Raw genomic sequence first — 70,678 nt, 5'->3', positions numbered from 1 at the left:
AATTAGTATTGGTCTAATATATGTGCATTTTTTTTTTTAAATTAAGATCGGATCGAGATTTTTTTAAAATTTTTTTTTTTCGAAAGTAAAGTCGGATAGAAAATAGATTTAAGGTGTTTCACCCCATCTCAAGTTCCATGTGATACTTACCTCCTTTTGTTTTTTTGTTTTTAATTTTTTTACTGCTTTTTCTTTTTGGGTTTCATTTTTAAAATTTTTTTACTTTCGTTTTTTTATTAGATAAATTTTGTAACAAAAAAAATCAATAAAAATAAAAATGACAAAATAACTCGTATCCGATAACTTTTAATTTGTTCCAATTGAATTGATATGCTTTATTTTAATTCGGAATAATTAGGTTGAATTTTTTTTTAATTGAACTTGGATAAAAGTAAGATTTTATGTATTATATCTCAGTCTTGTTATATAAAAAATATATAATTATTATTTATTTTTTTATATTTATATATATTTTATTTTAAAAATATTATTTAATATATTAATTAATAAATTCACTTGCCACCCATTTGCCTTTTTTGTTATTTTTAAAATTTTAATTATTAGATAAATTTAAAAAAAAAAATCAATAAAGGTAAAAATAACACAATAACATATATCCGATATTTCAATTCGCCATAATCTAATCAAAGCATTTTTTTAAAAGTAATGATTGGCTTAAATTTTATCTTTTTGAATAATTTGAGTCAAGTTGAGATTGGATTTGAGATGTTCTGTCTCTACCATTCTAAGAATATATAAAAAAATTATATATTTTATTATTTATTTAACTTACATTTATATATTAAGTATTATATTAATAAAAATATTATTTAATATCTTAATTTAAAAAAAAATTATTTATATATAATAAAGTTATAATTTATATTAAAAAATAAATACACTTATAATGACATAAAAAATTTCCATCTTACATATTTAAAATATAACTAAAAAAAAATCCGACAACAAAACGAGGTCTAATTCTAATTAAATTTAATATTCAATAGGCTGTAGCAGCCATGGACACGTTCAAACTCTTGAACCCAATGTTTCGGCTTTCCCAGCATCAGCAGCTTTCCCACGAGCTAGGTTTTTTTTTTTTTTCCTGTTTCAAGCTATGACTTACTCAAAGTCTTTGGTCAACACGATTAGTCATAAAAACCCACAATTTTCCTCATCTTTTTTCCACGTATTTCAGCTGTTCTGACTAGACTCAGCAAACTTGTTTCTCTATATATACCAGATATTCATTTCCAATTCTCTCCATTCACATTCATCAAGAAACCAATTAGCTCTTCCTACAACATTCACCACATAACCTTCAAAGATTTAGCCTTCTGCCCACGTTTAGATTACCTTTTGGGAAGATGAATAGCAGAAAATTGAGTACCCTTTTGATCATCGTTGTCATCTCAATGGCAGTGCTGAACCATGTCGGCGTTGAAGCTACCAGAGTTTTGCCTGAGGATTTTGCCAAGGCCAATCACCTGGACACGTACTCGTCGGTTTATCAGAAGGCAAAGTTCACCATGTCATATTGGCTCGGGCGGTTAGCTTCAGGACCAAGTCCCCAAGGACCTGGCCACTAATGCTTCAGGTTGGGAATTCAGTTCCAAAATGACGACGTGATGATACAATGAAGATTTCATTCCCATGAAAGTTAGACAAATTAAAGCATATTTTATTATTATTATTGTTTTAGATTATGATATTCTGTAATATCTTCTAGGTAGAATTGTAAATGTAATTGAAAAACAGGATTCTTTGATTTGATTTTAATTTTTTTTGGGGCACACTTTTTTTTCTTTTTTTTTTTTGTTGAATAATATTTAATTATAATAACTCATTAATTAATCACCTACAATTTTGAAGATAATTAATTAGAAAATAAGCATTCCATGCAACATTTCAACACAAGCACCGAAATTTTCTTGCAAATATAGACAGTAAATGAAGCTGATTTTTTTTTTCTTTTTCAGGAACTGGAAATTGTTGAAATATTTAATTAATGAAGATAGGATAATCAAACTTTATTCAAATGGTAAAATTGAAATTGATGAAGATGAAAAGGGTTATTGAGTTTTGAACTTCAATGTTGGATTTTTATTTTCTAAATTACTAATTGAAAAATTGACATTACCCCATTAATGAGGAAAATTATTGTCTTTTTGACCAGCCAAAATTGCAGCAAATGAAATTTTCTTCATCATCCTTGTAAGCAAGTGACATAGGCTAACACCCAAATAAAGATGAAGAAAAATAACTTTCTGTATTTACAAATCCCTTTCAATTGGAGATAACAAAAGTTTATTTTTAAGAAGCTTTTTAAAATAAAATAAGAGTTTATTTTCAACTAAACTATGTACAAAATTAAGAAGAGAGAAAATTGTTCCGAACAAATAAACCAATATGCATATAAAAATGTTTACAAAGATGAAAAAAAAATGTACAATTACAAGTGTGCAATACATAACAAATGATAAGAATTCATTTTCATTTAGACTACATACAAGATTGAAGAAAACAAAATTGACCCAAAATAATATATGTACAATGATGTTTACGTGAATGAAAAAATATATGTACAAATGAGTTTATACAATGCAAAAATTCATTTCCAATTAGAATATACGTAATCCTAGAGAGAGTAAAACTATTCCAAACAAATAAAATTATGTACATATAAAAATGTTTACATGGATGAAAAGATGTATGTACAATTACATATATGCCAAACATTGGTTCATTATTTTCAATTATGTACAAAAGTAAAGAGAACAAAAATTGCTCTCGAATGAATGAAATAATGTACATGCAAAACTACTTTCATAAAAAAAATATGCAAACATATGTTTCCATTACATAATAAAAATAAAAATTTATATTCAAAATTATATACAAAATTGAAAAGAGCAAATGAAGTAATATATATAATGAGAAATAAGATTCATTTCCAATTAAAGTAAAACTAAAAAATTAGAGTTTTCCCTAATTGACATTTATACATTCACATCTTTTGTATATACATGGACAAGTGAAATAATGGTTGTATATGGATGATCGTATGCATGTATGTAATGAAAGAACATCATGTGATGCAAAAAAAAAAAATTCATCTCCAATCTCACTTTTTTCAAAGTAAAAAAAAAAAAAAAGAAATATTGGTTGTACATGGATAACGAATGCATGTATATAATGAAAGAATATTATGTGATGCAAAAAAAAAAAAAAAAAAAAAAAACTCAAAATCTCCTTTTTTAAATAAAAAAAACTGTTTTTGAAAAATTATTTTTTATAAATTTAAATTATAAAATTATCTCAACAAAAAAAAAAACTTTAACAAATACAATATCAATACAAAAACATGTTCTATATAAGGGATCAGCATAACTCTATCTTAAGGTTGAATTCTTAAAGTTTATTATATGTTTGGTTATGACATTTCACAATTTAAAAGGTTTTTATATTGTTCTATATTATCGTCCATGATGGATTAATAAGACACTTTAATTCACATCCATTATAAGCTACGAATGAGAAAGATCCGATTTGAGTAAGAGTATTTCGTTAGCTCATATGGAGGCATAAAATCTTACAATAATATAAGTATTTTACTTTTTCTTAGAGAGACGAAGTGCGAGTATAGACCTAATGTTATGAATAATGTATATGTCATTGTGTGTAAAGAGACCGTTAAATATATATAAAAAAGCAACGTAAAAATGGTAAAATCATTCAATTTGTTAAGGCTTGGATAACAAATTGATTACTGGCTCGACTCTTAAAATTCTCATTTGAGTCGTCAAATAGTCATAACATATAAGTCTGTAAACTTGTTGTTAGGTATAATAAGAGGATTCATCACTAATTTTTTTTTGTATATGTACAATTAGTCACCTAACTAAATTTATCTCATTTTAAAAATAAGTCTTAAGCTTGATTTGGGTATCTCTAAAACGTATATTTTAATCTATAAACCAAAATTATATTCGAAAATACAGTTATGTGTAAAAAAATTTATAATACCCTTACAATGTCTATTCAAAAGATGATACTAGTTAATTTTGTGTTATCTAAAGTCTTAAAAGTTTTATTGAATAAATTTAACATTAAAAAAATATCTTAAAATTACTATAATAGTTTGATAACAATTTAAAAAAAAAATTTCACCTTAAAAAATTTATAAAGACTAATATCTTACTCTAATTACTCTAAGGAGGCTTTCATCGGAATTATTCCAAAAGACCACTCTTTTTTTACTTTCTCACATTGATTTTCTTCGAAACCACCTGAAATGATCAAGATCTGCAAGTTTAGTTCATAATTTCAAACTTTGAAAAAGTCCTCTTCTCTTCATCCGATCTTTCCAAGTTTTCAGTATGTCAGTGGCTTCCCCACGCTCTTCCTCCTCATAGGTCCTCATCTCTCAGGTCACACCGATCTCCATTGACCACCATTGTTGCCATCACTGTTGCCGCTATTGTAGGTCACCACTGCTACCTCCACTATTCTTCTCTTTTGTTCTCGAATTTAAAAAATCTTCAACAAAAACTTTGAAACCAAAACCCTTATCTTCTCTATTGCTATCGAGTTCAACCTTGGTAACTGACCATGAAACCAACTTCAATTCCTCTTTTTTCTCTTTTGACAAAACTCGAAACCTCAAATTATTAAGAATCAAACTTCAAAACCTAAAAGGAAATTCACTACCCAATACTTCTTGGCTACTTGCATTTATTATGGCAAGCATTATGTGTTGGTTTTTTCTGTTGTCAATTATTTTGAATGTGGCTTGTGGTTGTATTTGGATTTATTAGGTTACGACTGTAGATGGTTTGAGGCTGGATAATTGTGGGGGTCGTGGGTTGTTTTACTTTGGCAATGGAACTGGATAACTGGAGTGGTGGTTGGGGGTGGATGTGACTGATGAACTAGGAATTGGCCATTAATTGTTAGGTTAAGCTCGATTTTGGTTGCCAATCATTCCCCCCATTTTCCTTGTTTGCATATTGTTTTTTTATAGGCACACAATTTTGATTGAAATAGTTCTCTAAAACAGATAACAATGTGCATATGGTTAAGAATTTCATCGCTTTAGAGATTCAATCCAAAAACAGCTTTATCACCAAACAAATATAATCCCAGTCTTTTTGGCTTTTTCACAAGATTTTTTTTCTTATTATTTTTAAATTTCCTTTTTTTATTTTTATTTTTGCTTTTCTGAAAAATCTTTAAAAAATTACAAAAAGAAAAATAACAAGTAAGACCCTACACTTCATTAGGGTACAAAATAAAATCCTAATAAACACTTCAATTTGGGATTCAAACCTGGATCAAGCCCACAACTCAAATAACGAATTAAGACCCCAAAGAAATGGTGACATGAAAATTAAAAAAAAAAAAGATTCCAGCCAAAATAAAATATCTATAGTGAGTAAATGATATCTTGCATGATATGAACAATAAGCTAACAGAATTCTTTTGCCTTCGATCATATTGGCTAGCAATGACCAATCATCTATTATTTCAAGGTTTTTGGCAACACCGAAATGGGAACACATCATTGAGGCAAAGAAAATTAACATGGAGCTAAGAGGATTCTTTTGCCTTTGATTATATTAGCTGTCCATGACCAATCATCTATTATTTCAAGGTTTTTGGCAAGATCCAAATGGGAACACATCATTGAGGCAAAGAAATTTAACATGGACAATAAGCTAAGAGGATTCTTTTGCCTTTGATCATATTGGCTAGCAATGACCAATCATCTATTATTTCAAGGTTTTTGGCAAGACCCAAATGGGAACACATCATTGAGGCAAAGACTTTTTGTTGCCATTGAAAAAGATCCTAGAAAATAGTATACCTGTCAAAATCAACTTCAACTCCTTTGTTTTGCTTTTACTTTTCAAGTGAGAAAATGCTATCCTATATGACATGGACAATAACCTTAGAGGTTTCTTCTGCCTTTGATCGTATTGGCTAGCAATGACCAATCGTCTATTATTTCAAGGTTTTTCACAATAATTAAATGAGAAAACACCGTTGAGGCAAAGAATATTTGTTGCCATTGAAAAATACTAAAAAAATAGTAAACCTCACAAATTTTTTATCATGTTTGTGTTATGTTAAATAAGTATAAAATAAAAAATATTATTGTGTCAAACATATTTTTATTTTTGTCAAATTTTGTGTTATTTTTATATTTTTATATTTTTTTACATCATATCATTATATCATATTTAAAATTATTCTATAAAGAAATGGGAAGTTGTAGTCAAAGAATTATCATGAATAAGCAATTGATAAAGTGTGGATGTGAGCACTATTGTTTGACAATTAAACATTAGATTAGAACTTTCATTCCTTATTTTTTTTCTTCAATACATGATTTTAGGGAGACATCCCTTTTCTCATTTTAGAATTTGAATCCAAAACTTTCAAATTACAGTCTTCAATTCTAGCCACTGAAATCTCCCATGAGGGACCAACTTTTTTTATTGTTACAATTATTTCCTTTATTTCCTTCGAAAGTATAAATTCTAGCAGCTGAGATTACCTCCGGGAGCAACACCAAGTTGGTTACAGTAGTCTGTGTATAAGTCAATCCGAGACTGAACTTTAACAGGATCAACACCATTACACTCAAGATCTCCATTAATGGCTCGAATGGTTGCCCCAAAACCTTGGTCCATGACTGCTGCAACATTGTTCATCCAAAACCATACGGCAGCCTTGAAGGAGATAAGAGCGTCATTGGCCACGGTTTCTGGTGCGTTTAACCCATCGAACCCAATGTCAGTGCCAGCTGGTCCGTAATTGTAATTCCATGACAATTGCAGTGGTCCACGGCCATAGTAACCTTTGCTTGGGTTGCATGGGTACTCTGTTCTGTTCTCATCGCAGTAGTCCTTTGAAGCGCCACCCTCCTCTTCTATGTGGCAAAAACCTGAAAAGAACACCACCATATTGATTCTTCATAAAAATTTGTAGCATTAAGTTCATGGAATTGACTAGTTGCAGAATCATTCAACTGTTCGATCAGGAAGAGCATTAATGGCAAAGGGTAAAAGAGATCTTACGTCCAGTTTCATGGCTAGCATGTGCAAAGAAGGCAGCAATCTCACGCCTGGAATCCTCAACTGAGCCAATCCTCGCAAACTGAGTGAAAGAATTGAGAGCATCGAGAAATACTCCTCTCGAGTAAAAGTTTTTCCCCGCACAAGTTGCAGCTGCCTGATTCAAGATACCATTAAAGAATTCAGGTGTCACAATGTCAGCTATCGAAACACCATTGTTAACACAAGGACCCCCTCGGCAATTTATGCCGCAGTAATCAGGACCTTCCCCGCAAAACCCAAATCGACTGCAACATTGGGTTGCTGAACAACTGTTACCACATTGAGCCTTGACCATTCCAGGCAGGGCTCCAGCAAGAAATATTCCTGCTAGGATAACAGCTATAAGGCTCTTTTCTATAGTGAGGGTTGCCATTTTTGCTGAAAGTTGTATTTGGATGTGGAAATTCGGAGGACATTGAGACTTATTTATAGCTTGGGAGAGGGCAAGAAAAAGCAAATAAGAGCTGTTCCCACAGGGCGTGAAGACTACGGGTCTTGCAGCCTAACTTGACTATAAATGATGAAAACAACAGGTTGAAATTTCTTTGGCCATAGAAATTGAAATTTCTACTTTGATTATTCAATTTTTACACCAACAAATAATCAATTCAAACAATTTCTACTTAATGGGCCAGGCCGTGCCAATTTTTGGGTTCAAAATCTTTAGCTCACGATATACAAATACGTGTAGATTTTTGTGCTTGACTTAATTCGATTAATTAATAATGAATCAGATCAAATACGATTTATATTATATTATAAATAATTTAATTCATTTAATACTTTCAATGATGTGAAAATAAACAAAAAATTTATTGAAATTTAAATTTTAAACTTATAAAATATTATTTTTTAATAATGATTGTATAATTCAATTAAACTAAATTTTATTTAAAGAGTAATTGTATAATCTAATTAAACTAAGTTTCAATTCTCTCATCATTTACTCGTTTCCTCGGTGTTGGCTAGTTTCCTCAATTTCAGTCTATTTCGGTATTTCTCGTGTTTAAGGTTAAAAGAAAACTATTTCATTTTATTTCTTTTAACTTGGTGACCTTTCAAAATGATTGTTAAACTTAAATTAATTCTGACAATCAAAGATTGGGATCAGACTGGTTGAGATTATAGCATGTATTTACAGTCTGTCTGTCATAAATTTGGACAGGTAATGTTTTCCAAGATCGTGTAGACTACGGGTCTATGATCTTGACTTGTCAATGCAGGGACTTGTCTAATGAGCTTCATCTTCGTTTCCCTGGCGTATCTGTAACCTTCAATGAATCAGTGGTAACCATATCCCAATTTCAGGGAAAAACAACACACTTAACATCATTGAAATTTCGCAATCTGTGTTCAGACACGCCACGAGCTTTGCGGCCCTTTTTGCTGCCCAAAGATGCCCATGAAAACCAATCCAAAAAATTTCTTGCAAAACCAAATTCACAGCCACATTCTCATCCATCTCTTAGCTGTTCCTGTTGAAAACACAATCTTTAAGAACTCCAAAAGAACTTGTTGGCATTCAGTTCACCAAATCATCCCTTGATTTGTTACCCTCAGCTGCAATCTCATCTGTAATGACTGCTTCTGGTTTAACTTCTTTGATTAGAGATTCTGCATCTAGAGCTGCTTGCCTGTATCAGCTCTATGCAGCAAGCACATAAAAAACAGCCTGGGATTCTGGCTTATGGATGCCAAAAGCAAACAGGTTTGTTTGATCAGATAATGAAAGCCCATGAACTAATCTGTCTGATACTTTCAAATCATCAACCTTGCGCAAAGAGAAAGGCAAGAGATTTGCCAGGCGCGAAATATATTCAACAATCATGATGTAAACCAAACTTATTTACAATTTGTTTACTCTTCTCACCACTAAGATGCCATCAGATCATGATTATGCCAATTCAAACACTCTCCAAATAAAGCACATACTACAAAACTTTCTTTAAATAAACATAATTTAACTGAGAGAAAACCTGATCCAAAACAATGTGTTGCATTTTCTGCATCATTGGAAAAACTTTACCAGAAAATTTTCACTCTATAGTTCCTCTTTTTCATCCGTTCCATTTGACAACTTCAACAGGATATCAGCACTAAAAGATAAAATAAAAAATTTCGTTCTCTCCCAGCACCAATTTGCTACAGATGTTTGTAACTACAAAGCTCAAAGGTACAAACTTGTTAATAATGTTTTTGATGTCTTAATCAGAGGAAAGTTGGTTGGAGATTGAAGGTTGGAGGTAGAGTGACTTGGACCTACAATTAGAAAACACAGTTAGGGGCATCGGAGTTGTATTTTCGGATATGCTCCGATACTAATAAAATATTCAAAGTCTGATGAAAAAAAGTATAAAATGGGTTGAGAAAGATACAATGGAAGGAAAACGCTTAAAGTCTTACGTATTTGAATCTCTTTTTTATTTTATATATTAGATGAAAGATAATAACTTTATTAACAAATTGATAATTGATGATAAATTTATATAAAACTCAAAAAAAAAATTTCGTGAGTAATTGAAAATTGTATTTAATGATTCAAACAAGCATGATCAAGAGCATAGCTAGAGGGCTTGGCCCAAAATTTAGCCTAATGGTTAAATGATTAAAAGATTAGTTGAAAGTTATATAAGAAGTGAGTTCTATCCCGCTATCTCTCCTCTCTCTCCCTCTTGTAAGAGGGCACTAACCCTTCTTTGCAAAAAAAAAAAAAAAAAAAAAAAAAAAAAAAAAAAAAAACAAACAGCATAAGAGTTAAACATATATTGATTAGACGACCCAAAAAGTTGATTTTCTTCATCGAGTAAATAGACATAACAAAACTGTATAAAATATTTCTAGAGTTTACCCTAAAACTAATTCAGTATTATTGTTTGTTTTATTCATGGGAAACGAAAACAAAGATTAACAAAATATGAAAAAAGCATTTGGTTATTTATTTATTGCTGTGTAAAAGAATGTTGTTTGGGTTTAAAGAAAATACATTTGTACTATATTCCACATATTATAACAGGAAATGAATTCTCCAGTCAACTAAAAACTAAGGAAAAGGCTTTGACATCTAAGAAGAAAACATGAAAAGTGATTGATCATAAAAAACATACCTCGATTTTGTATGAGATTTACAAATGACCATAGATGATGACCCCTTTGCTTTTAAGTTAATATTTGATACACTGACACTGCATCACTCCTATACACAGTCAATTAATAATAGGATGCCGCGTAAACACATATTTGAATAACATGCAACAGGCAAGAAAACAAATCTCTGCCAAATCCTTTCATATCATTATCAGCTTGATCCAAAAAAAATAAATCATCCATTGAAATCACACCTAAGGGGCATCCAAACAAAAACCCATGTCTTTAATCACTGTAATAGCTTAAAATTAAGAGAATCTTTTCGATTTCCAAAGAAAAAAAAGAACCTAGCATTTTCTAGGTGAGGATGAAAGCTCGAAGAAGGCAATGGAAAGTTTGAGTTTGCATAGAACCACTGGTAAAAACCTTTCACACCCTTTTTGGCTTCTTTGAACCACTGTCTTTCTTATCCTCAGCAGCCTTTTTCCTGTCCTTCCTCTCCCTCTTCTTCAATGCAGTCATGTGAGCCTTAAGAATGGTGGCGTAAGAAGCTTGGAAGCGCTGGTGATCCTTAGCTCCAACCTGACCAACAAAAAGGATTAATAGAAGGTCAGTCTGGCTAACCAATAACAGATTGACTTCCACAAGAACAAATAGCTCTTTCCATAAGGACATGCATGTGAATGCTATTACATGATCATTTTGGTTTTTTTTTTTTTTTTATATATATTCTTTCTTTCTTTTATATTTTACATACAAATCCTTCGGTACATTGCAAAATAACATTTCTTGCCAATATTTACGTTTCAAAATTAAAAAAAAAAAAAAAAGAAACTATACAACTAAAGGCTCATCTACCATAACAGTCAGTCATAACTGATGGGATGGCTAACACTTCTAAAGCCACAAAATTTAATGCTTCAAATTGGTTACTTACACAGCAAGTTACAACCTAAGGCAGCTAACGAATTGGAAAGCAACTTGGTTTCCTCCCAAAGGCAGATACTTTTATTTGGCAAAATCACATGAATCACCTCATTTTCACTTTCTTAAACATCAAGTTCTCAGCGTTGTAGTATAAATTATTAACTAATTATAATTACCAATAATTTGCAAATAGAAATTAACAGTGGTAATGTCAAAAGAAATTCAGTAAACTATTGTAAGGATATTGCTATTTATATTTATTTCAGTGTTATCACCTTATCAATATATATATATATATATATATAGTGCCTTGACAAATTTATCATTCAAGCAAAGACAATTCGTAATAGTCACATACCATTTTTAAAATAAAAGATTCAATTCCAAAAATCTCCCATCTTAAGAAAATAAGAAACCATTCACTAAAGAAACTATAATTTTGTAAAGTTTTTATTTTTGCAATAAATACTTTTTATTAGAAAAATATTGACTTTTTTTACTCCATTCAAATGTTTTAAATATATAAAACTTGACATAGTTCAATATTGATTTATCGTACAAAATATAAGTTTTGTCATACTGAATGATGACTGGTCATGGGAGCATTTTTGCAGAATTAATGAAGTTGTTAAATAACAGCAATTATGCATGAAGGTAGGCCCTGCAGATGTATGAAGCAAATCTTGGGATAAAAGACATTGTTGCATTTAGTCAGTACAAGCCCAAAATCTTTCATCATTTTCCACTCATACATGAGACAAAAACCTATGAAACTATAAAAACCTCATACCTAACATCCTTTCAAGTTTCAACACTGAATGAGTGCATCAGTTATTCAGGAGCCTACCTGATTTTGCCTCCTAAGGGGCATATAAGGAAAGTAAGCTATTCCATTGAATGCCAAACTATTAGGCATCTGGCAAGATCACAATTCTTACAAAAAGCAGATGAAGTCAATTAGATGCTTTTTTTATTACCACCTAGCAGGTCAAAATCTACTTATAAGCTTTACTATACTGCTAAAATATAAGTTTCTCTTTTCCTATAAAGATAAAAAGGATATAGTGCAAAAGGGAGTCACACCAAATCGATCATTTGACACAAAAAATCATACCTAGTGTAGGCACAAATCATATCCAAAGCAATCAAGAGTGCTATATAGTCCATAATACCTGAATTACACAACTCAAACCAGAGTTTCCAATGGATATGTTCTACTCTTCCACGGAGATCACATTTGGTTTATGCCACATATGACAACAAGTGACTCATTTTTAAGAGCAATTCAACCGACTTAACCAATGTATCCAATTCCATCCGATCAGGCAAATGCAATGTTGCATTAAAACAATAGTTTTATCCATGGCATAAACAACTGTAGGAATTATGAAACCAAACATGAAAAAACTAAATACAGTAAGAAAAAAGGGAGTACCGAAGTAGAAATTGTCTTTTTGCCATCGGTTGCACGAATAAGACATCGGTATTCAATGGTTTGTCCAGCAGTCTTCATTTTGTTCCTTTGAACCTTAGATTTCAAGGATGCTATGGAACATGAAAATTGAGAGCATTAATGAAAAAAAAAAAATCCAATATACAAGACATCCCCAAGAAAAAAAAAAGACCAATAATAATAAAAAAACAAATTGGGAAATTCTTACATCGTTTTAGAGTAACCCAAACAGAACCTGTCTCAGTGCTGCGCTCAAACATGCTTTTCAGTTCATTAAGAAACGGGTCTGGTTGTAGAAGAACCTTGAAAGAAAAAAATTAAATATAAAAATCAGCAGAAATAAGATCAAATGCCCTAAAAAAAAAAAAAGAAACGAACAATTAACAACCAATCCAATTACACTAAATCAAAACCCCAAACATATATAAATTCAAAAAACAATAAAACCCTTTGCGATTAAACAAAAGCCCAATAATTTTTTCTTTGTTTTTAAGAATTTAGAGAAAAGAAGAAAAACCCAGAAAAATAAACAAAATAATGAAAAAGAGGGATCAAGAGTTACCATGATTAAGGCTTTGATTGAGATTCAAAACCAAAACTAAAAGAAGCAATCGTTTGCTGCAGGTTGAAGGAGGAGGGTAACGGCAGAGAAAGAAGAATCAAGTACAGACTAAGTACATCCTTTTTCTCAATCTGAAAAGCTCAAAGCAGACATTGAGCTCAAGCGTTTTTATATTGGCCATAATAAAAAAATAGAAACAAAAATTTTTGTTTTCAGCTTTTACTTAATTTAAAGTTTTCTGGGCCTTCAAAAAGAAATTTATGGGCCTTTTGTGATAAAATAAACAAAAAGATTTATGGGCTTAGCTTCTTAAATTAATTGGGCGAAAAACAAAAAAAATACTTATTTGACACCAATTTGGTTTTTTTCTTTTATTTCACTTGTTTATTTATTATTATTTTATAAATTATTAGTGAAATTTTCAAATTTTATAAGTATTTTTTGAGTGATAAGGGGTTTTTAGGTTTTACTCAAGACATTTTTTTTCCTGACCAATGTAAACAAGCTTATTTTTATCACGTTTAATAAATTTATGAAAAATTATCTTTTCACATTTTTTGAAAGAATTTGAGCTTGTGCGCTTGAAAGAAACAAACTCTCTTATCACTTAAGAGTCAAAATCTAATAAGGTAAGTATTGATATCAAGGTTCTAGCTGCAAATTTTCTTCATCCAAAAGGAGTGTACGTGTTTCATTTTTATCTTATTTTCTTATTATTATGATTTTTTTAATAACTAAAGCTATAGTTTGGAGATAACAAAAAAAAAAAAAAGATATTGAAATTTAAATTTTAAATTTATCAAATGACACATTTTAAAGATAACTGCATGAATCACGTTGATTTTGAGACAGTAAAAAAGTAGTGCTTTGGCTATCATCTCCTACAAGGGTTGTGATCAAGCTAATACTCATGGCATGCTCAGAAATAATTAGTCTCCAAATAGAATATCCATGAATCTTATTCTGGAAATAATAGTTCAACATCCCAAAAGTACACATTGGAAAGATACTAGTCAAAGTGTTGTATATATTGCTCAATTCGTTTATTCAAGTTGAATGACTGCATCAAAGCTAAATTTTTCATCTGGTTCGAACATCTCTTCAAGATCTTCTAAACTTTGCTCAACTCTCAAATCTTTACCAACGGCTAGTCTTTCCTGCAACAAGTTAATGAACATAAAATTCAGGTGAAAAACCAACATTCAAAGAGGCGTCCATTGAAAGAGGAAGCCCTGATCTGCTGTGAAAATGTGAAAAGTAAAGAAAACCCATGAAGAGTTAGTTTCATTTGATCAAGGTCGTCACTACAAGAACAATAAAATCTTTTCTGAAATATTCAATTTGGTGACATTCTGACGAGGCATGTTTAATGTGGTGCTTCTCTCTAACTTGTAGAGCCTCAAATCTTCATTTTAGTAAAACAAAAGTGGTTTTTGTGGAAAAGGCAGAAATTTATCAAATTCAACAATATGACTGATAATCCACTTATGTCCATAATTCTCCAATGGTACCTTGAACATTAAGGTCTGTTTTTCAATTATCTGATATCTTGATTTAAGTTACCATCAAAACATACAAATTCAAACCAATTTAAACACTTATACGAGCTTAACACGTATGGTAACACGAGAGTGATAACTGCTTACCTTTTCAACATATTCAGCTACAGTTGAGTTAATTACTTTTGTGATTACTTGCTCATAAACTTTTGAAGCTCCAAGAACTTCTAATAAAATGTCTCTTGGTATCTGCCAGACACAATTGAAAAGGATGTAATTGTCAAAAGTTGATCAACCAAAAAGGGTTATGCAACAAGCTCGCACTTGCAGCCACACACACAGAGTATTTATGTTTTTATCTAGTTATAGAGTTCCACAAATATCATCCATGTACATGCTATATAGAGTGTAACCATTTTATGAAATGCTAGCACTTAAAAGAAAAACATCATTATATGACTAATTGTAATTAAATGAAGTTATCGAAGTAAATCCTTAGATATTAGAACTTACATTTGGTGTTTTTCCTGCCAGGCCCCAAAGTATCATTGCAGGACAAATCAACCAATGGAGTGGTCATAGAAAACGTCAGCAATTTATTAATAGGAGAGAAAGTATAATAAAATACAACAATAACAACGACAAACTAAGCCTTATATCTCATAACTCTACGATTAGCTGTATGAAAGGCCAAAAAAAGAATCATGTTAAGTCGTAGTTTTGAATCTTCTTGCACCACTCATTTCTATTAATAACAGCCTTTTCATCTACTTCTTTACCCTCATATCATTTCTTATTACTTGCATCCACGTCTTTCATGGATGCAAGTATAATAAAACTAGAAAATATAATAAAATACAACTAGAAAATGTAATGTCAAGAAAATAAGGCAATTCTAAATGCAATGAAAGTCCTTGATTCTAAGTTTCAGGTCAATAAGTATATGTTTATTTGAAATTCCTTAAGATTGGTTCTTCTTTGGTTAAATCTCAACTTTGCAAACCATTTTCATTCTCATAAAGGATTATACCATTCCTCCCTACTGATTTGAGGCTTTTTACTGGCAATTACTAATTTGCAGATGCAATACTCTGGCTGCACCAAAATAAATAAAAGTATAAAAGACCAACCAACTATAACCCAATGGGAGAACAATGCTTTTGAAAGAATATCATACAGCAAAATTAACAATATCATAGGATTAATGACAGCTGACTACTTTCTTTGCTGATGGGAGAGAAATGGTCACATCAGCACAGAAGAACATAAGGTGCAAAGACGCATTCAACAAGCTGCTAGTAGCAAATGCCATATATATGGTTTACAAGGTGCTCTTCCATGCTAACATGATGCAATCAAACCCTCAAGTAACATTAAGATGCATTTGGAAAACCAAGAAAAAGTGCTTATTCATTAGAAATAAAATAGTACCTCCCTTTACTCTTCGAAAACCTGGGATTGGCTGGGCAGCAGCAACCATTTTGTCAAACACATCATTAAAAATTGCTCGTGTCTTGGCTCCTGATACCTCAACTCTTATCTAGTTCAAGAAAGTTATGCAATAGCTTAGGTTAATATTCAAAGCCATACCAATTGCCTTTAAATGGCAGCATAAACTTCTCTTTAAATGTCAGCCACCTCTTTGCATGATTATTATGCTTCACTTCCAACTTGAAACATCATTTCTATTTCACATTACCCCAAAATATAAAATAATTTGTACCTTTAGCTCTCTGCTCTTTTTGGTACCAGTAGCAGTAACAATGAAGTCTTCAAACTGTAAAGAAACTCCAACATCTTCCACATCTAATCAAGTTGAATAAAAAAGTGACGCGATATCTAAAATAGAACTAGGAAGCACATAAAAGAAAAAAAAATTGTACTAGGACTAGAAAGAGAATTTATCAGCTTCTGCACCTGATGATACAGCATGAGTGGTATGAAGACATACTTGTCTTTCCCTGAAAGAAAAGGGACTTTTAATTTTAGAATAGAAAAGGATAATGTCAAGTTTTAGCTGGTACTCATTCAAAGTGAAGTTGAATACAAGAATTCGCAAAGAAAAGGAATGGACTTAATCAAAACTTAAAACAAGTTGAAAGACAAAGGCCTCTGAATATGAGTCAGGAAATTAATGAAACAAACAAAGTGCTTCTTGAATTGAAACCTATAAGGCTTTTAAAGATAGAAAATGAGTGAGTCCACTTGGTTGTTCACCTTAAAACTTTTCTGAATAGTGGAAAATTTACTAAAAAAACAGCTTTCTCCTTTCAAAATATCAGATATCAGATATACAACTATGAATTAAAAGTTTATATGGCTATATCTAGTAACTGCCAAGTGCTGACAACAACAAAATTTATCGACTCTAGAATATGGTGCAATGAAAGTTCAACATGTTGTAAAGCAAGCATATGTAGATGTGTGATAAATAGCAGCATCGAGCAGACCATACTCACTTAAGTCACAAACTCCACAAATGAAGTCAGCGTTGGACATAAATAAAATAATTATAAATAGTCAAAATAAGCTGTTTTCTTGATACAATGGAAAAAGCCAGATATTGATTATCCTAGGTGCTATATTTCACAAAGTCTCTAAGAATTCTAAATACAGTACATAAACACATATTTGTCCCTGACCCAACTTAATCAATTTGGAGAGCAGTCCTTTGAGTATCATCGCAACTAATACAAAGTGAAGAAAGACAGTTCTTTCAGAGGAAATATTTCGGATTAAATTGCAGGTCTTTTAGAGGAAATATTTCGGATTACAAGCTAAGGTTTAAGCTTAAGCAGTGAAATAAAAGTACCTTCCCTGGGATTTTAGAGCTCTGTATCGTATTCGAGGAGGAAAACATGCTCTCTTACAAGAAAGATTAGGAAAAAAGACATCCTCTACATGTTTATAGCTAATAATCTGCAAGACAAGAAAAAAAGGTAATAGGCTAACCAACCCATGAGATAAATGCTTTTGTATATAAGAGATTTACACAAGAGTCGAATTCCACTACTGCATTAAAGGCAATTGAAAATTGATGAAAACGAAAGTGTGCAGTATTCTGGGGGATTTTGTCTTAAACAAAATCTCTACTTGAAACTATGGGTGTAAATGTTACATCAATGTTCGCAAGCTATTTCGGTTTGATTAGGATAAAACTTGAATTTGTCTTGATCATTGTTGAATAGAGCTCGAGCCTAAGTAGTTCAACTTATTGAGCGAATTGAATTGGAGCATCCTATTACCTAACTCAAATAGCTCACGAGTCTAATCAAGCTTTTAAATTTTAATATATTTTTATTATTTTAATTAAAAAATTACTATTTTACCTTTACGTATATATCAATTTGAGATCAAATTTGAGCTCAAATATATAATTGAGCTTGAAATCAAGCATGAGAATCGAGAGCTTATTTTATTAAACGAACCTAATCAAGCGAGTTTGAGTAATTCGATTTTTATCTTTAATCGAGTTCGAATTTGAAAATTAAAGCTCGAAAAAGGTTGAACCAAGTTTCGAGCAACGAATTTCAAATCTAGCTCAAGCTCAAGCTCAAGGTTCTTACTGTATCGACTTTGTTTGGCTCAGTTACTCCCCTACCTAGAAACAAGACACCCAAACAATAAGTGATTATCAAGAGCAGCAATTTGCATTAGCTCCCTTTATTTAACAAACTAAAAGCTTTAGCCTCCTTTTCTCTAACACCATCATTTTCCTCTAAAATCAAAAGATTCCTTTGCTATTGCACGCCAATTGTATGTAAAAAAGCCTCGACAAAAAACCATTTTTTCCAGTTGTATTGTTAAAAGCAGGCACAAGAGTAATACCCAAAGAGGAATTAAACGAGATAAAGGCTGATAACTACATTAACTACTTGAAAAACTTCGACCCAAATGATTTTGCAGCAATTTAAACAAGAAGAAAAGAGCATTACTTTGCCATATGAAAATAAAGTAAAAATTAGTTTTTTTTTAAAGAAAAAAAATCACAAGTGGGTAATTTCAAGTGATCGACTAAACATGAAAATGAAAGCGTAAAATCATGAGAAAAAATTAAAAAAATAGAGAGTCCACTTTACCTTGGGGTTTAAACTCAACCAAAGGCTCTTAACGGCTATTTCCATTATCCTCTTTTTCTCCTTCTTTGCTTATTATTATTATTTCGCCAGTTGTCTTTGCTTTGTTATAGCCTAAACGGTGCGCTTTATCTTCCCGCCATAGAGGGTTTTCTCAAACGACATCGTTTCTTCTCAAACCGTGATCCATATTATCCATTTATCTTCTGCTCTCAGTCCCCGTTCTCTTCAAATTAAGTTTTTTTTTTTTAATATAGTATTTGCTTTGAACAGAAGAAATGGCGTTTACAAGCATGGCAACAATTTCTTTCAATTTCCATAATTTTTATAATCTTCGAGTAAGAGAAAAAAAACCCATAATTTCTCTATAATTAATGCAATATTAACTTATTTTTTAATTAATTTTCCACTTTTTTTTCCTGTTTTCAAATGGAAGCATGTCTCTTTTAGTAGCTGTTGCTGCTGCTTTAACAGAACAATCAAGTTTCACTACAACCAGCAAATTCGGAGTCACAAGTGAGTCAGATTTTTACTTTTTTTTTTTGCTAATATTTTTAAAAGTCTTTTTGTTGTTAATTTATTGAATTTAATCTTGGAATTGTTAGCTATACGAGGAAGCCAATATCTGCACTTGCTTCAGGTGAATTTCAGCTTTTATTTAATTTCCCAAACATTTTTTTAAAATTTTTCCATGATTAATTGAGTGAATAATTTAAATAATTTGATGATGTTGGTGTTGAATGTTAATGTTATTAGGTTTGGAGGCATCAATTTCAGATGCAGATGACAATGTGATAGCCTTGAAAGATGCTAAGATTGTTGTCGAGTCTAGAGACGAGAATAAGATACAGGTGAAACCGAAAAACATGCATTTTTGTCTATGTTAATGTGACTACATAACATTCATGCATTTTTATTGGGTTAATATGTAATTTGGTCTCTAACCTTGTTTCCTTCAACGATTTATTACTTACAAAAAAAAAAAAATTATGATTACATATTAGAACTTTGTTTCCGTCAAACATTTTGAACTATTGAAGTCAAAATGCTGATGTGGAAAATGCTGACCAATAAAAATGTGTCAGACAACATGATATTATTTGTTGTTTTTTAGCCACATCAGGTAACCGTTGACAGAATTAGTGTGTGGGACAAAATGCTCAACAAAAACAAAGTTCTGATATCTAATAATGAATTTTTTTCTATAGGTAACGAATCATAAAAAATGATATAATTCAGGGGCTAAACCATAGATTAACCTATTTTTATTTTGTGGTTAAAGTTGGAGCAAAACTGTCTGAATGGCTTTAGCTAAAATAAGAAAATTTCAAACACTTGTATATGAGCATGTTCTTCTTGGCTAGTTCTGGCTCAAGCGGCTTGTTGGATGCAGTTTTGCTAAATGGTTCTGAAGCATGCATATCAGTTCATTGGTATCTTAGAATGCAATTCTTTTAATTAGGCACATCTGTGTTAATTGGGGATTGAAATACTATTATCTGCATGCTCTTGCTATTTGCACCAAAATGTTCTCATGATAGGGTGAAATTAATTGCTGGAACCATGTTCAAAGAAATCCTGAAGTCTTGCTTTTCGTGCCTGAGCAATCCACCTTTTTAAAACTATTGACAGCAATGATGTGAATTTGTTGATTTTGGACGTTCATCTGTGCATATGTCAAGTTTTTTGAGGAATAATTCTCTTGGTTTTCTCCTGCCAGCTTAGAGTGGATGTTACTGGGGTTGAGACACAAAAGGCATTTAATAAGGTTTTGACAGATTTGGCTCGTCAAGCGCCGCCAATTCCTGGATTTCGTAAAGAGAAGGGAGGTAATTCATTGATGCAATTGTATATAGATTAAGCTCCTATTCATAGTGATTCACTTCAAGTCTTGATTAAATTAAGCTAATTTACATGTCTTTCCAAGAATAAGAAACAGTGATACGTTTATTTGTAAATTACTGTTGGAGTTTGACTAATCTCTGTGTGTGTGTGCATATTTATTTAAATTATGCACCATTGTAATGGTTTAAGGATAATGGTAAAGGGCTTAATATTTTGATAGGATTTAGGGTCATCAAGTTAATTGTCATGGCTAAGTGTTGATTAATTACCTGTTGCTAGCAACGCATGTTTATTTGCAGGATGTCAATTTTCTATTCTGATGGTACCTACCATTTCCCATTTGTTCATGAATTTGCTACTCTATGCAATTTCCAAAGCCAACCCTAATTCTGACTTTATTGTATTTTTTTGTTCGGCACTAATGCAGGAAAAACAACGAAGGTGAGAGGCTTTCTACTATTAAAACTTTTCAGATTTGTCATTTGACCTCGCTTTTTGCCATCATGTTTGTTAGTAAGTTATTTTGTGATCAGTTTTAGTGAGTAATATCTATAAAAAAAGTACTATAGAAAATGGAAATGGAAATGAAAATAGACCCAATTTTTTATAGTTCTTGAACATTTATATATTAGATCTCACTATCAAGAGAACCTTGCTACGATGAAAAATTCTGAAATTTAAGCTGTGATTTTTTTTTTTTTGGTACAAAGAAGGCTGTATGAACACCAGACCTAGGAGCAGGGAAAGAGGTTGCAGGTGATGGAATTCAAACTGTAGACCTGTTGGATGCCATCTCTTAAGAGTGGCTACATAAATCAATTGAGTTATGCAAGCAGTGAAGTTTGATAACAATGAAGTTATGCAAGAGCACTGTTCTTATATCAACTTATGAACCTATTGTATAGAAATTTGCCCTTGTTATGTTGCGTCTGCATTGTTGTAAAACAATACTCATTGGATAAATTTGGCAGGTCCCAAAGAGTTTCCTGTTACAAATTCTTGGTGAAGACCGTGTCACCAAGTTTGTCATCAAAGAAATAGTTACCTCAACTGTAGCTGATTATGTAAAGGAGGCAGGTTATTTCGACCAATATTTTACCTTCAACTTTTCTGTAAAGCTCAAATTAACTCTTGCTCCTCTTCTGAAACAGGAAAATCTGAATGTGAAAGACAAGAAGGTTAGCACAAGCCAAACAACAGAAGAGCTCAAAGTTTCATTTTCTCCTGGAAAGGAATTTGGATTTAATGCGGTGATCGAGTTAGAAGAATCCGAAAATTGATAGGTTAACATTTCTTACTTTCTCCTAAGTTTTTAGGCTAATTGGTTTTTACAATGAGAGATCAAGTGAGTTTTTGGCCAAAGTTTCATGTAATATATATGTTTGCCACTTGAACATGAATGGAAACCAAGCCAAATGGAATTGTATTTTGTAAGTTGAATGTGAATGGAAATTGAACAAAACTGAGTTGGTTGATTTGAGTGTATTTGATAGAATTTATGTTCTTGGAGAACTTTACATTTTGCAACAAAAAAAGGAAACAATAGGAAATACCAACTCTCTTACCACAACCAAGGCAATGAGAAATATTACTTTAATTCTGTCTTTGAAGCTGCAAATTTTCTAGCAAGCCAAACACCATCCTACAATGCTTCTGCAATTTTCACAGCAATTCTACGGAACAAGCAAAATCCACCTTTATGGATGAAGATGCCATGACTATTTTGCCAACTGTGAAAATATTGGCCAAGGGATTCCTGATGTTTAGTCGGGTCGACATTTGCTTCAACAGAGAAAGGCACAACCTCGTTACAAGCAGCAAACGCAGTTGGAGGCACTGTGGCTAGAAGAACCACAGCCATTGCAGCAAAGACAAAGGCAAGCTTCTTGCAGTACACCATTTCTCTTACTAGATTTGATCATCTGTTGGATAGTTATAGGTTTGATGTTCTTTGCATATATACATTAATGAGTTAGCAAAATAGAGATATAACATGTGAATTGCATGGCATATTGAATGAAATTTTTTATTTTTCTAGGCTTCATAAGCCCAATTGTAGGGCTCTCATCATATTGAATGGTGCGTTTTATAACTATATTCCTAACTTTAATCAGTGGGAACGCAACCAACTGGATCAAAGAAAAGCACATATATTTTTCTATCTATCTATCTACATTTATGTGACAAACTTTTATTTTTATGTATTCATTCACGATTTCTCTTGGCTTCTCTTCTGATCTTGTAGTAGATCAAATAAATTTTTGGTTTTGTGTTTTAACTTGTAGTAGATCATATTCTGTATGTCAGAAAAGGGGACATGATATTATTGATAAATCTTTGTCTTTTACTCAAGGCTCCATCGCAGTTCATCTTAATCCAGCTTAGCCTATCCACTTTTCATCTTCCACAATGGAGAATGATAAATCTTTGTTTAGATAACATGTGCTTTCTCTTTATTTTTCATTATTACAACATGCTCTTATTATTATATATACTTGCAAAAATAATAGTTTTACTGAGAATTTACTGTGTTGAATGGTTGAACGATACAGGGTCATTTGAGAAATTCTAGAAAGGAGTTAATGGCTCCCAAAAGTTTTAGATGAAATCATCAATACGATACTAGCTGCTATGTACCATTTCGTAAATGACCATGACTTGGTTTTTGCTGCAGGTTGGATGACCTTTCACACCATGAAATCACTACTACAATGTATTTCTTTGCATTTACAAAGGTAGAGACCGTCGACAACTGTGTAATCTAATAGAGACTGTCAGCAGTATTTTCGATTTTTGAATCAAGTTGATGAGTTAGGCCGACATGAATTTATGAGGCCACGTCAGCTTTGTCATTTCATAAGCCTACTTATTAAGCCCTCTTAGATGCTAACTTGTCATTCCATAATTAGGTGATTAATGTCTAACTCAACTCAACCTATCAAGTCATCTTAATCCTAAAGCTAATCTCGAGCAACTTAATTTGTCTAAAACTCCCACCTTACAGGTATAAATGGCACCTTCCAGTAACCATACAATCCATTTTGCTCTCTTATATTTCATTACGATCTCCTCCTTATTTTTTTCTTTGACCGATTTATGATTTAAGTGGTGGGGCACAAACGTTAAAAATACTCCCAACTTTTATCTTTAATAGTTCTCTTTCCCTTTCTTCTATTTTCAGGATTTTACTCGGAAAAGAGCAGCTTCACACCAACACTAATCATCAGAATTCAAATCTTGCCAATCTTAATTATTAAAAAAATAGAGACCAAATTCGAGCATTCGACTTAGTTAATTGGTGCATGATTGAAAAGGAAGAGACCCACCATAACCATCAAGGTCCACACAACAGAAATCATTTAGAAGCTCTTTCAATTGCGTTGTGTTGGAGAGAGAAAGAGAGAGAGAGAGGATGGCCTCACTGAACTCCCCCAACTCAACTCCATACTGCCCAACCTTTGCAATAAGAGAAACAACTCATCACAAAAAGATGGCCTCACTAGACACTCCAAACCACTCTTTTTCAATAACAGAAACTACAGTTCAAAGCTTCTTTAGAAGCATCTCCACTAAAGAAACCTCCTTCAATGGCTTCCATTTCTCTCCACCTCGTTACAGCACTCCTACTCTATCCTCACCTCTCTGCACGTTCAACCCCACCCCTTCTCTCCACACCGTCACACCTGACACTTCCTATAAATGCCTATCTTCAGTCCTTAAAAAAGATGGTCAGATTTTAGCCATAGCCATCTCAAATGGGATCATTTACACTGGCTCTGATACCAACTTGATACGCATATGGAAGTTGCCTGAGTTCGCAGAGTGTGGAGTGCTAAAGACTAAGGCATGCACTGTTGTTGCACTAGCAGTGTCCCGTGAAAGGCTTTTTGCAGCCTGTGGTGATACCAAGATTCGGGTGTGGCAAAGAACGTGGGATGGTACGTTGAAGCATGTCAAGTTGGCAACGATCCCGACGACCGGAGGCTATGTCCGGAGGTACATTTCCGGTAAAGATAAGATGGTAATGTGCTATAGCTATGACTTAATTTGTTGTATGCATTTATGGTATTTTTTGTTTTAGCAATTATAATTAGCTTTGTTGTGAGGGTAAGTTTACTGGAGGAAAATGGTGGGAAAATTTTAAATAAAGTTTTTAAAGTAAAATTCATGAAATTTTTAATTAAAAATGATTAAAGTAAAAGAAAAATTGAAAATTAAAATTGATAAATTAAAAGATCTTATTCTATAAATCAATTATACAAAATTTGAAAAAATTTTAATATATTTTTTAGATAAATATTTTTAATAAAAAATTTTAATAAAATTTTTATTGTATCTTTTAAATTTAAATTATAAATTATATTTTTAATATTTCTTAAATATTATTAATTTTCACATTAAATTCTATCAATTTATAAGGTTTTTTTTATTAATGTTCATTAAAAGATTAAAAAAATACACAAACTTTATATAAATAAATTCATCTTAGTTTTGTCCCATAAGTTTAAAGGAACCTTTAAGATAAAGAGACTGAACGCTCAGCAAGCATATAAGATTGGTTACAAATCTGTTAATTTAAATATTATATGTAATATGATATGAAAACAATATAAAAATATAAAATGATATTATATAAAATTTTAAAAAAATTATATAAATTTAAAAATATATATTTCATATTTAACATATGAACAAAATTATAACATAATATTTTTATACCTATATTACAAAAAATAGACACGACATGAATTCAAACCCTAGTCAAGATACAAAATTTATTATGTCTATAGATATTGGTAATGTCCTTTATGATCATAATTGCACTAATCTCCGAAATTTTTGGCTAAATTAAAGCCGGTACTGTTAGGGTTAGACATTTCTATGTTTAATGGCAGATGAAAATGGCGGATGAAGGGGGTAGTCATAGTCATAGCTCAAAGCAATTAAGGTAGCACACCAACCATTTATTTATACTACAGAAACAGACATTACTTCCTATTCTCTCTCTATATAAATGTATACATAGATCTGGTTGGAAAGATTGAAATGAAAATTTCATATGATTAAAGCTTTGTCTCAGAAAGGTGTAGCTGATATACTGCTTTCAACAGAATTTTCCCATTTCTTGTTGGGTTCATAAATAAGGAAATTTCAATTGAATGAGAATTAATGCGTCAGTTCATGAAATTAATAATTTTCTGATTTTTTATTTTTACTATTTTATAGACAGCATTTGTGAGTTCTTTCAGTTAAGAGTGTGAATTCGAATTGGTTATAAGACTGCAGAAAAAATATTTTTTTGTGAATTTATTAAAAACAATGTAAATAATTATGTTTGAACCGATATGATAGAAAAAAGATGTATGGGTAAAATTAGAACCGTAGATAAATCGAACATAGGCGAATGAACAAATATATATAATTTGTTCATTTATTTTTAGAGGTATTTGGATTTGATTTGAGTTTGGTAAAAAAAATTGTTTTATTGTTTTAGTTTAATTCGTTTAAATGGTAGGATGTTCATAATTTATATTCATTTTGATTAAGTTAAACAATCTCATTTATTAATATAAAATGAGTATATTTTCAAACATATATAAATGAACATTTTCATAAACAATAAATAAATCATAATCTTATAAATTTAAACAAATAAACCTTAAATAAATATAAACGAACCTAAAAGAATATTAACAAATTTTAAAACAAGATTAAAGTAAAAAATAAAAATATAATTTTGTTATTATTATAAATGAACAATAAATAAACAAGTTTTAAATGAACTTTAAACGATCTTGTTAACGAACATAAACCGATCAAATAAATCTCTATTCGTATTCCATTCATTTAATAAATGAATGTAAAATATTATTCAAAATCGTTTATTAAACTTAATAAACGAATACGAATATAAACAAATAGAAACCAAATATATTCATAAACGATTTGTTGAAAACCATATTCATTTACACTTATAAACAAAACTCAAAAATCCCCTACTACTCAACAAAAAATAAAAATAATACTAATGTTCTATCAATTGTTGTGCATTCTTAATTTAATTCTCCTTTTTTTAACAAAAAGTAAGTTTTTCATTACAATTTTCTACTTCATACATTACATAATCTGTCTCTTCTTATTGGAAATATGACATTAACTTGTTCAATTAATTTGCAGATGAGGCATATGGGGCCAATAACATCACTAGCAATCAACACATCAGATAACATTCTATACTCAGCTTCCCTTGATAGAACTGTGAAAGTTTGGAGAATATCAGACCTCAAGTGCATTGAAAACATCCCAGCACATTCACAACCAATCAATGCTATTATTGTGGCTGATGATGGAATACTCTACACTGCCTCTGATGATGCCACCGTCAGAGTTTGGCGGCGAAACTTTTCTAGAGGGGAGTGGCCACATTCACTTATGGTAACCCTCCCAGCCAAATCCTCACCTGTTAAAACTCTAACTCTAACTGCAGATGGGGGAGTGTTATATGGAGGGTGTACTGATGGATACATATATTACTGGTTCAAGGGCTGGCTGTCAGGCCAACTGCAGTACGGTGGCGCTCTCCAGGGTCACACTCATGCAGTTATGTGCCTAGCCAGTGTGTCTAATTATGTGATTAGTGGCTCAGCTGACTCATCTTGCCGGGTTTGGACGAGGGAACAAGATGGTCAACATGTATGTCTAGCAGTTTTACTAGGCCATAGAGGACCAATCAGATGTGTTACTGCATTTTTGGGGCATTCAGGGGAGGAGGTTGAGGATGGTTGCACAATCTGCACTGGCAGTCTTGATGGAGTCCTCAAGGTATGGCGCCTAACACGTACAAAAAGTGCAAGTGGAAACTACGTAAAAAATGATTGTTTTGGGTTGGACGATGGAGTTTAAGTAATTTGTGTTCGGAGAATACAGTATAATTCTTAATCACAAGACTGCAAGCAATATTTTCTGTTTGTTTATACTGGTTATCAAAATTTTGTTGTATACTAATAAGCAATAGACTCGTAGATGGGAAAGCTTTATATAAAGTTACATTGAAATTCGCAAATTTTTTTAATTAAAAATGAGAAAATAAAAATTTAAATAGAAAATTTAAATCAATAGATCAAAAGATTTCATCATATTCAATGTAAATTTTTTTTAAAAGAATTTTAATAAATTTTGATATATTTATTAAATAGACATTTTTAATAAGTATTGATATAATTTTTACCGTTAAATAAATATCGATAAAATTTAAATTATAAATAATAATTTTAATTAATTTTACATATTATTTATCTTTATATTAAACTTTATTAATCTATTGATTTAATTTTTTATTAAAATTTTTATTAAATCATTTTAAAAAATAAAACTTTCACAAATGTTACTTAAATAATTTCTTGTAAGTTTTATCCTCCCCTGGATACCTGTAAATGGCAGTTTGTTTTGCTAGTAGATATTTAAAGCCAAAAAAAATTTCTGGTGAGGACCCTTGATATTTCAGATATCAGTTTTCAAATTCACCAACGGATGATTGGTTTAAGTGGTAAAAAGTGTACTTTTTATTATTTGGGTTCAAATCATTTTAAAAGCCATGAAAATATAATTTTTCATATATTTATTAAATTCAACGTAAATAAATCTTGTTGAACCGATAAAAAAACTATGAGTCGAAGCTCAAAAACTCATTACTGCTTAAAATAAGCCTTCGGGTTCCATGAATAGCAGCCAACAAGGCAAATGGTTAATTTGGTCTACTTGGTGTGTTTGACTTTATCATTTATTTATTAAGTTTAATTTGGTACAATGGTCAGGATGCAAGGAGGTGAGGGCACTGAATCCTAGACTTGTATCTCCTCAACCTCTAACAAGTGTATGCCCTTGTGTACCATGACATGGTTGCATGATCTAGCTACATTTTTCTATCTCTCCTTTTTCATTTTCTTTTTACTTTTGGCAGATGGGAGGGAGTTGAAAACCGCATTTCTATTCTGCCCATCTCAAAATTTTTAAGATTCAAAAAATTTGAGATTCAAATCTTAACACTTAAAACATTTCTCTTATCCTTAAATTGTGACTTCCTTCAAATAAAAAAATAAAAAACTTGAAAGGATGTTGTATGTATGTATATATATGTGTATGTGTCTATATACACACACACATATATATATGAACAACATATTGCAAGGGTTAATGTCAATTGATGTTTGATTAATCATTTGAAACATGACGTAAAACATTAGTGTTACTTGAAAACTAAGAGAAAGATATAAAGAAAATAAAAATAAGAGTATTAGAGTAAATGATTTGCTCATTGATGTAATTCTATAACTGCTTGTTTATTGTAATTATTTAGTTAATTATTTTTAATTTAACTTAATATTCATGATCGGGCAAGCATGGAGCCCACGTAAAGATTATGAATATATAATTAACTGCTTCTCAAAGCCATCTACTCCAATCAGAGTATGAAGATTATGTTACTGCAAATAGTGCTAGCGTTGCCCGTCTTCTCTCTATTGGCCTCATTTTTTCAGCATTCTTTGCTCAAGAATGATAATTGGCCTCACAATTGGAAATTTATGTGGATTTTTATGCAGTTGCTTATCATTTTGTTCTTACGCCAAGCCCTTATGTTGACCAGAGATTCTGGAATGATGCAGGAGTCATCAGCTTTCATTAATGGAAGTAAAAGATGACACCTTTGGAAAATTTGTTGCACCATGGTAGCACCTCGGTGGGCATTTCCATATTTATGCTTGCATGTGATACCATACAAATACTTTTACAGACAAATATTGCCAGATGCTTGGGATACTTCCATTCATTCCTTTTTCTTTGGCTAAAGGGTCAAATATTTTGAATAAAAATGCTATAATCATCCAAATTTTAATTGTTTTAGTTTAATCAATTCAGTCATCGAACATCTATTTTCACCGATTGAAATCAGGCTCAATTTGGGTGAAAATAGATATTTAAAAATTCAATTGGATAAAAATAGATGTTTAAAAGTTTATTTGACCAGAAATAAAAAATTCAGGGCTTATTGATTACAAAGAAAAAAATATTAAAAGTTTAAATAATTTGCAAATGTTGTCAGATGCTTTGTCCTTGATGTCACCACCGATATCAAAGATGTTTCTTCTACCTAATCTTTAATTGTAATAACAAGTTAGCTTGTTCATCAATGTCTTGGATGAAAATTTTAGTCTTTATAAATTTTGTCTATAACCAAATTCCTGATTCTTGTTTCAGCCTTTATGAGCTACATGTGTTATCCACATTTCCACAATGAGGCTGTTCTTGACTTCCATGCTGAGAACATGCAAGTCGTTTTTGTAAGTAGCAATTTCTCAAGTTGTATTCAATCAAATATATATGTGCCAAAATTGGCTAAAAGTCTAGTGGCTTAAATCCTTTACATCTCAATTATAGAACTCGGAAGTAAATGTAAATGTGATTATGAGTTCCTTATTTTTGTTTTTCCCTTGTTTGTTTTGTCCATTTTGTTTAGCATTTGATATCGCTTTGATTGTTGCCATATGATAATCCTTAAAAGCTATAAGCTTCTCTTAGATAAGACATCTATCATTAAATATAATACAGTAATACGATACAAAAAAATATGAAAATATTATAATTTAAAATTTTAACAAAAATTATATATAGATTTAATAAAAATAAAAAAAATCTTGCTTTGTATTTGACATGTAAATACAAATTTTGATATAATAATTTTTTTTATTTTACATTTATTTGATACTAAATAATAAATGAAGATAGATACATTAATTTACAAGCAATAGGATTCCTCGTTCTTCAAGGTTAAGATACTGGTATATAAATGTACACATCTAAGTCTACAACAAAAACTAGCATTTGCTTTCAAGATGAAGTCTTAAGTTGTAATCAATAGGATTTTTTTAGGACAATTTTTTTATCCTTTCAAACTATAAAAAAAAAAAAGGAAGGGGGGGAATCAACAAGCAAAAAATCTTGCATTTGTAATGTATATGCTTGAATTGGGCTACATGATCTGTGGCTTTGTTGTTAGACCATTTTAGAACATCAAGAAGGAAGCAATCATACTTAAAGTGTCCAAAAACAGTAAAAATAATATTGCTATTCATTATATGATCATAAGCTCCTATTGCAACTTACTTTTACTAGCTATTTGTTTCTTTTTTTTTTTTTTTTTTGCTCCTAAAAAAGTTGTTATAAATCAAAAAACAAATACTATTGAAAGAGCTCATATTTGATTAAAAATAAATAATTTTTACTATCCATTTAAATTTTTTTGTTTCTTAAAAGCGTAAAAGTACTGCTTTATTTTATTAAAAATTGTGCATGCTATTAATTAAAATCAAATGCCCAAAATTTATACAAACTCTTATATAAACCATTTGCACATACCCCAACTTTCTGATGTGGGAAGCCTGCCAAATGCCAGCTGCAGGCCCTACTTACCAGGAGCACTCGTGGACGACGTTTGATGAGTCCATTACTAGCAACATGTAGGGGCAAAATGAACACACATTTTATTTTTTTATTCAATGATAAGACATGTCACTAACTCAAAATCGATTGGTTTAAGTTAATGTAAAATCCCATATAAACCACACACACACACACAATTTTGTTTTCCATAAAAGTGAATGTATGTATTTAGGCGTTATCAAAGAACAATTTATCAATTTAGTTAATTCTTTTTGCTAAAAATCACAAAAGACTATTTTTTTTTTTAATGGCATGGATTTTTTTTAATTTAATACGGTATATCCTTTTTCAAATTAATTCAAATGAATTTATTATGTTGAGTTTAATAAATTTATAAAAAATTATTTTTTGACATCGTTTCAATGGAATCAAACCCAAAAATTTTTTTTAAAAAATAACACACTCTTTATATCACTTAAATTAACATCAATTTTTTTCTCCTTTCAAATTATAACAAAAATGGGGAAAAAATCAACAATCAAAAAATCTTGCATTTGTAATTTACATGCTTGAATTGGCCTGAATGATTTGTGATTTTTTTGTTAGACCATTTTAGTACATCATGCAAGAAGTAATCATCCTTAAAGTGTCCAAAAACAGTAAAAATAATATGGCTATTCATTATGAGGAAATTCTTGTTTTTTTTTCTCCTAAAAGTGTTGTTATAAATTAAAAAATAAATATTAGTGAAGGAGCTCATATTTGATTAAAAATAAATAATTTTTAGAATGTAATATTACCCATTTAAATGTCATTGTTTTTTATAAAAAGTAAAAGCATTAATTTTGTTATCATAAAGTGAAAGTATATTAATATATATATATATTATATGCATTATCAAAGAACTCATCGATTTAATGAATTTTTTCAAAGTTTTATGCGGTAATTTTTTTTTGAATTGATTCTAATAAATTTATTTATATCAAATTTAATAAATTTATAAAAAAAATATTTTTCAACATCATTTTAATGAAATCGAATCAAAAAAATAATAAAAAAATAATTCTCTTTTATTACTTAACATTTATTGGTAAAAATAGTTTATATTTTACATAAAATACTCATCAAGCACAAAAAAAAGAAGGCAGGCTTATGGAACTTTCCTTTATAAAAAAAAGCTATTATTTATGAAAAAGATCCTCCAACAAAACAAAACAAAACATGTCAACATCATCTTTGTGCTAATCTTGTCACGGGAGAAAATGAATAATATAAAACTATTCTAATTATTAGTTTTTACTTATTAATAATTATGCCTAAAGCATTTTAAGGGATAGGCATGTTCTCTTCCTTTTTTATTCAATAATTTAATATTTTTCAAATAATTATTTGATTAAAGGCAGCTTATCACTATTATTTTAATTAACAATTATAGAAAAGAACAAAGGAGGCAGGTTTGGTTTGTTATCCTTTGCAAAAAGTTTGTGCCTTGACAATGATCTTCCACCTTCAAGAAGCGTTTTTGACTCTCAAGAGTAGGTTTTTGACAATGATCACCCCTTTGAATTTATTTAACAAACTACATTAAATCATTTATTTATGGGTTTCTTTCTAATTTTATAAAATAAAATGGAATAGGAGCCTATAGACTCTGATTATTTTATAAATAAATAAATAAATTCAAAAAATAAATTTTTATTTAATTTTTAGATATTATTAGGATAGTAGCAGTACATTATAATAATTGATCGAGTAATTTATTTATATAATTTTTTTAAAAAAATAATATTTAGTAAATTTAAGATTGAAATTTTTATTTGTTTATTTTTTATATATAAAAATGTATCATTAATTGAATTAAAGATATAAATTTTATTTTGATAAATTATTTTATTAAAAAATTTTAAAATAATTGACAACATTCATCCAAGAAGAAAAAGGAAAACAAAACTAACACTTTAACAAGGAATCCGAATAAGGAACGAGTAGTTATAATCTTTACCACAATGATCACCAACGACCTTATTTTCTGGTTCAGCAGCTACATTTGATGGGGCACACAGACGAGCTTTATAGTCTTTCTCAATCCGCTAAAAAGGAAAAATCAGATCTTCTTAAAAATACTCTCTACAAGCAACATAGTACTTTTAGCAAGCTTCATGATAAATTGACTGACGACAACTAAATTTCTTCAAAAACAGTGAAGCATTGGACGTAGATATTCCCCACAACAGTTCTGCGTAGTATTTTCAACCAAAACAAGTTAGATCTGACACAACAAGTTCAAGACAACAGTAACAGAGATGGAGAAAGGTAAATGCAAGATTACATACTGGCAATTTCTTGCCTTTCTTTAAGTTGCGATGAAACAAGGAAGAAAAGCATTTCTAGTAGATTCATCCTCCCATTGCAGCTCTTTCCACCACTTTTCGTTTCCTGCAATGCTGATTGTGTTTGTTTTTGCACTGTTAGAGTTGAGTGGAAGTCTCCTCAGCTTTGGGCAATGGCGAACATCAATTTTCTTGATACATGGGAAGGGGAGTGCATTCCTGTAAATGCCTTTCAATTTTGGGAGCTCCTCTAAATTAAGATATTTAAGTGACACAAATGGGGTTAAAGTTCCTACAAGCCCTGCCACCTGACTCAGTTTTACCTCACTGATTATTTCTTCCATTTCATTGCAGCCTGCTACACTAACATCCCTCAGATTTGGAGCGAGAACAAGCCATGTTATGTCCCTCAATTTTGAGCATGTGTATATGAAAACAATGTGAAGGCTTTGGAAGCAATGTTGGGTTGCAATCACAGAGGTTTGAATGTGGCTCTGTGCTTTTATCATTCTTCCTTCCACTGCCCACTCCATCTTCACTTCTTCCAAACTTTCACATTGCCCAACTACTAGACTATTTAGAGACTCAATATTCGCTAAAGATAAAATATTCAATTGCTTTGAGTCCTTCCACATCTGAAGCCCAATTTCTTCAGTGTAGTTGTGTAATCTTTCTGCATTCAAATATCTATCAAGAGCAAAAGCACTTGTTATAGACAAGGTCAATGCATTCAAGTGGTTCAAGCACTGCAATTCTTCTAACAAGCATTCATTACTTTCTTCTGCTGCCACATCGAAAGGATAAGAACTAATCATTCTCAATATTCGCAGCTTTAAGAAACTAGATATCAACCCTCTTGGGATTGTGATGCGACGGAATATGCAACTCAAGTTCAAACACTTTAGCTTTCGTAAAGCCTTCAATTCAATTGGTAGCTCTCTTATATTTGTACTTGATAGGTCGAGATATTCTAGAGATACCAATTTTGCAATCCCCACTGGCAATTCTGTTATACCAAGACTTCCTCTAAGGCTTAGAACTTTTAGGCCACACATAAATTGGAAGAAATCATTGTGAATCACCTTCAACTGTCGATTACAGTCGAGAAACAAAGTTTGAAGATCGGGACAGTTAGGTGGTTCTGTTAGATTTTCAATCTCGTTTTTCATCAATGACATTCTTTGCATACCTTTCCATCTACCACCCTCTGGCATTTGAGTCAAATGATAACCTGCTTGCACAAAAAACCTCCATTTCTCTGCTTCACACGTACATGCTATCCACAAACTCATGTCACGAATCACATCATGCATTTTTATATACCAATCATCTACTCCTTCCAGTAAACATGCATGAATGAGAGAACCAATGATATGGTGTCCTTGATTTTGAGCTTGACTGCCATGTTCATCCAAAAATCCTTCTCCTATCCACAAATCTATCAGCCATTCTTTATCTATTGGAAAATCTTCTGGGAACAAGCTACAATATAGAAGGCAAGATCGAACCATGTCATTTGGCAAACTATCATAACTGAATTTTAGAAGAGGATATACCTCTTCGCCCATGTTTGGAAAAACAAAATTGGCTGATTTCTTCAAGACTTCAATTGTGTATTTCCATTCCCTGGGTGTGTTCTTGCAAGCCATGGCACGACCGATAGTGATGAGTGCAAGCGGTAGTCCTCCACATTCTTTGGCCACTTCTTGAGCTAGCCCACGAATATTTGGATGACTATCAAAGACATCTTTACCAACATGTTCCTCAAACAATTTCCAAGCCTCTTCTTCAGGCAAACATTGCACTTGAATCTTCTCATGAGCTCTCATTTGGCCACAGACCGCAGTAGAACGAGTTGTAAAAATTAGTTTGGAACCATTTTCTTTAGTCGGGACAGGTATTCCTATCTTGGACAGGCCAACTCTTTCCCATATATCATCTAACAATAATACAAATTTCTTTTCTCTCAAAATCCCGTAGATGTCTGTAGCTTTCTCTTCGGGAGCTTTATCATTCCAATTTCCATTAAAAAGGCCAATCCTCTTTGCAATATCATCTTGGACCTTTCCAACATAAAATCCTTTAGACACCACAACCCAAATAACCACATCAAATCCACCTGATGAAACACCAATCTTGTTATTGATTTCAGTCAAGAGCCTAGTCTTGCCAACTCCCCCAACGCCATATAAGCCAATAATTCCCACATGCTTTTGTTCAAAGGCACTCCAGACCTTATTGAACATGGATTCCAAGCCTACGGCAGAGTCACTCGGTCTTTCAACCACCGGAGCTGCAGGTGCCTCCGTAGCTACCACTTCAAAAGCTCCCTTCCCCTTTAGATCCTTAACATGACGTAGTCTTTTGGCCACTATTTTGCTGAAATTGAGGGTAGACTTGCAATTCTTGGAACAACAGCCTCCCAAGCATAAATTCTTGATTTCTTTGGGACCATCAATAAGCAGTGCATCAACTTCCTTTATCATAGTTTCTGCCCTTGAAAGCCATCCTAGAACTTCATCCAGCGGCCTCAATTTTTGTTTTAAATCGATGTTGACTTTCCTCATCACATCATTCCTTCGCTCCTTCAATTCGTCCAGAGCTGTGTTCAAGTCGGCAAGGTTTTCTTGAAGATGGCATGCGTCGATTACTTGTCCAGCAACACAATCCCAGCAGCGGGAAATTATGGTATCACACGACAAAGAAATCGAGAAAACGTTCCCCATAGTTTTGCACAAGACTATAATTCCAAGAAAATGATTAAAAATACTATTGAAAGAGCTCATATTTGATTAAAAATAAATAATTTTTACTATCCATTTAAATGTTATTGTTTCTTAAAAACGTAAAAGTACTGCTTTATTTTATTAAAATTAAAACACACTATTAAGTTAAAATCAAATTAACTGACCTAATGCAAACTCTTATATAAACCACTTGCACATACCCAAAATTTCTGATGTGGGAAGCCCGCCCAATGCGAGCTGCAGGCCCTACTTACCTGGAACACTCGTGGACGACGTTTGATGAGTCCATTACTAGCAACATGTAGGGGCAAAATGAACACACATTTTATTTTTTTATTCAATGATAAGACATGTCACTAACTCAAAATCGATTGGTTTAAGTTAATGCAAAATCTCATATAAACCACACACACACAATTTTGTTATCCATAAAAGTGAAAGTACGTATTTAGGCATTATCAAAGAACAATTTATCAATTTAGTTAATTCTTTTTGCCAAAAAATCACAAAAGACTATTTTTTTTAGTGGCATGGATTTTTTTAATTTAATACGGTATATCCTTTTTCAAATTAATTCATATGAATTTATTATGTTGAGTTTAAATAAATTTACAAAATATTATTTTTTGACATCGTTTCAATGGAATCAAACCCAAAAAATTTTTTAAAAAAATAACACACTCTTTTATATCACTTAAATTAACATCAATTTTTTTCTCCTTTCAAAGTATAACAAAATAGGGGAAAAAATCAACAAGCAAAAATCTTGCATTTGTAATTTACATGCTTGAATTGGCCTGAATGATTTGTGATTTTTTGTTAGACCATTTTAGTACATCATGAAGGAAGCAATCATCCATAAAGTTTCCAAAAACAGTAAAAATAATATGGTTATTCATTATGAGGAAATTCTTGAGTAATGATAAGCTCTTATTGCAACTTACTTTTACTAGCTATTTGTTTTTTTCTGCTAAAAGTGTTGGTATAAATTAAAAAACAAATACTAGTGAAGGAGCTCATATTTGATTAAAAATAAATAATTTTTAGAATGTAATATTACCCATTTAAATGTCATTGTGTTTTATAGAAAATAAAAGTATTAATTTTCTTATCATAAAAGTGAAAGTATATATATATATATATATATATATGCATTATCAAAGAACTCATCGATTTAATGAGATTTTTTTAAAGTTTTATGCGGTACATTTTTTTTGAATTGATTCAAACAAATTTATTTATATCAAATTTAATAAAAAAAAAATTTTCCACATCATTTTAATGGAATCGAATAAAAAATCATAAAAAAATAACACTCTTTTATTACTTAACATTTGTTGGTAAATATAGTTTATATTTTACATAAAATACTCATAAAGCACAAGAAAAAGAAGGCAGGTTCATGGAACTTTCCTTTATAAAAAAAGCTATTATTTATGAAAAAGATCCTCCAACAAAACAAAACAAAACAAAACATATCAACATTATCTTTGTGCTAATCTTGTCACAAGAGAAAATGAATAACATAAAACTTTTCTAATTATTAGTTTTTACTTACTAATAATGATGCTTAAAGCATTTTAAGGGATAGGCATGTTCTCTTCCTTTTTTATTCAATAATTTAATATTTTTTCCAATAATTATTTAATTAAAGGCAGCTTATCACCATTATTTTAATTAATAATTATAAAAAAGAACAAAGGAGGCAGGTTTGGTTTGTTTTCCTTTGCAAAAAGTTTGTGCCTTACAATGATCTTCCACCTTCAAGAAGCGTTTTTGACTCTCAAAAGGAAGGGTGTTCAACCCTTTGAATTTATTTAACAAACTACATTAAATCATTTATTTATGGGTTTCTTTCTAATTTTATAAAATAAAATGGAATAGGAGCTTATAGACTCTGATTATTTTATAAATAAATAAATAAATTCAAAAAATAAATTTTTGTTTAATTTTTAGGTATTATTAGGATAGTAGCAGTACACTATAATAACTGATCAAGTAATTTATTTATATAATTTTTTTAGAAAAATAATATTTAGTAAATTTAAGATTGAAATTTTTATTTGTTTATTTTTTATATATAAAGATGTATCATTAATTAAATTAAAGATATAAATTTTATTTTGATAAATTATTTTATTAAAAAATTTTAAAATAATTAAAAATTTTTTTTTTATTTTTTATCAAAATTTTACTTCAAAATAATATAATCATACGTCTTCGTTAGAGAGTGTGACAACATTCATCCAAGAAGAAAAAGGAAAACAAAACTAACACTTTAACAAGGAATCCGAATAAGGAACGAGTAATTATAATCTTTACCACAATGATCACCAACGACCTTATTTTCTGGTTCAGCAGCTACATTTGATGGGGCACACAGACGAGCTTTAGAGTCTTTCTCAATCCGCTAAAAAGGAAAAATCAGATCGTTTTTAAAATACTCTCTACAAGCAACATAGTATTTTTAGAAAGCTTCATGATAAATTGACTGACGACAACTAAATTTCTTCAAAAACAGTGAAGCATTGGACGTAGATATTCCCCACAACATTTCTGCGTAGTATTTTCAACCAAAACAAGTTAGATCTGACACAACAAGTTCAAGACAACAGTAACAGAGATGGAGAAAGGTAAATGCAAGATTACACACTGGCAATTTCTTGCCTTTCTTTAAGTTGCGATGAAACAAGGAAGAAAAGCATTTCTAGTAGATTCATCCTCCCATTGCAGCTCTTTCCACCACTTTTCGTTTCCTGCAATGCTGATTTTGTTTGCTTTTGCACTGTTAGAGTTGAGTGGAAGTCTCCTCAGCTTTGGGCAATTGCGAACTTCAATTTTCTTGATACATGGGAAGGGCAGTGCATGCCTGTAAATGCCCTTCAATTTTGGGAGATCCTCTAAATTAAGATATTTAAGTGACACAAATGGGGTTAAAGTTCCTACAAGCTCTGCCACCTGACTCAGTTTTACCTCACTGATTATTTCTTCCATTTCATTGCAGTCTACTACTTTAACAGCCCTCAGATTTGGAGCGAGAATAAGCCATGTTAAGTCCCTCAATTTTGAGCATCTGCTTATGGAGAAATGGTGAAGGCTTCGGAAGCAATGTTGGGTTGCAATCACAGAAGTTTGAATGTGGCTCTGTGCTTTTATCATTCTTCCTTCCCCTGCCCACTCCATCTTCACTTCTTCCAAACTTTCACATCGCTCAACTACTAGAGTATGTAGAGACTTGATATTCGCTAAAGATAAAATATTCAATTGCTTTGAGTCCTTCCACATAGCAAGCCCAATTTCTTCAGTGTAGTTGTGTGATCTTTCTGCATTCAAATATCTATCAAGAGCAAAAGCACTTGTTATAGACAAGGACAATGCATTCAAGTAATTCAAGCACTGCAATTCTTCTAACAAGCATTCATTACTTTCTTCTACTGCCTCATCGAAAGGATAAGAGTTAATCATTCTCAATATTCGCAGCTTTAAGAAACTAGATATCAACCCTCTTGGGATTGTGATGCGACGGAATATGCAACTCAAGGTCAAACACTTTAGCTTTCGTAAAGCCTTCAATTCAATTGGTAGCTCTCTTATATTTGTAGATGATAGGTCGAGATATTCTAGAGATACCAATTTTGCAATCCCCACTGGCAATTCTGTTATACCAAGACTTCCTCTAAGGCTTAGAACTTTTAGCCCACACATAAATTGGAAGAAATCATTGTGAATCACCTTCAACTGACCATTATTGTCGAGAAACAACGTTTGAAGATCGGGATAGTTAGGTGCTTCAGTTAGATTTTCAATTTTGTTTTTCATCAATGACATTCTTTGCATACCTTTCCATCTTCCACCCTCTGGCATTTGAGTCAAATGATAACCTGCTTGCACAAAAAACTTCCACTTCTCTGCTTCACACGAACATGCTATCCACAAACTCATATCACGAATCACATCATGCATTTTTATATACCAATCATCTACGTCTTCCAGTAAACATGCATGAAGGAGAGAACCAATGATGTAGTGTCCTTGATTTCGAGCTTGACTTACGGTGTCATGTTCAGCCAAAAATCCTTCTCCTATCCACAAATCTATCAGCGATTTTTTAGCAATTTCAAAATCTTCTGGGAACAAGCTACAATATAGAAGGCAAGATCGAACCATGTCATTTGGCAAACTATCATAACTGAATTTTAGAAGAGGATATACCTCTTCACCCATGTTTGGAAAAACAAAATTGGCTGATTTCTTCAAGACTTCAATTGTGTATTTCCATTCCTCGGGTGTGTTCTTGCAAGCCATGGCACGACCAATAGTGATGAGTGCAAGAGGCAGTCCTCCACATTCTTTGACCACTTCTTGAGCTAGCCCACGAATATTTGGATGACTATCAAAGACATCTTTACCAACATGTTCTTCAAACAATTCCCAAGCCTCTTCTTCAGGCAAACATTGCACTTGAATCTTCTCATGAGCTCTCATTTGGCCACACACCTCCTTAGAACGAGTTGTAAAAATTAGTTGGGAATCATTTTCTTGGTTGGGGACAGGTATCCCTACCTTGGATAGGTCAACTCTTTCCCATATATCATCTAACAATAATACAAATTTCTTTTCTCTCAAAACCCCGTAGATGTCTATGGCTTTCTCTTCGGGAGCTTTATCACTCCAATTTCCATTAAAAAGGCCAATCCTCTTTGCAATATCATCTTGGACCTTTCCAATATAAAATCCTTTAGACACCACAACCCAAATAACCACATCAAATCTACCTGATGAAACACCAATCTTGTTATTGATTTCAGTCAAGAGCCTAGTCTTGCCAACTCCCCCAACGCCATATAAGCCAATAATTCCCACATGCTTTCGTTCAAAGGCACTCCAGACCTTATTGAACGTGGATTCCAAGCCTACGGCAGAGTCGCTCGGTCTTGGAACTACCGGAGCTGCAGGTGCCTCCGTAGCTACCACTTCAAAAGCTCCCTTTCCCTTTAGATCCTTAACATCACGTAGGCTTTTGGCCACTCTTTTGCTGAAATTGAGGGTAGACTTGTAATTCTTGGAGCAACAGGCTCCCAAGCATAAATTCTTGATTTCTTCAGGACCATCAATAAGCAGTTCATCAACTTCATGTATCATAGTTTCTGCCCTTGAAAGCCATCCTCTAACTTCATCCAGCGTCCTCAATTTTTGTTTTGTATCGATGACGATTTTCCTCAACACATCATTCCTTCGCTCCTTTAATTCGTCCAGAGCTGCGTTCAAGTCAGCAAGGTTTTCTTGAAGATGGCATGCGTAGATTACTTGTCCAGCAACACAATCCCAGCAGCGGGAAATTATGGTATCACACGACAAAGAAATCGAGAAAACGCTCCCCATAGTTTTGCACAAGGTTATAATTCTAATGACTAAAGAAGAAGACGAGTGTTTAACAACGAGAGGGAGAAAGAGCAATAATAAACTTGAATCAAAGGCTGTTGAATCAAAGGGTTTTTATTTTTGCTTGTCTCAGTCAACAACAAGAGAAAGGAGCACAATAGCAGGCAAGCACAAAAGCAGATAGGCAAACAACAACATGGGTAACTGAGTAATTAAATATTAATTTCTTAGTTAGTGGAACGGGAAATTTTGATGAACTTTTGATCAAATTTATTAAAATTTCCTTTTCATTAAATGTGGAACTGTGGAAGTCAGCATGAGGATATTTCCTCTGCTCTTCCTGGCAAGTTGTGGTAAATATTCACTTTTCAATGAATTTAAATTTTAAAATATTTTTATTTTTACTCTTGAGAATTATTAATTTAAAATATTTAAAATGATTTTATTCAAAATACATATCAGTTTTTTTCACTTTCTAATAATTGATACTAGAATTGGTAGAAAAAAAGGTATTTTGAAAATAGAAAAATAAATTTTGGAAGCAAATAATTGATAAAAAAAAAGTGGGTATTTTTTTTAAATAACGAAAAGACATATATATCATTGATTTTATATTGTTATAACAATTTTATTTTATTTTTTATAATTGCTAATAATTGATTGATTTGGTATTAATTTACTCATGACATCAAATTTAATAAAAATTTTATAATAGTATAGATATTAGAAAATTCCCCAAGTACCCCCGGGTCACTCATTTTTTTTTTTGATGAAATATAAATCATTTAAAATTTTAATTTAATAATAAATATATATGCTTTTTATACAAAAATTTAAATTCACACATTCTCAAATAAAATAATAATTAATTAGTAAAATAATTTATAATATTTAATTATTTAAAACATAATATTTTAATATAAAATAAAAATATGATTTAAATATAATTAATAGTATGCATATGTGATTTTAATTTATTTTGAATTTTTAATAATTACTTAAATTTAATTTTCAAGCTAAAAATATATATATGCATATATTATTTTCAAAATATTCTCCATTAAATCATTTTTTATCTTAAGAATAATTTTGAAAAAAAATCAATAAAAATTATCCGCTTCCAATTATTGAAAAATTTTATAATAATATCTTTTTATTATTATTATTATTATTATTATTATTATTATTATCAATTTTTTATGTAAATGAATAAAATCATTAATCTTAAATTTAACATTAAAAATATACATATATAACACGATTTATATATGTAATAAATGGTAAAAAGTAAACTATACAATATTCCCAAACACTTTATTAGTTTAACATTTGACAAAACTTAAAAATTTGGATTTAAATGGGCTAAAATTACTTAACCTTTACTTACTCATATTTCTTTTTTAATTTTCTAAAATGTTACAATTTATTCTAGTATAATAAAAGCGAACTAAACCTTTAGCTTTCATATTCCCTTCTTTTCCTTGTTTCTCACCTTTAGTCGTTGCTCACCAACCTTTCTCTTCTTTTGTTTTCCCTTTTTTTTTTTTTTTTTTCTTCTATTTTTAAATCTCTTGAGCTTATCCTTCCTCTCATTTTTTCTTTTTTATTTTTTTTAGTCTTTCTAATCTACTTTTCATTTTTATCCTTCCTTTATTTGATAGTTGATTCTAATATATAGGATTGATGGCTGGTTCCCAATGCCAGTAGGTAGAGGGGCTAAGGATTTTTTAGGTTTTAAATTAGTATACCTGTACTATTATTTATGAAAAAGATCCTCTAACAAAACAAAACAGAAAAAAACCAAAATATATCAACATAATTTTTATGCTAATCTTGTCAGGAGAGAAAAACAATAATATAAAACTTTTCTATTATTAGTTTTTAATTATTAATAATGTTGCTTAAAGCATTTTTAAGGGGTATGTATCTTTTCTTCCTTTTTATTCAATAATTTAATTTTTTTTAAAATAGTCGTTTTATTGATGGCATCTTATCACCATTACTTTAACTATTATAGAAAGGAACAAGGGAGGTAGGTTTTGCTTTGTTTTGCTTTGCAAAAAAGCTTTCGCCTTGACAATGACAAGCTTTTTTGAGCTCTCAAAAGGAACGTGTGGACCCTATCTAACTTTTGAATTTGTTTAACGCACTACATTCAGCTTTGTCTCAGAATGAGGTAGCTGGTATACTGCTGTCAACAGAATTTTCCCATTTCTTGTTGGGTTCATAAATAAGGAAATTTCAATTGAATGAGAATTAACGTCAGTTCTTGAAATTAAAATTTTCTCCTTTTTTTTTTTTTTTTCTGTTTTATAGTCTTACAGTTGTGGGTTTTGAGAAGTGTGCGTGGCTTTTTTTTTTTTTTGTGAATTTAAATTTATTATAAATAAGATATAAATAATATATTAATACTCATAAATTATTCAAGTTCAATTCGAATAAAATTTAAATTTAATTCGATTATTATTAAACTAAGTTTGATTTCAAGTAGTTTGATTTATCAAGCTAGTCGAATTGAACATCTTAATATTTGACTTAGGTAATTTGTAAATTTAATCAAACTTTTAAATTTTGATATATTTTTATAATTTTAATTAAAAAATTATTATTTTACCATTATATATATATATCACTTCAAACTCAAACTCAAGTTCAAACACATAATTAAATTTCTGAAATATGAAAAAATGAAACTCATTTTTATTAAATAAGTCTAATTGAGTAAACTCAAATAATTTAATTTTTATTTTTAATCAAATTTGAGTGAAATTTTGAGCAACAAATTTTAAATTGAATTCGAATTTTTAATTATATCAACTTAGTTCATTTCAATTACACATTTAATTATGAGATTATGGGAAGGTAATTTTTATTAATTTACAAGAGACGATATAAATAAGCCCGTTTGGATCGATCTAAAAAGGAATATACTGATCAAAACTCATAAACTTCCTACCACTCATAAAAAAAAAAAATTCTATCAACAGATGTACACTCTTAATTTAATTCTCCTTTTTTTTTCCGACTCTGTGTATGATTTTCAAATTACAATTTTCCACTTCAAACATTACTTAAACAGTTTCTCTTGTTATTGGAAATGTGAAATTAATCTTGTTCAATTAATTTGCAGATGAGGCATATGGGGCCAATAGCATCACTAGCAGTCAACACATCAGATAACATTCTATACTCAGCTTCTTTTGATAGAACTGTGAAAGTTTGGAGAATATCAGACTTCAAGTGCATTCAAAACATCCCAGCACATTCACAGCCAATCAATGCTGTTGTTGTGGCTGACGATGGAATACTCTAAACCGCCTCTGATGATGCCACCGTCAGAGTTTGGCGGCGAAACTTTTCTAGAGGGAGTGGCCACATTCACTTATGGTAACCCTCCCAGCCAAATGCTCACCTGTTAAAACTCTAACTGCAGATGGGGGAGTGTTATATGGAGGGTGTACCGATGGCTACATATACTACTGGCTCAAGGGCTGGCTGTCAGGCTAACTGCAGCACGGTGGCGCTCTCCAGGGTCACACTCATGCAGTTATGTGCCTAGCCAGTGTGTTTAATTATGTGATTAGTGGCTCAGCTGACTCATCTTGCCGGGTTTGGACGAGGGAACAAGATGGTCAACATGTATATCTAACAGTTTTACTAGGCCATAGAGGACCAATCAGATATGTTACTGCATATTTGGGGCATTCAGGGGAGGAGGTTGAGGATGGTTGCACAATCCGCACAGGGAGTCTTGATGGAGTCCTCAAGGTATGGCGCCTAACACGAACAAAAAGTGCAAGTGGAAACAATGCAAAATATGATTGTTTTGGGTTGGACGATGGAGTTTTAAGTAATTTTTGTTCGGAGAATACGTATAATTCTTAATCACAAGACTGCAAGCAATATTTTCTGTTTGTTTGTACCAATTATCAAGATTTTGTTGTATACTAATAAGCAATAGTCTCGTAGATAGAAAAAACTTACATGAAACTTTATAAATGAAGTTCGTAAAATTTTTTATTAAAAATGAGTAAATAAAAATTAAAATAAAAAATTCAAACTGATATATTAAAAGATCTCTTCATATTGATCAAACGAATAAAATTTAAAAAAATTATAATGAATTTCGATATATTTACTAAATAGATACTTTTAGTAAAAATATTAATAGAATTTTTTACGTTAAATAAATATCAATAAATTTTAAATTATAAATAATATTTTTAATAATTTTTTAAAATATTATTTATATTCATATTAAACTTAATCTATTTTTAATAATTTTTTCATCTATTTTTTTAATCTTCATATCATTTTTTATTATTATCTAACCATGTAAGTATGCATGCCCAAATACTGTACCATGTGATCTTTGTCATGGGTTTCTGGAATTGCTGGTAAACAGGATCACCGGTCTCTATCCTCCATAAGACCTCGTTCTTTTCCTGGGGTGTAGAGACAAGGCAGAAGCGGCAAAGATTGGGGATTTGAAAACATCTTATCTCTTTCAAGGTGCTGGAGTCATAAATACTAATAGCAGAGTCAGTTTTCGTCACCATAAGGCTCGAACCATCCTCACTAAACTTGGCACTAATGCAAGGAACTTTCTCAAGCTTAGTCCCAGGTTTATTATTATTGTTGAATGGAGGTTCATTCCTGATAGGGGTGTAATAAACCCAAGTAGCTCTGACTTTATGTGCAATTTACTATTTAAAATTTGATTCAAATTCAATTAAATTTTAAATTTTAAGTTTAAATTTTAAAAATAAAAATCAAAATTTTTAAATTTACTCAATTAAAATTGTTTATCAAATAAACAATGGAACTCAATTCCTAAATTCAACTTCAAACTTAATTATTTATATTTAAATTCGAATTTAAATTTGAATTAATATATATAAATATATAAAGATAAAATGATAATTTTTTAATTAAAATAATTCAAACTTGATTAATTATGTTCAAATTCGAATTCAAACTTGAATTAATATATATAAAGATAAAATAATAATTTTTTAATTAAAATATACAAGTTTGATAAAGTTTACGAATCACTTAATTGAATATTAAAAAACTTAAATTTGACTTATTCAATAAGTTGAACTGCTAAAACTTAAGTTTAATTTGACAATAATCAAATTAAATTTAAATTTTATCCAAATCAAATTTAAATAATTTTTATGCATTAATATATCATTTATGCCTAATTAGAGCAAGAATGATCTCCTGTTGTCTGATTACACAAAGGATGAAAAAAAAAAGACAAAAGATAACAAATTACATAAAGATTAATTCTAAAGCGAAGCATGAACATGATCATGAAGTACATAAAATCTCCAAAGCTGGTGAAATGTCCTCTACCGTAGCCATTGGAGGCTCAGATAAGTAAAACTGCAAAATCCAATGTCAGTAACAATTCATGCACAAATTTTGTTCATGGCAACTGAACTTCACTCTAAATTTACAATAACCAGATAAAGATACATGCAAATTCACTATATTTTTACTTGAAACAAAATAAAAAATCAATCTTTCAATCAAATTCGATGAAAATGACAGGAAAAACAAAACCTTTTATCGTAGGAGATGGAGTCATGGAGAATTTAATTTTTACAAAAATATATAAAACCACCTCCAGATATAACAATCATCAAAATTTAGACAGCAGCTTGGGCTGCAATCCTCTTCCTGGCTTCCTTAATGATGGACAACTTGATAGGCTTGCCCTTAGGAAGTGAAACCCATGGCTTTGTTCCTTTACCAATTGTAAATACATTGCCCAGACGAGTTGCAAACTCATGCCCAGCAGCATCTTGAATGTGGATAGTCTCGAAGCTACCCTTATGCTTCTCCCAGTTCTTGATCACTCCTACACGCCCCCTGTTCCTTCCTCCGGTGACCATGACAACATTCCTGTCATCAAACTTAATGAAATCAACAATTTTGTTGATCTCTAGGTCAAGCTCGATGGTGTCATTAGCCTTGATCAGAGGATCTGGGTAGCAGATGGTGCGTCCATCGTAGGTGTTGAGGTATGGAATACCCTTCTGACCAAATTGGACAGACCTAACTTTGCATAGCTTAAACTGCAATGCATGAGACCAAAAGAACATGGTCAATCATGACAACACAAGCAACAAGACAAAAAAAGTAAGATAAATTTAACCACTATTCAATAACAGTAACAGGAAATATAACAAATTGAGGTCCCATTGATACAAACCTTGGTCTCATCAACTGTGATGGCATGAAGGTGGAAACGACTTTTTGTGTCATAAAGGAGATGGATGTCCTCATTTGTCTTGGGAATTGACACAACATCTGGAAGTAGTAAACAAAGAATGGTTAAGAAAAGATTCAAAGAGATTAATGTACAAAAAGGAGTCAAATCCTGAAAGAGGAACCATCAAAGTAAATCCAGAAAACTCAATTATCAGAAAATGACAGCCTAACTAATCCAGCCTCAGTAATCGATGTAATTCAAAAATTAGAGCAACTACCGCAAGAAAACTTTAGTGTATGATCTCAAAGGCGTGGAAATCAGAGAAACTGAACTTATACTTTGTGGGAGCTTGTAATAATCCACGTAATTCAAAAATTAGAGCAATTACCACAAGAAGACTTTAGTGTATGATCTCAAAGGCGTGGAAATCAGAGAAACAGAACTTATACTTTGTGCAAATTTGTAATAATCCATGTAATTCAAAAATTAGAGCAATTAACAAAAGAAGACTTTAGTGTATGATCTCAAAGGCGTGGAAATCAGAGAAACTGAACTTAAAATTTGTGCGAGTTTGTAATTTTAGAATATAAAAACTTCAATTAATCCATGAAATACAAACTCTACCTACCATGAAACCAGCAGGATATGTCTTATCTGTCCTAACCTTCCCATCTACCATAACATGCCTGTGCATAAGAATGGCAATCACTTCTCTATATGTTAGAGCATACTTCAATCTGTTTCATAGAATGAGAATAAGTGGCAAGCATTCCCTCGACTTGTGGGGTCCAGATGACGGCTCGGGTGCCTGCACAACAAAGATCAAAAAACAGAATTAAAAGGCAGCAGCGTCAAACTGGTAAGGAAGCAAAAGGTTCAAGACGATAACATACAAATGCGCGCCGCCAAGCTTGTCAAGCATCCAATGCCTAGGGGCATTGAGCCTCTTCAGATGCTTCTTCAACCCTCTAGCCTGCAATAGACAAGTCAAAAAGAAAACTTCAAATATAGTCACAATGCATAGACTTTTTTTGGTTAAGCAGCAAGAGGTTAATGGGCGCTGCCCACTACATAGCCAGACCTAAGAAATTCATAGAACATTACCTTTCCACATCCTTCCAACGGATTCAAACCTGAGCAACAAAGAGTGGAACACACTCTTTCCCACTTGAGCCAATCATCCGTTTGTTACAATGCATAGACTTTGAAGCAGAAGAATTTCCACATTCAAAGAATAACTTGACCCAAATCTAACACAACAGAAATTCTAGTAATTCAAAAACCAAAAGCAAAACATTTCACCATTTCAAAACCACCATAAAACATATTCAAAAGAAAACATGTGATCTAACATTCCATTCAAACTACACTTCCTATTTCTCCATATGTGAAACAAATATTTAAAAGTCTGAAGCTGCCATTGCCATCCAACAGCCAGATATCAGTAAGACATGGGAAAAAAAACCCAATTTTATGAATGCCCAAAAAAACCCAATTTTAGCCAAAATTAACATTACAAAACAAAAGAAACAATATTTCCATTTGTTTACATAGATAAAAGCTATAAAAACATGTTAAAATTACACAGTAATTCAACAGAAAGCAACCAACAAGAAACTTGAGAATTGAAATGCAAAGAGTTAAGAAAATCAAAGTGAGTGAAGTGAAGTTCAAAGCAGAGAAAGAAACTAACCATTCTGATGGGATGCGGCTGTCTTCCCTGAAAACCATTACTTTTCCTAAACCGTCATATATATATATATATATATATATATATATATATATAGAGAGAGAGAGAGAGAGAGAGAGAGAGAGAGAGTGTGTGTGCGTGTGTGTGTGTGTAGCATTTTAGGGTTTTAACGGACTTGAAGTGGGCGGGCTGGATGGTTTCTCAACTTTTTATTTTTTTATTTCCCATCATATAAAATCAAATGTTTATTAAATATTTTTTTAATTTATAAATTGATTAATTTAATCCTTTTCACTTTGTAAATTTGAATTATCTTTTAATATTTTTAAATTTCAACTAAAATTTTTTGCTATTTCTCAATGATTTATTCTATTAATTTTCCTAACATAATCACTAATTAAGTAAAATTTATTCAAACACATAACTTTAAGTGATAATCGAATTATTTAATTTTTTTAAGAAGTTAAATTTTCATGAATTATAATATAAGTTTAGTCATTTATAATCTGTATAAAATCTTTGGTTTAGATATCAAGAATAAAGAAATACTAACTTAATTGGTAAATTGAAAAAAAATCATATATTGCTTATAAAAAGTATAAAAATCATGGGACAGATATGTCCACTTATTCTATAAAATATGCTTATTCTTTTTTTTTTTCACTTGCATTTGAATTTTGTTATTTTCTTTATCGGACTATTTTGGCTCAGTGAATCACTGAATTTTTTTTATTTTTTTTTTGCTCTTCAAGTTAAATTGTGGAAACAAAAATGTCACTATAACTTAATTTTTATTTTTTATTTTTCTTTTTAATTTTTTTTAAAAATTATAAAATAATAAATAAATAAATTTTAATATTATATAATAAATAAATACATTTTAATTGTTTATTAACAAAACATTATTTGACATAAAAAATACTTTTTTAATAATTTATTAATTTTATAAATATTAAATAATTTAAAATTTTGTTACATGTAACTTTTTAGTTTAATATCCTTAAAGATCATTTTTTCTTCTCATTATAATTTATTTTATCATCATCACTATTTTTATATCTAAATACATATCTTATAACTTATTTTACTCTAATCATTACAGTAATCAATCTTATCTCAATCACTGTTATTAATCTCATCAGAACCATCTTACTGCCGATTCAAATGAGACTAAATCAAGATGATAGCCCAAGGGAGAGATTATTTCTACTTCAATCTCTCTTTTTGCGAAAAAATATAACAGAAACATAAATATATAACAATTAATTTCATGAAAATGGAACACTACTAATTTCATTGAAATATTTGAAGAGCATATCAACTATAATTATTGGATTATAATTTTTTTGAAACATAATAGTCACATTATATTTAATCAATCACAATTTTTGAAAAATTAATTAATTATAATATAATAATTTTAAAAAAATATTTTTAACATGGGTCCTTACATAATTTTTTATTATTGATTGAACAATCTGAAATCAATCCATGTTCGACAAATTTAAAGTTTTAAACTCATTTTGATTCGATAAAAATGATATTTTTTAAATCAAGGCCAATAATGATTAATTTTGATTCTCAACATCCAGCTAAAACCTATTTATAAGCATAATTAAAAAAAAAAAAGTCAAGAACAGAAAAATGGATTGTAAGTGTTATAATTTGAATTTCAAAATTACTAAATATGATTTTTTAAAATGATTATACAAAAAAAAAATGTAACAAATAAACAAAGAAAAAACCAATAGAGAGAAAAGAAAAAGGAAAAAGTGGTGGATGCTTTCATGGTTTGAGTAGACAAAATCAGAACATTAACAACTTGTTTTCAACCATCTTCAATAAGTGAAGGATAACTAAAAGTGTAAGCAAATAAAGCTTTTGATGAACCATTCGTGAATATATTCAGTTTCTATTTATTTATGTTCGTTTATTAAACTTAACAAATGATTTTGAATACTATTTGTGCATTCATTTATTAAACGAACCGAATATGAATAATTGTCTATTCGTTTATTTATATTCATAAACAAGCTTATTTGCTGTTTGTTTAAGACTCGTTTATTTATTGTTCGTTTGCTGTTAATTTATAATAATACTAATAAATTTATATTTTTATCATTTATCCTAATCATATTTTAAAGTTCGTTTATGTTTGTTTGAATTCGTTTATGTTCGTTTAAAGTTTATTTATTTAAATTTGTTTGATTATGATTTGTTCATTTATATATGTTCGTGAACATATTCGTTTAATGTTCACGAACGAACTTATTTAACTTAATTGAATGAATACGAACCGAATAAAAACAACTTATTATTTAAACGAACGAATATGAATGAACAGAATAATTTTCTTAACAAATACGAACCAAATACAAACTCCTTTAAAAACAAATGAACAAACATAAATATACGTTCATTCATTCACATTCGGTTCATTTACAGCCTTAAGGACAACTAAACTCAACAACAACAACGACTGAAAAAAACCAATGTTGTTCTTGGATTTCAATCCAATCCAGGCTTTAGATTGATTTTGGCTATATATATACATGAACGTATTGTAAGGGTCATCAATATTTGATTAATCATTTGAAACATGAAGTAGAACATAAGTGTTACTTGAAAACTAAGAGGAAGATAAAAAGAAAATAAAAATAAGAGATAACTAGAGTAAGTGATTTGCTCATTCATGCAACTTTATAACTGCTTGTTTATTGTAATTATTTAGTTAATTATTTTCATTTAAGTTAATATTCATGATCAGGCAAGCATGGAGCCCACGTGAAGATTATGAATATATAATTAACTGCTTCTCAAAGCCAATAACTCCAATGAGAGTATGAAGATTATGTTGCTACAAATAGTCCTAGCGTTGCCTGTCTTCGCTCTGTTGCCCTCATTTTTTCAGCATTCTTTGCTCAAGAATGATAATTGGCCTCACATTTTGAAATTTATGTGGATGTTTATGCAGTTGCTTATCATTTTGTTCTTACGCCAAGCCCTTATGTTGACCAGAGATTCTGGAATGATGCAGGAGTCATCAGCTTTCATTAATGTAAGTTCAACATGACACCTTTGGAGCATCTGTGGCACTATAGTAGCACCTCAATACGCCTTTGCATGTTTATGTTTGTATGTGATACCATACTAATACTTTTACAAACAAATGTTGTCAGATGCTTTGTCTTTGATGTCCCTACCAATATCAAAGATGTTCCTTCTACCTTATCTTTAATTGTAATAACAAGTTAGCTTGTTCATCAATGGCTTGTATCAAAATTTCAGTCTTTATAAATTTTGTCTATTAACCAAATTCCTGGTTCTTGTTTTAGCTTTTATGAGCTACATGTGTTATCCACATTTCCACAATGAGGCTGTTCTTTACTGCCATGCTAAGGACATGCAAGTTGTTTTTGTAAGTGACAGTTTCTCAAGTTGTATTCAATCAAATATATAGGTGCCAAAACTGGCTAAAAGTCTAGTGGCTTAAATCCTTTACATCTCAATTATAGAACTCGAAAGTAAATGTAAATGTGATTATGAGTTCTTTATTTTTGTTTTTCCTTTATTTGTTTTGTCCATTTTGTTTGGCTTTTGATGTCACTTTGATTGTTGCCATCTGGTAATCCTCAAAAGCTATAAGCTTCTCTTAGATAAGACATTTGTGAAATTTAAACATGATAAGTAATAGCATAAAAAAAAAAAAATGGAAGTAATACAATTTAAAATTTTAACAAAAATTATATATGGATTTAATAAAAATAAAAAAAATATATTGCTTTGTATTTGATATGTAAACACTAATTTTGATATGATAATTTTTTTTATTTTGCATTTATTTGACATAAAATATTAAATGAAGATACATACACTAATTTATAAGTAGTAGGATCCCTCATTCTTCAAGGTTAGAATCTTCACTCTTCCTTTACATCTCCTTATATGTACCCACAAAAAATAGAAAACAACCCATTGCGCAAGTTCACTACATATTTCTGTGCTTTGATTCACTATGAAATTAATTTTGGGTAGAGATCAAGAATTTCAATGTCAAATATTGTAACAGCATTAGTAAAGAGATGAATTTCAAGTTCAGTTCAATTAATTCATACAATCATATTTAAAAGATAACCTCTAATAAGTTTAAAGCTTAGGTTTCAATACTTATAACTTTATTTTTTATTTTCAAGCTACGATCTTTTAGGTATCAAAAAAATATATTATTTAATGCTAGACCTCTTATTCAGAGTTAATGAACTTGCTAATCTATATTACTAATTGGTTTTAGGGTAACATACTGGTATATAAATGTACACATCTAGTCTACAACAAAAACTAGCATTTGCTCTCAAGGTGATGTCTTAAGTTGTAATCAATAGGTTTTTTTAGGACAATTTTTTTCTCCTTTCAAACTATAAAAAATGGGAAAAAAAAAACAAGCAAAAAATCTTGCATTTGTAATATATATGCTTGAATTGGCCTATATATATGATTTGTGGTTTTTTTGTTAAACCATTTTAGAACATCAAGAAGGAAGCAATCATATTTAAAGTGTCCAAAAACAGTAAAAATAATATTGCTATTCATTATATGATGATAAGCTCCTATTGCAACTTACCTTTACTAGCTATTTGTTTTTTTGCTCTTAAAAAAGTTGTTATAAATTAAAAAATAAATACTAGTGAAAGAGCTCATATTTGATTAAAAAGAAATAATTTTTAGAATGTAATATTCATTTAAATGTCAGTGTTTCTTATAAAAGTAAGAGTATTAAATTTTTTCAGAGATAAGAGTTGCCATTAACTTAAAATCAATTGGTTTGAGTTAACCCGAAATCTTATATAAACTACTTACAAACACCCAAACTTTCCGATGTAGGAAGCCTACCTAATGCGAGGTGCAGGCCATACTTACTTGGAACACTCGTTCACAACCTTTGGTAAGTCCATTACTGACAACTCTAAGAGGCAAAATGAACAGGCATTTTGTTTTTTTATTCAATACAAGACATGTCACTTAAAATTGATTGGTTTAAGTTAACGCAAAATACCATATAAACCACACACATTCAATTTTGTTATCCATAAAAGTGAAAGTATGTATTTAGGCATTATCAAAGAACAACTTATCAATTTAGTTAATTCTCTTTGCTAAAAGTCACAAAGGACTTTTTTTTTTTTAATGGCAAGGATTTTTTTTAATTTAATGCGGTATATCATTTTTCAAATTGATTCAAATGAATTTACTATGTTGAGATTAATAAATTTATAAAAAATTATTTTTTGACATTGTTTCAACGGAATTGAACCCAAAAAAATCTTTAAAAAATAACACACTCTTTATATCACTTAAATTAACATCAATTTTTTTCTCCCTTCAAACTATAACAAAAATGGAGAAAAAATCAACAAGCAAAAAATCTTGCATTTATAATATATATGCTTGAGTATGTCTGTATGATCAGTGGTTTTTTTGTTAGATCATTTTAGAACATCAAGAAGGAAGCTATTGTTTATGGAAAAAATCCTCCAACAAATCAACAAAATCTTTAAGATAATCTTGTCAGGAGAGAAAAAGAATAATATAAAACTTTTCTAATTTTTAATTTTTAATTATTAATAATGATGCTTAAAGCATTTTGGGGGACAGGTACGTTTTCTTCCTTTTTATTCAATAATTTAATCTTTTTAAAATAATTATTTGATTAATGGCATATTGTCACCATTATTTTAACTATTATAGAAAAGAACAAAGGAGGCAGCTTTGGTTTGTTTTCCTTGGCAAAAAGGCTTGTGCCTCGACAATGATCTTCCACCTTCAAGAAGCGTTTTCGAGCTCTCAAAAGGAAGGTGTAGACCCCATTGAATTTATTTAACCAACCACATTAAATCATTTATATATGGGTTTCTTTTTTATTTTATAAAATAAAACGGATTAGGAGTCTATAGACTCTGATCATTTTATAAATAAATAAATAAATTCAAAAAATAAATTTTTATTTAATTTTTAGATATTATTAGAATAGTAGCAGCACATTATAATAATTGATCCAATAATTTATTTATATAATTATTTTTAAAAAATAATATTTAATAAGTGTAAGATTTAAATTTTTATTTGTTTATATTTTGATATATATAAAGATGTATCGTTAGTTAGATTAAATATATAAATTTTACATTGAAAAATTATTTTATTGAAAAATTTTAAAATGATTAAAAAATAAAATTTTATATTCTTTTAAGATTTTATTTTCAAATAATATAATCATATTATATCTTGGTTTGAGAGCGTGACAACATTCATCCAAGAAGAAATAAGAAAACAGAAGTAAATCTGTTTTATAGACAAACAATCCCAAGGGCTGCAACAGAAAAGCAACACTTTAACAAGGAATCCGAGTAAGGAACAAGTAATTATAATCTATACCACAATGATCACCAACGACCATATTTTCTGGTTCAGCAGCTACATTTGATGGGGCACACAGACGAGCTTTAAAGTCTTTCTCAATCCGCTAAAAAGGAAAAATCAGATCTTCTTAAAAATACTCTCTACAAGCAACATAGTATTTTTAGCAAGCTTTATGATAAATTGACTGACGATAACTAAATTTCTTCAAAAACGGTGAAGCATTGGACGTAGATATTCCCCACAACAGTTCAGCGTAGTATTTTCAACCAAAACAAGTTAGATATGATACAACAAGTTCAAGACAATAGTAACAGAGATGGAGAAAGGTAAATGTAAGATTACTTGCAATTTCTTGCCTTTCTTTAAGTTGCGATTAAACAAGGAAGAAAAGCATTTCTAGTAGATTCATCCTCCCATTGCAGCTCTTTCCACCACTTTTCCTTTCCTTCAATGCTGACTTTGTTTGCTCTTGCACTGTTAGAGTTGAGTGGAAGTCTCCTAAGCTTTGGGCAATTGCGAACATTAATTTTCTTCATACATGGGAAGGGTAGTGCATTCCGGTAAATGCCCTTCAATTCTGGGAGATAATCTAAAGTAAGATATTCGAGTGACACAAATGGGGTTAAAGTTCCTACAAGCTCTTCCACCTGACTCAGTTTTTCCTCACTGATTATTTCTTCCATTTCATTGCAGTCTACTACATCAACAGCCCTCAGATTTGGAGCGAGAATAAGCCATGTTATGTCCCTCAATTTTGGGCATGCGTATATGTATACATGGTGAAGGCTTTGGAAGCAATGTTGCGTTGCAATCACAAAGGTTTGAATGCGGCTCTGTGCTTTTATCATTCTTCCTTCCCCTGCCCACCCCATCTTCACTTCTTCCAAACTTTCACATCGCCTAACTGCTAGAGTACGTAGAGACTTGATATTCGCTAAAGATAAAATATTCAATTGCCTTGAGTCCTTCCAAATCTCAAGCCCAATTTCTTCAGTGTAGTTGTGTAATCTTTCTACATTCAAATATCTATCAAGAGCAAAAGCACTTGTTATAGACAAGGTCAATGCATTCAAGTGGTTCAAGCACTGCAATTCTTCCAACAAGCATTCATTACTTTCTTCTACCGCCACATCGAAAGGATAAGAACTAATCATTCTCAATATTCGCAGCTTTGGGAAACTAGATATCAACCCTCTTGGGATTGTGATGCGACAGTATATGTAACTCAAGTTCAAACACTTCAGCTTTTGTAAAGCCTTCAATTCAATTGGTAGCTCTCTTATATTTGTACGTGACAGGTCGAGATATTCTAGAGATACCAATTTTGCAATCCCCACTGGCAATTCTATTATACCAAGACTTCCTCTAAGGCTTAGAACTTTTAGGCCACACATAAATTGGAAGAAATCATTGTGGATCACCTTCAACTGATGATTATTGTCGAGAAACAAAGTATGAAGATCGGGACAGTTAGGTGCTTCTGTTAGATTTTCAATCTTGTTTTTCATCAATGACAGTCTTTGCATACCTTTCCATCTTCCACCCTCTGGCATTTGAGTCAAATGATAACCTGCTTGCACAAAAAACTTCCATTTCTCTGCTTCATACGTACATGCTATACACAAGCTCATGTCACGAATCACATCATGCATTTTTATATACCAATCATCTACTCCTTCCAGTAAACATGCATGAATGAGAGAACCAATGATATGGTGTCCTTGATTTTGAGCTTGACTGTCATGTTCATCCAAAAATCCTTCCCCTATCCACAAATCTATCAGCCATTATTTATGAATTTGAAAGTCTTCTGGGAACAAGCTACAATATAGAAGGCAAGATCGAACCATGTCATTTGGCAAATTATCATAACTGAATTTTAGAAGAGGATATACCTCTTCACCCATGTTTGGAAAAACAAAATCGGCTGATTTCTTCAAGACTTCAATTGTGTATTTCCATTCCTCGGGTGTGTTCTTGCAAGCCATGGCACGACCGATAGTGATGAGTGCAAGAGGTAGTCCTCCACATTCTTTGGCCACTTCTTGAGCTAGCCCACGAATATTTGGATGACTATCAAAGACATCTTTACCAACATGTTCCTCAAACAATTCCCAAGCATATTCTTCAGGCAAACATTGCACTTGAATCTTCTTATGAGCTCGCATTTGGCCACACACCTCCTTAGAACGAGTTGTAAAAATTAATTTGGAATCATTTTCTTGGTTGGGGACAGGAATCCCTACCTTGCATAGGTCAACTCTTTCCCATATATCATCTAACAATAATACAAATTTCTTTTCCCTCAAAATCTCGTAGATGTCCATAGCTTTCTCTTCGGGAGCTTTATCACTCCAATTTCCATTAAAAAGGCCAATACTCTTTGCAATATCATCTTGGACCTTTCCAACATAAAATCCTTTAGACACCACAACCCAAATAACCACATCAAATCCACCTGATGAAACACCAATCTTGTTATTGATTTCAGTCAAGAGCCTAGTCTTGCCAACTCCCCCGACGCCATATAAGCCAATAATTCCCACATGCTTTTGTTCAAAGGCACTCCAGACCTTATTGAACATGGATTCCAAGCCTACGGCAGAGTCACTCGGTCTTTCAACCACCGGAGCTGCAGGTGCCTCCGTAGCTACCACTTCAAAAGCTCCCTTCCCCTTTAGATCCTTAACATGACGTAGTCTTTTGGCCACTATTTTGCTGAAATTGAGGGTAGACTTGCAATTCTTGGAACAACAGCCTCCCAAGCATAAATTCTTGATTTCTTTGGGACCATCAATAAGCAGTGCATCAACTTCATTTATCATAGTTTCTGCCCTTGAAAGCCATCCTAGAACTTCATCCAGCGGCCACAATTTTTGTTGTAAATCGATGTTGACTTTCCTCATCACATCATTCCTTCGCTCCTTCAATTCGTCCAGAGCTGTGTTCAAGTCGGCAAGGTTTTCTTGAAGATGGCATGCATCGATTACTTGTCCAGCAACACAATCCCAGCAGCGGGAAATTATGGTATCACACGACAAAGAAATCGAGAAAACGTTCCCCATAGTTTTGCACAAGATTATAATTCTAATGACTAGAGAAGAAGACGAGTGTTTAACAATGAGAGGGAGAAAGAGCAATAAGAAACTTCAATCAAAGGCTGTTGAATCAAAGGGTTTTTATTTTTGCTTGTCTCAGACAACAACAAGAGAACGGAGCACCATAGCAGGCAAGCACAAAAGCAGATAGATCAAGAACAACGTGGGAAACTGAGTAATTAAATATTAATTTCTTTGTTACTGAACTGGGAAATTTTAGTTGCGGTAAATATTCAGTTTTCAATGAATTTAAATTTTAACATATATTTTTTTTAACTCTTGTGAACAATTAATTTAAAATATTTAAAATTATTTTATTTAAAAAAATCTTAGAACAACATCAACAAAAATAAAAATATAAAAGCTATGATAAAGTGAATAAATAAAATAAAATGTATCTCAAAATAAAATTTTTAGATTAAAATCTAAAATAAAATTCACTGCTTGAAAGAGCTTTAAATCAGTTAGATCGCTAGTAGGGCTGACTAAATTTTTTTTTTTTTTACTTTTCCAGGTTTTTTTTTACCTTTGCAAAAATTTTATTTTTGTTATTTAAAGCTTTTTTTTTGGTTAACTTTTAAAAAATCTCCCTTTTGTTGACTTTTCAAACTCCCTTGCCCTTTTTTTTTCTTCTGCTTCTCTCTCTTCCTTTTCCTTTTTCTTTTTCTTCTCCTTTCTCCTTCCACGTTTCAGATGCAAAAAATGACCCCCACTTTTTTCTTCTCTTTTTTTTTTTCCTTTCATTTCTTATACTTTTCTTCTTTTCCTCCTTTTCTTTTCTTTTCTTCCCAAAACCAAAACTGACCCTTTCTTTTCTTTTTTTCTTTTTTGGGTTTGACGCTACCTTTCCTCTCTCCTATTCGCTGCCGTCGCTCATTTCCATATGGGTTCTATAACTGACATTGATTCTGTCACCTACCTCCGAGCCGTTCTTTACCTTTTTCCTTTTTTTCTTTTTTTTTTAATTTGTAAAACTAAATTGACTCTTTTTTTTTTTTTTTTGCTAGGTGGAAGCTTTGCATTGAGTTTCTCACTAGATCAGTGAGGATTGTGGTTTGATTTGGGTGAATGTGGTGGTTTTTCTTTTTTGGTCATTTGAGTGCTTGGCAAATGTGAGTAATTTAGGTTGGGGCTGGTTATGTGGGGAGAAGTCGGGGTAATAGCCAAGTCTGGTGTGAAGTTGCTTGGGATTATTAGCTGGGTGTTGGGGGGTTTTCTGGCAGGGTGCCTAAAGTTCAGGGAATTTGATGCAGGGGCTGTTAGTGCGTAGGGCTTGAGCGGGGTTTGTGCTTTAGGGTGTGAAAATGTGAAAGTCCTGGGGCACTAGAGGTCCTAGGACTAACGGAGTGGGTGTAGGCACGGGGCAGGAAGCGCTTGGCACTGGTAATAGGGAAATTTTGATTTTTGATTTTTGTTTTTTTTTTGTCCTTCCGATTGGGAGTTCAAACTAGTTTTTGTAAAAAGGTGGGATTGACAGCAGGGATCTGGTGCACGGGAGAGTTGAAACTCGTTTTGTGGAGGCGCCAGCCTATTTACTTGGAACACTTATACGACCTCTGATAAGTCCATTATTGGTGGCTCGTAAGGTAAAATGATCACACATTTTGTTTTTTATTTAGTGACAGGACATACCACTAATTTAAAATCAATTGATTTAAATTAACACAAAATCTCATATAAATCACACGCACATAATTTCGTTATCCATAAAAGTGAAAGTATGCATTTAGACATTATCAAATAATAACTTATTAATTTGGCGAATTCTTTTCGCTAAAAATCACAAAAAATTATTTATTTAGTGGCAAGGATTTTTTAAAGTTTATACGTTATATCCTTTTTCGAATTGATTTAAATGAATTTATTAATGTTAAGTTAAATAAATTTATAAAAAATTATTTTTGACATCATTTTAACGGAATCAAACCCAAAAATTTTTTTAAAAAAATAACACACTCTTTATATCACTTAAATTAACATCAAAATTTTTCTCCTTTCACTATAACAAAAAATAAGGAAAAAATTAACAAGCAAAAAATCTTACATATGTAATATATATGCTTGAATTGGCCTGTATGATCTATAAATTTTTTATTAGACCACTTTAGAACATTAAGAAAGAAGCAATCTTCCTTAAAGTCTCTAAAAACAATAAGGATAATATTGCTATTCATTATATGAAAATTTTGTAGTAATGATTAGACCTAACAATCCGTGTTTTCATGTCGTCTCGCATTGTGTTTGACATATATAATGATATGAATTATTAAAATAAAAATACAATTTAAATTATAAAATGTGTTTAAATCATAAATATGAACACAACAAGTTTAATATGGAGTTACACGTCACATGATACGATTAACACGTATACAATTAATTTATTTAAATACAATATAAATAATACAAGAACACAATTAAAATAATAAATAATTATAAATTATTCATCATTTACAATTTAATAAATTTGATATATTAATAATATAAAAAATATTTATATATTAAAAAAAATAAAAAATTAAAACTCATTTAATATATATTTAAATATTAATTTATATTACATAATTATATTACTTTTTAGTATCAAATTCAAAATGATAAACTATTAAATATTAAAGAATAAAATAATAATGTTTAGGAATAATGTCAATATTTATATTGTATTTATATTATTAATAAAAAATAATTTTATAATAATTATTAAATGAGTATCAAAGTTAAATGTTTAAAATAATTTTTATATGATATTAAATAACTAATTAAGCATCATAATTAAAAGATTAAAAATTAAAATAATATTTATATGTTTATATTAAATTAAAATAAATATAAAAAATATTTTAAACGTATTAAACATGTTAAATGTATTCGTATAATAAAATTGAATTAAATATGTTATTCGTATCATATCACATGTTTAGATGTTATAACACGTATATGACATGAATTGTGTTGTATTAAAAATTGTGTCGACATGAATAAACACGAAATTTTTTTAAAGTATATATATAATTTTTATCATATTATTTTTATATTGTATCATCGTATTGTATCTAAAATTATCAGATCTAGTAATAATAAGCTTTTATTGTAGCTTACTTTTACTGGCTATTTTGTTTTTTTCTCCTAACGATATTGATATAAATTAAAAAACAAATACTAGTGAAGAAGCTCATATTTGATTAAAAACAAATAATTTTTAAAATGTAATAATACCCATTTAAATGTTATTGTTTCTTATAAAAAGTAAAAGTATTAACTTTGTTATCAAAAAAGTGAAAATATATATATACAAACAATATCAAAGAAAAATTCATCGATTTAATCAGTTTTTTTCAAGTTTATACGGTTCATTTTTTTTCAAATTGATTCAAATAAATTTATTTATATTAACTTTAATAAATTTATAAAAAGTTATTTTTCGACATCATTTTAATGGAATCGAATTTTTAAGAAAAAAAACATTCTTTTATTACTTAAGTTAACATCTATTGGTAAAATAGTTTATATTTTACATAAAATACTCATCAAGCACAAAAAAAAAAAGAAGGCAGGCTCATGAAAACTTTCCTTTATAAAAAAAAAGCTATTATTTATGTAAAAGATCCTCCAACAAAACAAAACATATCAACATAATATTTATGCTAATATTGTCAGGAGAGAAAAAAAATAATATAAAACTTTTCTCATTATTAGTTTTTAATTATTAATAATGATGCTTAAAGCATTTTAAGGGATATGTTCTCTTCATTTTTTATTCAATAATTTAATATTTTTTAAATAATTATTTGATTAAAGGCATCTTATCACCATTATTGTAATTAACAATTATAAAAAAGGACAGAGGAGATAGGTTTGGTTTGTTTTCCTTGTGACTTGTGCCTTGGCAATGATCTTCGAGAAACCTTTTTTGACCTCTCGATCGGAAAGTGTTGACCCCATCAACCTTTGAATTTATTTAACCGACTTCATCGAATCATTTTTTTGTGAGTTTCTTTTTTATTTTATAAAATAAAATTGATTAAGAGCCTATAGACTCTGATCATTTTATAAATAAATAAATAAATTCAAAAAATAAAATTTTAATTTAATTTTTAGATATCTATAACTTATATATAAAAATAACCTATCATGGAAATGATAATTTTACCCCTTTAATTTTTAGCCAATTGCGCTTGACATGCAACTAAAAAGATGACAATGCCCTCCTATTTAATTGACAAAAACACCCTTCTTTTGAATGTACATTACTATAATTTTTTTATTTCTTAAATGACAAAAAAACTTCTCTTATAAATGTCAAATTACTATAATGTCTTTTATTCTTAAATAACAAAAAAAAAATCTTATAAATATAAAATAACTAAATATCATTATATCATAATTACGAAAATACGTCTCATATCGTATTAAGCTAAAGTTATTATAATATCCCTCTAATTATATTTATAAAAATTATTTATTATCATAATTGATCAAAATTGCTATAATATTTTCTTATCATAATTACAAAAATGCTTTTCCATTAAAATTGATCAAAATGATTCTAATATTATTTACTATAATTATGAAAATATTCTTGTAATTAGTTCATAAGAAGTTGATATGTCATTTTATTTGAAATTTTATAACTATATAATGAAAATAAACCCATTTTGAAATGACAATTATGGCCTTCTAATTATTTGCTTATTACTTGGCACGTGTAAAATTTTAATATAGTGCCCTTATTTTCATAATCAACTAAAATGTCATTAGAAATTATCATAATACTTTTAATTATTTAACAATCGAATGCATGTGTCCAATTTTATTGTAACACCTTTTTTTATAATCAACCAAAATTATTATAATATCTCTATTATTATAATTATTGAAATATCCGATATCACAATTGATCAAAGTTACTATAATGCCTCCTCTAGTCCTAATTATAAAAATATCGTCCACTTATTATTAGTTAAAATTATTATAATAAAATTATCAATTTTTTCTTATAAAAAAAATTGAGTTGAATGGATAATGATATTAGTGACCTTTGATTTTATGAACAAATAAGTTTGAATTTGATAATTAATTAATATTAATAATAAATAAATATTATATCAGTGGATTGGATTATCATGTATATATTATTGAATTTGGATTTAATCTATACAAATTTTTTAAATAATCTCCCTTATTTAAAATAAAAGCCAACATCTATCCAATTTTAATTAGGTGACACAATTAGAATATCAATTTTTTATTTTTTAAAAGATTATATTTTCTAAAAATAAAAAACCAACAAAATAGCAAAAGATAATTCTTAATTTATTATTAAATTAAAAAATTTATATTTCATCAAAATAAAAATATTTTACAACCCAGGTGTGACTGGGTTATTTTTCTAGTTATTAGGATAATATAGTAACATTACCCTATAATAATGGATCCAGTAATTGATTCATATAGTTTTTTTTTTTAAATAATATTTACTAAATTTAAGATTTAAATTTTTATTTATTTATGTTTTGATATATAAAGATGTATCATTAATTAAATTAAAGATATAAATTTTACATAAATAAATTATTTTATTGAAAAATTTTAAAATAATTGAAATTTTATATTATATTATTATTTTATTTTAAAATAACATGATCGTACTATCGGAGTTTGATGGCATTCGTCCAACAAGGAATAGGAAAACAAAAGTAAATCTGTTTTAAAGACAAATAATCCCAAAGTCTACAACAGAAAAGCAACAATTTAACAAGGAATCCGAATAAGGAACGAGTAATTATAATCTATACCACAATGATCACCAACGACCTTATTTTCTGGTTCAGCAGCTACATTTGATGGGCACACAGACAAGCTTTAAAGTCTTTCTCAATCCGCTAAACAGGAAAAATCAGATCTTACTTAAATATACTCTCTACAAGCAACACAGTATTTTTAGCAAGCTTCATGATAAATTGACTGACGATAACTAAATTTCTTCAAAAACAGTCAAGCATTGGACGTAGACATTCCCCACAACAGTTCTGCGTAGTATTTTCAACCAAAGGAAGTTAGATATGACACAAGAAGTTCAAGACAACAGTAACAGAGATGGAGAAAGGTAAATGTAAGATTACTTACTAGCAATTTCTCGCCTTTCTTTAAGCTGCGATGAAACAAGGAAGAAAAGCATTTCTAGTAGATTCATCCTCCCATTGCAGCTCTTTCCACCACTTTTCCTTTCCTTTAATGCTGATTTTGTTTGCTTTTGCACCGTTAGAGCTAAGTGGAAGTCTCCTCAGCTTTGGGCAATTGAGAACTTTAATTTTCTTCATATATGGGAAGGGTAGTGCATTCCTGTAAATGCCCTTCAATTCTGGGAGATCATCTAAAGTAAGATATTCGAGTGACACAAATGGGGTTAAAGTTCCTACAAGCTCTGCCACCTGACTCAGTTTTACCTCACTGATTATTTCTTCCATTTCATTGCAGTCTGCTACTTTAACATTCCTCAGATTTGGAGCGAGAATAAGCCATGTTATGTCCCTCAATTTTGAGCATGTGGATATGTATACACGGTGAAGGCTTTGGAAGCAATGTTGGGTTGCAATCACAGAGGTTTGAATGTGGCTCTGTGCTTTTATCATTCTTCCTTCCCCTGCCCACTCCATCTTCACTTCTTCCAAACTTTCACATCGCCCAACTACTAGAGTATGTAGAGACTTGATATTCGCTAAAGATAAAATATTCAATTGCTTTGAGTCCCTCCAAATCTCAAGCGCAATTACTTCAGTGTAGTTGTGTGATCTTTCTGCATTCAAAAATCTATCAAGAGCAAAAGCACTTGTTATAGACAAGGACAATGCATTCAAGTGATACAAGCCCTGCAATTCTTCTAACAAGCATTCATTACTTTCGTCTACTGCCTCATCGAAAAGATAAGAGCCAATCATTCTCAATATTCGCAGCTTTGAGAAACTAGATATCAACCCTCTTGGGATTGTGATGTGACGTAATATGTTACTCAAGTTCAAACACTTCAGCTTTTGTAAAGCCATCAATTCAATTGGTAGCTCTCTTATTTTTGTACTTGATAGGTCGAGATATTCTAGAGATACCAATTTTGCGATCCCCACTGGCAATTCTGTTATACCATGACTTCCACTAAGGCTTAGAACTTTTAGGCCACACATAAATTGGAAGAAATCATTGTGAATCACCTTCAACTGACGATTATCGTCGAGAAACAAAGTTTGAAGATCGGGACAGTTAGGTGCTTCCGTTAGATTTTCAATCTCGTTTTTCATCAATGACAGTCTTTGCATACCTTTCCATCTTCCACCTTCTGGCATTTGAGTCAAATGATAACCTGCTTGCACAAAAAACTTCCATTTCTCTGCTTCACACGTACATGCTATCCACAAACTCATGTCACGAATCACATCATGCATTTTTATACCCCAATCATCTACTCCTTCCAGTAAACATGCATGAACGAGAGAACCAATGATGTGGTGTCCTTGATTTCGAGCTTGACTTATGGTGTCATGATCATCCAAAAATCCTTCCCCTATCCACAAATCTATCAGATATTCTTTATGAATTTGAAAATCTTCTGGGAACAAGCTACAATATAGAAGGCAAGATCGAACCAAGTCATTTGGCAAACTATCATAACTGAATTTTAGAAGAGGATATACCTCTTCGCCCATGTTTGGAAAAACGAAATTGGCTGATTTCTTCAAGACTTCAATTGTGTGTTTCCATTCCTCGGGTGTGTTCTTGCAAGCCATGGCACGACCGATGGTGATGAGTGCAAGAGGTAGTCCTCCACATTCTTTGGCCACTTCTTGAGCTAGCCCACGAATATTTGGATGACTATCAAAAACATCTTCACCAACATGTTCCTCAAACAATTTCCAAGCCTCTTCTTCGGGCAAACATTGTACTTGAATCTTCTTATGAGCTCTCATTTGGCCACACACCTCAGTAGAACGAGTTGTAAATATTAGTTTGGAACCATTTTCTTTAGTCGGGACAGGTATTCCTATCTTGGACAGGTCAACTCTTTCCCATGTATCATCTAACAATAATACAAATTTCTTTTCTCTCAAAATCCTGAAGATGTCTATAGCTTTCTCTTCGGGAGCTTTATCACTCCAATTTCCATTAAAAAGGCCAATCTTCTTTGCAATATCATCTTGGACCTTTCCAATATAAAATCCTTTAGACACCACAACCCAAATAACCACATCAAATCCACCAGATGAAACACCAATCTTGTTATTGATTTCAGTCAAGAGCCTAGTCTTGCCAACTCCCCCGACGCCATATAAGCCAATAATTCCCACATGCTTTTGTTCAAAGGCACTCCAGGCCTTATTGAACATGGATTCCAAGCCTACGACAGAGTCACTCGGTCTTTCAACCACCGGAGCTGCAGATGCCTCCGTAGCTACCACTTCAAAAGCTCCCTTCCCCTTTAGATCCTTAACATGACGTAGTCTTTTGGCCACTCTTTTGCTGAAATTGAGAGTAGACTTGCAATTCTTGGAACAACAGCCTCCCAAGCATATATTCTTGATTTCTTCAGGACCATCAATAAGCAGTGCATCAACTTCCTTTATCATAGTTTCTGCCCTTGAAAGCCATCCTCCAACTTCATCCAGCGGCCTCAAATTTTGTTGTACAGCGATGTTGACTTTCCTCATCAAATCATTCCTTCGCTCCTTTAATTCGTCCAGAGCTGTGTTCAAGTCAGCAAGGTTTTCTTGAAGATGGCATGCGTCGATTACTTGTCCAGCAACACAATCCCAGCAGCGGGAAATTATGGTATCACACGACAAAGAAATCGAGAAAACGTTCCCCATAGTTTTGCACAAGATTATAATTCTAACGACTAGAGAAGAAGACGAGTGTTTAACAACGAGAAGGAGAAAGAGCAATAAGAAACTTGAATCAACGGCTGTTGAATCAAAGGGTTTTTATTTTTGCTTGTCTCAGTCGACAAACAGGAGAAAGGAGCACAATCGCAGGCAAGCACAAAAGCAGTTAGATCAAGGACAACATGGGTAACTGAGAAATTAAATATTAATTTCTTAGTTAGTGGAATGGGAAATTTTATTCTAACTTTTGATCAAATTTATTGAAATTTCCATTTCATTCAAAATGGAACTGTGGAAGTCAAAGTGAGGATACTTCCTGTGATCTTCCTATGATGGCAAGCTGTGGTAAATATTCACTTTTCAATGAATTTAAATTTTAAAAAATATATAGTTTTTATTCTTGAGAACAATTAATTAAAATATTTAAAATGATTTTATTCAACATGCATATCAGTTTTTTCACTTTCTAATAATTGATACTAGAATTGGTAGAAAAAATGGTAGTTTGAAAACGGAAAAATATATTTTGGAGGCGAATAATTGATTAAAAAAAAAGTGGGCATTTTTTTTAAATAACGAAAAGACATATATATATAATTGATTTTATATTTTTATAATAATATTATTTTATTTTTTATAATTACTAATAATTGATTGAGTTGGTATTAATTTACTCAAAACCTCAAATTAAATAAAAATTTTATAATAATGTAGATACTAGAAAATTCCCGGCTACGCCTGGGTCACTCTTTTTTTTTTTTTTTTTGATGAAATATAAATCATTTAAATTTTTAATTTAATAATAAATATGTATGTTTTTCAAACAAAAATTTAAATTCACACATTCTCAAATAAAATAATAAGTAATTAGTAAAATATTTTATATTTTTTAATTATTTAAAATCATAATATTTTAATATAAAATAAAATTATGATTTAAATATAATTAATAGTATACATATGTGGTTTTAATTCATTTTGAATTTTTAAAAATTCCTTGAATTTAATTTTCAAGCTAGAAAAATATATAGGCATATACTATTTTCAATATATTCTCCATTAAATTATTTTTTATCTTAAGAATAATTTTGAAAAAAATATATCACTAAAAATTATCCGCTTCCAATTATTGAAAAATTTTATAATAATATCTTTTATCATCATCATCATCATCATCATCATCATCATCATCATCAATTTTCTATGTAAATGAATAAAATCATTAATCTTAAATTTAATATTAAAAATATACATATATAACACAACTTATATATGTAATAAATGGTAAAAAATATACTATACTATATTCCAAAACACCTTATTAATTTAACATTTGACAGAACTAAAAAGTTTAGATTTAATTAGGCTAAAATTGCTTAATCTTTACTTTCTTATATTTCTTTTTTAATTTTCTAAAATGTTACAATGTATAATAAAAGTGAACTAAACCCTTAGGTTTCGTCTTCCGTTCTTTCCTTTATTTCTCACCTTTAGTTGCCGCCCGCCAACCTTTCTCTTCTTTTGTTTTTTTTTTACTTATATTTTTAAACCCTTTAAGCTTATCCTTCCACTCATTTTCTCTTTTTTATTTCTTTTTTTTTAATCTTTCTAATCTACTTTTCATTTGTATCCTTTATTTGATGGTTGATTCTAGTGCATGGGTTTGGTGGGTGGTCCAAAGTGGCAGTAGGTAGAGGGAATAAGGTTTTTTTAGGTTTTATTCTGTTTTACCTGTACTATTATCTATAGAAAAGATCCTCTAACAAAACAAAACAGAACAAAATCAAAACATATCAACATAAGCTTTATACTAATCTTGTCAGGACAGAAAAATAACAATATAAAACTTTTCTAATTATTAGTTTTTAATTATTAATAATGTTGCTTAAAGCATTTTAAGGGATATGTATGTTTTCTTCCCTTTTATTCAATAATTGAATGATTATGCATTTGTGATTATCGTTGAGTTTTTATTCTAAAATTGATAGTTAAAAGACATATAGGTCAGAGAAAAATGTGTTTGATTTTGATTTTGAGTGGTTCTCCTTACCTTTGCTATGAAAACAAAGTGAATATTGAAAATTTTGTACTAATAAATTAATATGCATGAATATGAAATTTAGTTAAATTTATTTATATAATCACTTATAAAAAAAGAATTGGATAGATTTGAAATTCGAATCTCAATATCAACAATATCTTCCCTTATTCTCAAAAAAATAAAATAAAATAAGATGCATGGAAGGTTTGAAACTGTTAAAATTCGATTGCTTAAATTTGTTTAGCCACAAAAATATGACCCTTTTAATCACAAGCTCAAACTTGAGAAGACTAAGATTTAAGAATTTTCAAAGGTGACTCATTTTTCTCAGGTTGCCCCACTTTCACCGAAAATTGATGATTTTCCATGTAAATTCGTTTTCATTGGGTGCAAGTTTTAGCTTCGTAATTGATAAGTTTTCATTATCAATCAAAACAATGAAGCAATTTTCAAGATTTATTGCCGTTTTCATTACGCTTCATGGGACAAGGAAATCTATGTCTTGTGCCACAATCTCTGTTTGTTACATTCTTCTATAAATTACTCTAATCCATGGAATTTAATATGCCTTCTTAGGTCAAATAAGACCTCAATGCTATCTAATTATATCAATAAATATCTTACCAAAAAACTAAACACGTACAATGAGACCTTAGCTTAAAATCAAGGAGGAAATTTTTTAGTCTTGAGGTATTAAGTTCAGGTTTTATTATGTCTGGGTTTAATTTAATTTTATGTTGGATTTGTTTAATTATATTCTAATTTGTTGATTGATTATTCAATGATTTTTTTATATAAATATAATATTTAATTAATTATAATTTTAACTTCTTTTATTCTTGTAATTTCACTTGAAAAAAATTAAAAACGTAATCC

At 30.5% G+C, this 70,678-nt stretch overlaps 8 protein-coding genes and 4 pseudogenes across 13 annotated transcripts; 3 read left to right on the top strand and 9 right to left on the bottom strand.

Annotated features, from left to right (window-relative positions):
- Window positions 1–6,328: 6,328 nt before the first annotated feature.
- LOC111287523 (endochitinase EP3-like) lies at window positions 6,329–7,538 on the bottom strand. The gene is made up of 2 exons (XM_022878141.2): window positions 7,083–7,538; window positions 6,329–6,949 (listed from the first exon to the last, which is right to left on the bottom strand). Exons 1-2 carry the CDS (start codon window positions 7,492–7,494, stop codon window positions 6,543–6,545), a joined length of 819 nt encoding a protein of 272 aa, XP_022733876.1. The 5' UTR covers window positions 7,495–7,538; the 3' UTR covers window positions 6,329–6,542.
- Window positions 7,539–10,391: 2,853 nt separating this feature from the next.
- Window positions 10,392–13,340, bottom strand: LOC111288412 (Signal recognition particle, SRP9/SRP14 subunit). The gene is made up of 4 exons (XM_022879294.2): window positions 13,148–13,340; window positions 12,794–12,887; window positions 12,568–12,677; window positions 10,392–10,787 (listed from the first exon to the last, which is right to left on the bottom strand). The coding sequence occupies exons 1-4, from the start codon at window positions 13,148–13,150 to the stop codon at window positions 10,635–10,637; spliced, it is 360 nt and encodes a 119-aa protein (XP_022735029.1). The 5' UTR covers window positions 13,151–13,340; the 3' UTR covers window positions 10,392–10,634.
- Window positions 13,341–14,063: 723 nt separating this feature from the next.
- On the bottom strand, window positions 14,064–18,848 carry LOC111287590 (uncharacterized). Its single transcript, XM_022878233.2, has 8 exons — window positions 18,726–18,848; window positions 17,459–17,565; window positions 16,564–16,607; window positions 16,370–16,452; window positions 16,078–16,186; window positions 15,160–15,173; window positions 14,794–14,895; window positions 14,064–14,304 (listed from the first exon to the last, which is right to left on the bottom strand). The coding sequence occupies exons 1-8, from the start codon at window positions 18,768–18,770 to the stop codon at window positions 14,191–14,193; spliced, it is 618 nt and encodes a 205-aa protein (XP_022733968.2). The 5' UTR covers window positions 18,771–18,848; the 3' UTR covers window positions 14,064–14,190.
- A 60-nt stretch (window positions 18,849–18,908) lies between these two features.
- Window positions 18,909–22,458, top strand: LOC111287700 (uncharacterized). 3 transcript variants are annotated; one of them, XM_089758953.1, is made up of 9 exons: window positions 18,909–19,060; window positions 19,159–19,238; window positions 19,328–19,362; window positions 19,479–19,573; window positions 20,443–20,551; window positions 20,995–21,008; window positions 21,539–21,640; window positions 21,719–21,850; window positions 22,236–22,458. In XM_089758953.1, the coding sequence occupies exons 1-8, from the start codon at window positions 19,001–19,003 to the stop codon at window positions 21,845–21,847; spliced, it is 624 nt and encodes a 207-aa protein (XP_089615079.1). In that variant the 5' UTR covers window positions 18,909–19,000; the 3' UTR covers window positions 21,848–21,850; window positions 22,236–22,458. The 3 variants fall into 3 exon arrangements, with proteins under 3 accessions (XP_089615079.1, XP_089615078.1, XP_022734106.2); XM_089758952.1 differs by having other exon boundaries at window positions 22,179–22,458; XM_022878371.2 differs by lacking the exon at window positions 22,236–22,458 and having other exon boundaries at window positions 18,910–19,060; window positions 21,719–22,042.
- Window positions 22,459–23,518: 1,060 nt separating this feature from the next.
- Window positions 23,519–27,645, top strand: LOC111288337 (protein JINGUBANG-like). The gene is made up of 2 exons (XM_022879183.2): window positions 23,519–24,588; window positions 26,745–27,645. Exons 1-2 carry the CDS (start codon window positions 23,980–23,982, stop codon window positions 27,468–27,470), a joined length of 1,335 nt encoding a protein of 444 aa, XP_022734918.2. The 5' UTR covers window positions 23,519–23,979; the 3' UTR covers window positions 27,471–27,645.
- A 5,211-nt stretch (window positions 27,646–32,856) lies between these two features.
- On the bottom strand, window positions 32,857–36,204 carry LOC111288634 (disease resistance protein RPS5 pseudogene; annotated as a pseudogene). Its single transcript, XR_016341334.1, has 2 exons — window positions 33,338–36,204; window positions 32,857–33,240 (listed from the first exon to the last, which is right to left on the bottom strand). The product of XR_016341334.1 is annotated as a disease resistance protein RPS5 pseudogene (transcript).
- Window positions 36,205–38,376: 2,172 nt separating this feature from the next.
- LOC149519013 (putative disease resistance protein At5g63020 pseudogene) lies at window positions 38,377–41,823 on the bottom strand (annotated as a pseudogene). The gene has a single exon (XR_016341333.1). The product of XR_016341333.1 is annotated as a putative disease resistance protein At5g63020 pseudogene (transcript).
- A 2,707-nt stretch (window positions 41,824–44,530) lies between these two features.
- LOC111288636 (protein JINGUBANG-like) lies at window positions 44,531–45,426 on the top strand (annotated as a pseudogene).
- A 1,518-nt stretch (window positions 45,427–46,944) lies between these two features.
- On the bottom strand, window positions 46,945–49,335 carry LOC111287616 (small ribosomal subunit protein eS4-like). Its single transcript, XM_089758950.1, has 5 exons — window positions 48,791–49,335; window positions 48,580–48,659; window positions 48,311–48,494; window positions 47,687–47,784; window positions 46,945–47,549 (listed from the first exon to the last, which is right to left on the bottom strand). Exons 3-5 carry the CDS (start codon window positions 48,378–48,380, stop codon window positions 47,121–47,123), a joined length of 597 nt encoding a protein of 198 aa, XP_089615076.1. The 5' UTR covers window positions 48,381–48,494; window positions 48,580–48,659; window positions 48,791–49,335; the 3' UTR covers window positions 46,945–47,120.
- A 6,361-nt stretch (window positions 49,336–55,696) lies between these two features.
- On the bottom strand, window positions 55,697–57,592 carry LOC149519012 (putative disease resistance protein At1g12290). Its single transcript, XM_089758951.1, has one exon. It carries the CDS (start codon window positions 57,443–57,445, stop codon window positions 56,156–56,158), a length of 1,290 nt encoding a protein of 429 aa, XP_089615077.1. The 5' UTR covers window positions 57,446–57,592; the 3' UTR covers window positions 55,697–56,155.
- On the bottom strand, window positions 55,697–60,732 carry LOC111288135 (disease resistance protein RFL1-like). The gene has a single exon (XM_022878903.2). It carries the CDS (start codon window positions 58,856–58,858, stop codon window positions 57,581–57,583), a length of 1,278 nt encoding a protein of 425 aa, XP_022734638.2. The 5' UTR covers window positions 58,859–60,732; the 3' UTR covers window positions 55,697–57,580.
- Window positions 60,733–64,749: 4,017 nt separating this feature from the next.
- LOC149519011 (putative disease resistance protein At1g61300 pseudogene) lies at window positions 64,750–67,992 on the bottom strand (annotated as a pseudogene). Its single transcript, XR_016341332.1, has 2 exons — window positions 65,018–67,992; window positions 64,750–64,920 (listed from the first exon to the last, which is right to left on the bottom strand). The product of XR_016341332.1 is annotated as a putative disease resistance protein At1g61300 pseudogene (transcript).
- Between the last annotated feature and the right edge of the window lie 2,686 nt (window positions 67,993–70,678).

This window comes from Durio zibethinus, chromosome 4 (assembly GCF_047325235.1).
Source record: "Durio zibethinus cultivar Kanyao isolate XHJ-2024 chromosome 4, ASM4732523v1, whole genome shotgun sequence".
NCBI classification, from domain to species: domain Eukaryota; kingdom Viridiplantae; phylum Streptophyta; class Magnoliopsida; order Malvales; family Malvaceae; genus Durio; species Durio zibethinus.
Note: the sequence above shows the minus strand (reverse complement) of the source record. Positions and strands in the feature narration are given on the sequence as shown.

What these genes read in the sequence shown, in the direction of transcription:
- LOC111287590 (XM_022878233.2), bottom strand. Translation starts at nt 18,770, where the DNA reads ATGGAAATAGCCGTTAAGAGCCTTTGGTTGAGTTTAAACCCCAAG. An exon ending in GGTTGAGTTTAAACCCCAAG is followed by an intron (nt 17,566 to 18,725) that starts GTAAAGTGGACT and finishes CTTGTCTTGCAG; the next exon opens with ATTATTAGCTATAAACATGT. An exon ending in TAGCTGAATATGTTGAAAAG is followed by an intron (nt 14,305 to 14,793) that starts GTAAGCAGTTAT and finishes AACTTGTTGCAG; the next exon opens with GAAAGACTAGCCGTTGGTAA.
- LOC111287616 (XM_089758950.1), bottom strand. Translation starts at nt 48,380, where the DNA reads ATGCACAGGCATGTTATGGTAGATGGGAAGGTTAGGACAGATAAGACA. An exon ending in TCCTGCTGGTTTCATGGTAG is followed by an intron (nt 47,785 to 48,310) that starts GTAGAGTTTGTA and finishes TACTACTTCCAG; the next exon opens with ATGTTGTGTCAATTCCCAAG. An exon ending in TCACAGTTGATGAGACCAAG is followed by an intron (nt 47,550 to 47,686) that starts GTTTGTATCAAT and finishes CATGCATTGCAG; the next exon opens with TTTAAGCTATGCAAAGTTAG.
- LOC111288412 (XM_022879294.2), bottom strand. An exon ending in TTGGGTTACTCTAAAACGAT is followed by an intron (nt 12,678 to 12,793) that starts GTAAGAATTTCC and finishes CATGTTCCATAG; the next exon opens with CATCCTTGAAATCTAAGGTT. An exon ending in AAAAGACAATTTCTACTTCG is followed by an intron (nt 10,788 to 12,567) that starts GTACTCCCTTTT and finishes TTTGTTGGTCAG; the next exon opens with GTTGGAGCTAAGGATCACCA.
- LOC111287700 (XM_089758953.1), top strand. Translation starts at nt 19,001, where the DNA reads ATGGCGTTTACAAGCATGGCAACAATTTCTTTCAATTTCCATAATTTT. An exon ending in ATAATTTTTATAATCTTCGA is followed by an intron (nt 19,061 to 19,158) that starts GTAAGAGAAAAA and finishes TTCAAATGGAAG; the next exon opens with CATGTCTCTTTTAGTAGCTG. An exon ending in AATATCTGCACTTGCTTCAG is followed by an intron (nt 19,363 to 19,478) that starts GTGAATTTCAGC and finishes TAATGTTATTAG; the next exon opens with GTTTGGAGGCATCAATTTCA.
- LOC111288135 (XM_022878903.2), bottom strand. Translation starts at nt 58,858, where the DNA reads ATGGGGAACGTTTTCTCGATTTCTTTGTCGTGTGATACCATAATTTCC.
- LOC111288337 (XM_022879183.2), top strand. Translation starts at nt 23,980, where the DNA reads ATGGCCTCACTGAACTCCCCCAACTCAACTCCATACTGCCCAACCTTT. An exon ending in TTTCCGGTAAAGATAAGATG is followed by an intron (nt 24,589 to 26,744) that starts GTAATGTGCTAT and finishes ATTAATTTGCAG; the next exon opens with ATGAGGCATATGGGGCCAAT.
- LOC149519012 (XM_089758951.1), bottom strand. Translation starts at nt 57,445, where the DNA reads ATGCATGATGTGATTCGTGACATGAGCTTGTGTATAGCATGTACGTAT.
- LOC111287523 (XM_022878141.2), bottom strand. Translation starts at nt 7,494, where the DNA reads ATGGCAACCCTCACTATAGAAAAGAGCCTTATAGCTGTTATCCTAGCA. An exon ending in TGCTAGCCATGAAACTGGAC is followed by an intron (nt 6,950 to 7,082) that starts GTAAGATCTCTT and finishes TGTTCTTTTCAG; the next exon opens with GTTTTTGCCACATAGAAGAG.